Below are 72,089 nucleotides of genomic sequence, written 5' to 3' on the forward strand. Positions count from 1 at the left end.
ATTAGCAATAAAGCGCAATATGCCTTTTTTTTTTATGCACGTTTTTCAGGCTCTTCCATTGAAGTCAATTGGGATCAAAAATGTTTGTAGCGCAAGAGAAACTCATGTACTTTTTTATTCTTCAGGTCCCATTCACACCTGAACATTATGTAGCTCAAAGCTCCAAAATGCTCAACATCCAAAAGCCCATGTATGTACAACGGTAACTGTAAAAACACAAAAGAGGGCGCAAATGCCTAGTGCATTACCACCACTAATATTGATTGGATCCAAAAGACAAAAACATACTCAAACATTAAAAAAAACAGACATTTCACATCACAACTCCAGCAGTTAAGCGATGTTGTCTAACGTGTTTCAAGGGTCATGCCCCCTTCTTCAGATCTTCTACAACGGTTAGGCATGTGCATTTCGTTTCGTTCCGAATCGAAATTCGGACAAATTTTTCATTATTCGGACATTTCAATATTCGGATTAGCTTTTTCCGGTACGCGTGTCCGTCGCATTCTCTTACGTCGTCGCTAGTCGGCTTTTCCCGGCGTATAGTTAAAGCTGCTATTTCGTGGCGTATAGATAGACCTGCCATGTTAAAGTATGGCCGTCATTCCCGCGTCTAATTTTGTATTTTTTTTTTTTGCGTAAGTCGTCCGTGAATAGGAAAGGACGTAACTCACGTCTACATTCAAAAAATGACGTCGAAGCGACGTCATTTCGCGCAAAGCACGGCGGGAAATTTCAAAACGGAGCATGCGCTTTTCAATGGGCGTGGGGACGCGCTTCATTTAAATGAATCACGCCCTCTACCCGCCCAATTTGAAATACGCGCAGAGAAATACACTACGCCACCGTTTCTTACGGTGCGAAATCTTCCTGGATTCGAAATTCCGCCAGGTAAGATACGGCGGCGTAGCGTATATCTGATACGCTGTGCCAGGGCAAATGTCTCTGAATCTGGCCCAATGTTTAGAGGTAGTAAAGTGGTTGTAAAGGCAGATTTTTTTTTTCCCTAAAGTGGATGTAAAAATGATTCATGAAGTTTGAGCTGGGCACGTATATCTGTAGTGTTTTCTTATCTCTCTTCAAAGCCCTACGTCCAGTGGCTTTCTCATGTTCCATTCTTCTGTTATCAGCATGATAACTTCTGACAAGTTCTCTGTCAACTGTGATAAAACTAGGCTGAATTTTGTGTCAGGGTGGGTGCTATAAATAGATTAGCAGAGAATTGGTCTATTCACAGCACAGCTCTGCAAGTATCACCTGAGGCTGCTCACTTCACTGGGTGAGGGTTTACAGACACTTTATTTCATTCTTTGCATTAACTTAAAAAACTTTCTGTGTTCAGCTCCTTCCCAGTCCCCCCTTAATACTGTGATGTCACCACCTAATAGAGAGAGTAGTGGCTCTCACCTTTCGCCTCACAGCACAGAGAGGCAGCAGTCTGAGCCATTGGCTCCCAGTGTGGTCAGTCACAGCCGATAAGAACAAAGCGTGGGTAGGATGCTGAACCGTGCTGTGTGTGTCAATGTACACACAGGGCTCAGCTTTGGATCCAGCCTGTATGAGTACCCCCATAGTAAGCGGTTTGCTATTTGGGCATTTAGAAGGTGGGAGGAGCCGAGAGCACCAGCAGAGGATCCCAGAAGAGGAGGTTTGGGGCTGCTCTGTGGAAACCCATTGCACAGAGCAGGTAAGTGTAACATGTTTGTTATTTAAAAAATGACAATTACAATCACTTTACTCTTAATTCCTAAAATGTTTTTTTTAAATGTGTGAAAAAAAACACAATAATGGATCTGGCAGTGACATTTTTAAAAAAATGTTTGCTTTTTAAATGAGTCTGTCTGGTTCCAGTCCTAGGTTTTCATTTCCAATAGTGGCCTCTGCTGTTTTATTCCTGAAGGTCATGGCTCTGGGGTTTTGGCACATCAGTGGACCTCCACTGTCTCTCTATAAATAATACAATTTGAGAAGACAGATGAGTAAAATCAGTAAAAAAAAAGTCACAAAAATTTGTAGCCTATATATTGATCCATATTTTTCTAAATGTTTAAAATGATGGAATTGTTTTCCAAACGATTTTTTCATAATTTTTTTTTATATCTAGAGGTTTTGGTGGTCAACAGACTGGTCCCCAGCTGTTGACCACCACCACAAACAAACGTTTTGTACTGGGTCTGGGTCCAGATGTTGGGTCTCCACTGTCCCTAATTGGAAGAAAGGAAAACTGATCAGCATAAACTACAACAAAATTCATAAAAATGTTGGCTTTGTCATACATTTGTATTTAAAAAAAAATACCTCCTAAGAGCCCATTCACACAGGGGCAACACAACTTCCAGCACGACTTTGGGAGGCAACTTGGACACGACTTGAGTATGAATCATCAGGCAACTTACAAGGCAACTTCAAGTCGCCTCCAGGACAGGAGGCTTTCCAGTGGCCAATCAAACAACAATCAGCTCTGTGGGAGGGAGGGGGAGGGGTTTGCCTGAGAAATGTATGTTATCTTCCTGTATTGTTACTTCAGTTAAGACAGTGATCCGACTTCTGAGGCGACTTCCATTGAAATCAATGGGTACAAGTTGCCTACAAGTCGCCTAGAAGTCGGATTGAAGTAGTACAGGAACCTTTTCTGAAGTTGGAGCGACTTCGGTAGTGTACATTAAGACGGCTCCCATTCACTTCCATTCATTTTCTCGACCGTGCGACTTGAAGTTTTGCTTTTTCATAGTTTTGGAAATGTAACTACTTGCCGACCAGCCGCCACAGTTATACGGCGGCAGGCCGGCTCTACGTCGGCTCTAGAAGCGGCCACTAGGGGCCATTGCACGCCGCCGGAGGCGCGCGCGCAGCCCGCTCGTCCCCGATTCCCATGCGCGTACCCGGCGGGCGCGATCGCCCCCGGGCACCCGCGATTGCTCATTACAGAGCAAGGACCGGGAGCTGTGTGTGTAAACACACAGCTCCCGGTCCTGTCAGGGGAGAAATGCCTGACCGTCTGTTCATACAATGTATGAACAGCGATCAGTCATTTCCCCTAGTGAGGCCACCCCCCCTTCAGTTAGAACACATCCAGGGAACATACTTAACCCCTTCCCCGCCCCCTAGTGTTAACCTCTTCCCTGCCAGTGGTATTTTTATAGTAATCAATGCATTTTTATAGCACTGATCGCTATAAAAATGCCAATGGTCCCAAAAACGTGTCAAAAGTGTCCGCCATAATGTCGCAGTACCGGAAAAAAATCGCTGATCGCCGCCATTACTAGTAAAAAAAAAATATTAATAAAAATGCCATAAAACTACCCCCTATTTTGTAAACGCTATAACTTTTGCGCAAACCAATCAATAAACGTTTATTGGGATTTTTTTTATGAAAAATATGTAGAAGAATACATATCGGCCTAAACTGAGGAAAAAATATATTTTTGGGGGATATTTATTATAGCAAAAAGTAAAAAAAATATTAATTTTTTTCAAAATTGTCGCTCTATTTTTTTTTGTAGCGCAAAAACTAAAAACCGCAGAGGTGATCAAATACCACCATTCAATTTTATGTGTCGTTTTTCAAAACGTCGTTTTTTACTTCACAGAAATTGACCGTGTGTAGCAAAAAACAAAGTTTAAAACTACGTTTTTTCACCCGTTTTTTCACCCGCGCATGCCCATAAGCTAGTTATGAAGCGAGCTTCAATGGAAAAACGTGGTGAACGTAACCTCGCTTTGCTAGAGCATTGTGAAAAAACGATGGTGTGTAGGCAACTTCGTCTTTGAAAATTGAAGTTTCAAAAACTTAGTTTTTTACTTCACAGAAAATGTCGTTTTTTTTCATCACATAAAGTGATGGTGTGTACCCGGCATTAGGTGTTGACACTTTGTAACTGCCTCCATTCAATTCACTTCTATTGAGATGCACCACAATTGCACCTTAACCCCTTGCCGACCAGCCGCATGAGAGGCAGAACAGGGACACGTGTGTGTGTAAAATACACACATCCCTGTTCTGTTCTGAGAGGAGATGCAGATTGTGAGTTGCTGGGAACCATAATCTGTCATCTCCTATAGTGAGTCCCACCCCCCCACAGTTAGGAACACGCACTAGGGAACACATTTAATCCCTTGATCGCCCCCTAGTGTTAACCCCTTCCCTGCCCGTGACATTTACACAGTATGCATTTTTATAGCACTAATCGCTGTATAAATGTCAATGATCCCCAAAATGTGTCAAAAGTGTCCGATATGTCCACGATAATGTCGCAGTCCCGATAAGGTCCAGATCTCCGCCATTACTAGTAAATAAAAAAAAATGCCATAAATCTTTTCCGTAATTTGCAGACGCTATAACATTTGTGCAAACCAATCAATATACGCTTTTTGCGATTTTATTACCAAAAATATGTAGAAGAATACATATTGGCCTAAACTGAGGAAACAATTAGCTTTTTTTTTTAAATTGTGCTATTTATTACAGCAAAAAGTACAAAAAATAAAAACCGCAGAGATGATCAAATGCCACCAAAAGAAAGTTCTATTTGTGGGGAAAAAAGATGTCAATCTTGTTTGGGAGCCACGTCGCACGACCGCGCAATTGTCAGTTAAAGCGACGTAGTACAGAATCGCAAAAAAGGCTCTGATCATTGAGCAGCCAATGCGCCCGGGGCTGAAGTGGTTAAACGCACTTTAAAGTGGGGTTGCAAAGTGTCTAAAGCGATTATTTCCCATTTTAGCCTTGTAAAAAGGAAAAAATAACATGCAGAGTATTTGATATGAGAAGTGTTGCCTGACGCAACATGAACGCCGTACAACACATCATAAATGCTCACTAGCCCAGGTTCACACGATGCGGGTTGGAAATCAGCTGAACTCGCGCGATTTCCAACCCGCATGTCAGTCCCGACTTCAGGGGCGATTTCAGAGACATTTGTGCGGGTTCCTGTACAGATGTCTATTGACATTGCCCCCCCCGAAGTCGCCAAAAGTAGTGCAGAGTCGGCATCGCACCCATTCGGACAGTGCTATTGCTGCCAATAGGCGTCGATTTAACACATCAAAACGCATGTCACAAAGGCCCGATGTGAACGTGGGTTTAACACTATAGCTGCGTTAATGCGCTTTTATAGCCAGATTCAGGTAGCACTTGCGTCCTAAGTTACGGCGGCGTAGCGTGCCGGCGTAAGCACACCTAATTCAAATTGTGAAGAGGTGGGCGTGTTTTATGTAAATAAAGCATGACCCCACGTAAATGACATTTTGAACGAACGGCGCATGCGCCGTCCGTGGACGTATCCCAGTGTGCATGCTCCAAGTTACGCCGCAAAGACTCATTGGTTTTGACGTGAACGTAAATTACGCCCAGCCCCATTCACGGACGACTTACGCAAACGACGTAAAAATTTGACGCAGTTCCGACGTCCATACTTAAAGCGGGTGTTCACCCTAAAAAAAAAAATTCTAGCATGCCATTCAGCATAGTAGCGCGAGCTACAGTTTGCCTTTATATTTTTTTTGGCGCCGTACTCACTGTTTAATCGCGTAGTAAAGTTTCAGGGGAATGGGCGTTCCTATGCAGAGGGAACGTGATTGACGGCCGGCTATGGCGCGTCACGCTTCCCGAGAAGAGCCGAAATAGGACTTTGCTCTTCACGGCGCCTGCGCAGTCAGCTCCGATGTCTGTGCGCAGGTGCCGTATAGCGCCGTGAACAGCTGAGTCCTACTCCGGCTCTTTTCGGGAAGCGTGACGCGCCATAGCCGCCCGTCAATCACGTTCCCTCTGCATAGGAACGCCCATTCCCCGCGGGGAGTCTGAAACTTTACTACGCGATTAAACAGTGAGTACGGCGCCAAAAAAATATATAAAGGCATACTGTAGCTCGCGCTACTATGCTGAATGGCATGCTAGAAACTTGTTTTTCAGGGTGAACCACCGCTTTAACATTGGCTGGGCCAGCTTTTTGGTGGTTTATCTTTACGCCTGAAAACGCCTTACGTAAACGGCGTATCTTTACTGCGACGGCAAGCGTACGTTCGTGAATAGGCGTATCTCGCTGATTTACGCATTCTAGGCGTAAATCAACGTACACGCCCCTAGCGGCCAGCGTAAATAGACAGCTAAGATACGCCGGCGCCGGCGGTCGTATCTTAGCTACATTTAAGCGTATCTCAATTTGAGAATACACTTAAATATACGACGGCGCAGATTCGGAGTTACGACGGCGTATCTACTGATATGCCGTCGTATCTCTACCTGAATCTGGGTATAAAAATGTAACACAAACGTGAAAAGGCCCTAATAAATAAAACGTAAAATAACTTGAAGGGCATCCGGGGTGCGTTTTTAACACATTTTATAGGCTCGTCGGTTGGTGTTAGTGTTGAATTTTTTTGCAAGCATGAAGTTATCCTGACAATGTAGAGAATGTGATTTCCTGGAATCAGCCTGACCCATAACTCTGCCACCCATACATTCCTGGTGTGCCCAGCATTGCTATGGGTCACCCTCCAGTCAGCTCTCTATACACAACAAGGAAGTGGAGGAGATCCTGCAGACTACATGTCCCATGATGCACCGGGAGCCCAGCTAGCAGGCCAGGCACAGACACAATCCGGGAATAGATCGCTAGCCCTGGGGGCCGTGCACAGCTGATCGCGGCGGCCGTGTGTCCGGATTTGGTCGCACCATGGACGATCACAGGTATATACCGGGGAGGGGGTCACATGGGCGGCTGGAGGGTGACAGCACCACCTCCGGGGTGTGCAGCATATACCGCCTGTACAGATGAGGGGTGCATGGCTTTACTGATCACCCACAGCAACCAATCAGACTCTGGTGAGGTCTGCTTGGGGGGGGGGGTCATCATGGTAGCCGTACACAGCAATGAACCCGATCGATCAATGTCCAATTCAACCATTACGATCCAATCAGACATCGCAAGCGAGACGAGAATGGGACGATCAACGACACATAGTGACTTTTTCATCGACTCATGTTGATCGGTTGTGGCAGGAAAAAACTGATTGTATCGGGTCTATCGATGGCATTTTTACAAATGGTGGACCGAAATAGGACAGTTTAAAAAAAAAAATATATATATATATATATATATATATATATATATATATATATATATTTGTATAATATTAGATTTTTTTAATATATAGTTCTTGTAGTGTTTTTGCGTTAAAAATAGCGTGAGAAAATTCCAAGAAAAATGCATCCCTTTAAATTCTATATCTGTCTTCACACAGGGCCGTTACACTTCCATTGACGCATTTTTGGTGCATATTCGGTCAGTTACAAAAATGCACCTCCCCATTGAAATCGCGGTAAAATCGTGCAAATTTTACGTTAGCCGCGATCGGCATCTTTTTTTCTATCAGCAAAACATTGATAACCCTATATCGGCGCATTCCTTAATTTTTACAGTCAGTCTACATGTAGGGGCGCAAAAACGCCATCAGTCGCCTTTCAGCAAATTTTTTAATTTAAATTTTTTCCACCACAGCTGTCGCTCAGCGATGTCATTTTATGTCCCGGGTGAATAATGTCCTCTTCGATTGTTTTGTTGATCGGTTTTATTGCCCTGTGCGTGGCCGCTAATCATAATGATGATAAAGTGCCCAGGCTGTGGAGGAGGAAGGTGGCGTCCCTACCAGCATTTTAGTGCGTCCAGATTGGACGGTTACAGCGTCCAACCCCTCCACCTGTCACAGCCTATGATGGGGCTGAATGCTGTACGGAGTGGTGCTGGTGACTTGTCGTTAAGGTTCCCCTATCGAGATGGTTCCTGTAAGGACTGCGCAGGCGCAATCCTTGCCGACAGAAATTGCCGAACCTCAGGCCTGCATCCAGGCTCATTCCTTAACATTACCGTGGATTGGAGGATGTTAAAAAAAGAGCCAGGAGGCCGAGCGAGCACAGCGAGCCCGACTGGCCACTTTCCTCAAATTCCACGTTGCCCTGGATGCCGGCCGAGGTTCGGAGATTTCCGTCGGCAAGGATTGCGCCTGCGCAGTCCTTACAGGAACCATCTCGATAGCCGGAACCATATCGTCAGATCACCGGCATTCAGGGAATGTAGAGGACACCCACCACTCAGAGTGAAACTTCTTTGGGGAAGCTGCGGCTGGCCTGCAGACATGTGATTCCTGTTGCTGTTTTCGTCTCCGTTAGGTAGAGTCGCCTCCCTGTCCTGTTTATCACCTAAAATTCAAGTAAAATAAATTCCCACATTTTGGGTTGACACCAGATTGGGAATAGAGGGAAAATCTTCCAATGGGAACACCAGTTCTACTGACCCACCATGACTCCCTCACTTTGGAGGGATTTCCTCTCACTTCCTTGCCTATGGGACAAGAAGTGAAAGGAAATCTCCCCAATGGGGACACAGATGGTAAAAAAAAAAAACTGACAGGGTCGTGAATAAGGGGGGTACTACTGGTCCTCTTGTACAGGGCCTGGGCCAGCAGGGTGGCTCTCTCTGCAGCAGCTGAAAGCTGGTATCCTCTCCTCTCCCTCCCGCTGGTTTTCAGCTGCTGCAGGGAGAGTCATACAAGGGATCGGTACCAGTAATTGCCGCACTGATCACCCTCCCTCCGCATCATATTTTTCCCCCTGTGACCAGGCCCCCTGCAGTGCTGCTGGCTTCCCTTCTATGTTCTGTTTACCAGCTCCTTCTTTGGTTAGATGAACACATTGAGTGATTGGTACTGATCCCACTCACTGTGTTTATTCATAACTAAAGCCTAGTAAACTGTTTTTTTTTTTAAGGGGGGGGGGGGGGGAACGGCCTGTCAGGTTGGCTGTATAGGGGCTCCGTGGTTTCTAACTCGTGACGCGCTGTATGCGACCGTCGGAAGGCTGTCAATCAAATGGGAACGCCCAGTCCCGAAGACCATACCCGGAAGCGGCGGGAGAACATCTATCTCAAAAAAGGTAAGTACTGCATTGATTTTAATCAAAACACCCGATTCTGCTTCACATAATTAGGCCCAATCTACTGTTAAAAAATGTTTTTCGGGTGAACCCCCGCTTTAAGGCAAAATGCTGGGAACTCTAAAGTAAGTGGGAGGTTTGGTGAGAAAATGTTCCCCTTTACACCAGAGTCCACAGCATTCCCCCTTAAAAAAATGTTTTGTTTTTAAGCCGCTAAAGTGTTCGGGTTTGGCTTGAAGAAAAGGTGGCAACCCTACCTCAGGGCCCACTAACAGGTCAGGTTTGCAAGATATCTGAAATACATCACAGGTGATATCATTTGCTTCTTAGTGATTGCAGTATTCTAGTCTGCATCTCCCCAAGGTAATACATAAAACCTGGCCTGTTAGTGGGCCCTGAGGACAGGGTTGATGACCACTGGTTTAGGGCACTGTGCATTCAGGGGAGAATGTCTGGAACAGAGGCTTTCTTCTAAAACACTAGGAGGGTCTCAGAGCACCTTGAGGACTCCATGTGTAAGAGGCCTAAGGATATACTCATACTGGGCATGGTTGACCCAAAGCAGGCCCATGTTTGATTGTCCCCTGCTGGTCTGTGCACAACACCATCCTTGAAAGGAAGCGTTCCAGGTACTCTTGCGCCACTCCCTCTATGGTGCTGGCGACCACCGCGTTCCTGGCTTCTGTGTTCAGTAATCTATGGAGCGCTCTGTAAAAATAACAGATAAAATTGTCACTTAGCCGCACCTTAATAATTGCTGGGAAGAAAAATATAAATAGTACTTCCTCAACCAAGCAATAAATACCGTCACCTCTAATACACTGCTTAAAGCGGGAGTTCACCCGAAAAAAATGTTTTAACATTAGATTGATGCTCATTTTGTGAAGGGGAATCGGGTAGTTTTTTTGAAATCAAAGCAGTACTAACCGTTTTAGAGAGCGATCTTCTCCGCCGCTTCCGGGTATGGTCTTCGGGACTGGGCGTTCCTATTTGATTGACAGTCTTCCGACAGTCGCATACATCGCGTCACGAGTAGCCGAAAGAAGCCGAACGTCGGTGCGGCTCTATACGGCGCCTGCGCACCGACGTTCGGCTACTTTCGGAAAATCGTGACGCGATGTATGCGACCGTCGGAAGCCTGTCAATCAAGTAGGAACGCCCAGTCCCGCAGCCCATACCCGGAAGCGGCGGAGAAGATGCATCTCTAAAACGGTAAGTACTGCTTCGATTGTAAAAAAAAAACACCCGATTCCTGACAACATCAGGGCATGCTCCTAATGAGACGACGGATGGTGTCCTGAGGTATTTCCTCCCAGATCTGGACCAGAGCATCACTGAGCTCCTGAACAGGCTAAGGTGCAACCTGGCGGGACCGGATGGACCGAAACATAATGTCCCCGAGGTGTTCTGGGGGCCATTCAATGGTATACATTTTTTCATCCTCCAGGAACTGGCTGCATGCCCTGCCACATGAGGCCGGGCATTATCGTGCACCAGGAGGAACCCAGGACCCACTGCACCAGCGTAGGGTCTGACAATGGGTCCAAGGATTTCATCCCGATACCTAATGGCAGTCAGGGTGCCATTGTGTAGCCTGTAGAGGTCTGTGTGTCCCTCCATGGATATGCCTCCCCAGACCATCACTGACCCACTACCAAACCAGTCATGCTGAACAATGTTACAGGCAGAAAAAAGTTCTACACGGCTTCTCCAGACCCTTTCACGTCTGTCACATATGCTCAGGGTGAACCTGCTCTCATCTGTGAAAAGCACAGGGCACCAGTGGCGGACCTGCCAATTCTGGTGTTCAATGGAAAATGCCAATCAAGCTCCACAGTGTCTGGCAGTGAGCACAGAGCACACTAGAGGACGTTGGGCCCTCAGGCCACCCCCATTAAGTCTGTTTCCAAATGTTTGGTCAGAGACATTCATACCAGTGGCCTGCTGGAGGTCATTTTGTAGGGCTCTGGCAGTGCTCATCCTGTTCCTCCTTGCACAAGGGAGCAGATACCGGTCCTGCTGATGGGTTAAGGCAGGGCTTGACAAATTTGCTTGGAATCTAGGAGCCAGCTAAAAAAGTTAGGAGCCAGAAAACGCGCCCCGTCCCGACGAGCTTGCGCGCAGAAGCGAACACATACGTGAGCAGCGACCGCATATGTAAACGGTGTTCAAACCACACATGTGAGGTATCGCCGCGATTGGTAGAGCAATAATTCTAGCCCTAGTCCTCCTCTGTAACTCAAAACATGCAACCTGTAGAGTTTTTTAAACGTCGCCTATGGAGATTTTAAAGGGTAAAAGTTTGACGCCATTCCACGAGCGGACGTAATTTTGAAGTGTGACATGTTGGGTATTAGGGGTGCAACGGATCAAAAAACTCACGGTTCGGATCGTTCCTCGGATCAGGAGTCACGGATCGGATCATTTTTCGGATCGGCAAAAAAAAAAAAATCTCCCCCACTGCAATATCCACATGTCCCCCACCAACTATGGTACCCCCTCGGTGCAGACACCCCCCCCTCCTCTCAGTATAGTGACCCCCCTCCTCTCAGGACAGTGACCCCCCAGCTCTCAGGACAGTGACCCCCCACCTCTCAGTACAGTGAACCCCCCTGCTGTCAGTACATTGACCCCCCTGCTCTCGGGACAGTGACCCCCCTGCTCTCGGGACAGTGACCCCCCTGCTCTCGGGACAGTGACCCCCCTGCTCTCGGGACAGTGACCCCCCTGCTCTCGGGACACTGACCCCCCTGCTCTCGGGACAGTGACCCCCCTCCTCTCGGGACAGTGGCCCCCCTCCTCTCGGGACAGTGGCCCCCCTCCTCTCGGGACAGTGGCCCCCCTCCTCTCGGGACAGTGACCCCCCTCCTCTCGGGACAGTGACCCCCCTCCTCTCGGGACAGTGACCCCCCTCCTCTCGGGACAGTGACCCCCCTCCTCTCGGGACAGTGACCCCCCTCCTCTCGGGACAGTGACCCCCCTCCTCTCGGGACAGTGACCCCCCTCCTCTCGGGACAGTGACCCCCCTCCTCTCGGGACAGTGACCCCCCCCTAGCTAGTACCGACAGACACTCCCCGAGCGGTGTGTCCCACGAGTGCGGGCTCCTCCTCTGTGGGTGTAAACAGAGGAGGGCCGCCGCCGGGTGTACCAAGATGGCCGTGGCTCCGGAGCTAGGCCGAAGCCGCAGCCTTTCCTAATGTTACGGCGGCGGCTCCGGAGCTAGGCCGAAGCCGCGGCCTTTCCTAGCGTTATGGTCACGACTCCGGAGCTAGGCCGAAGCCGCGGCCTTTCCTAGCGTTATGGTCACGGCTCCGGAGGTAGGCCGAAGCCGCGGCCATAACATTAGGAAAGGCTGCGGCTTCGGCCTAGCTCCGGAGCCGCCGCCGTCGTAACATTAGGAAAGGCCGCGGCTTCGGCCTAGCTCCGGAGCCGTGGCAATCCGCGGATCACAGTGTGTTCCGATCCGAAGGGGGTGACCCGTTCGGATCACGGATCAACTGTGATCCGTTGCACCCCTATTGGGTATCAATTTACTCAGGGTAACATTATCTTTCATAATATTAAAAAAAATGGGGATAACTTTACTGTTGTCTTATTTTAATTAAAAAAATAGTAATTTTTTCCCAAAAAAAGTGCGCTTGCAAGACCGCTGCGCAAATACGGCGTGACAGAAAGTATTGCAACGATCGCCATTTTATTCTCTAGGGTGTTAGGATAAAAAAATATATATAATGTTTGGGGGTTCTAATTAGAGGGAAGAAGATGGCAGTGAAAATAGTGAAAAATTACATTAGAATTGCTGTTTAACTTGTAATGCTTAACTTGTAATACCAACGGCCACCACCAGATGGCGCCTTACACATCTGGTGGTAATAACTTGTAATACCAACGGCTCGCCCCCCTTCCAAGCCAAGTCACCAGGACCCTATTTCTAGTCGCCATGGCGACCTGGCGCCCGGGATTTGTCGAGCCATGGGTTAAGGCAGGGCTTGACATATTTGCTTGGAGTCTAGGAGCCAGTTAGAAGCCAGGAACGCGCCCCTTCCCGCTGAGCTTGCACGCAGAAGCAAATGCATACGTGAGTAGCGCCTGCATATGAAAGCGGTGTTCAAACCACACATGTGAGGTATCGCCGCGATTGGTAGAGCGAGAGCAATAATTCTAGCCCCAGACCTCCTCTGTAACTCAAAACGTGCAACCTGTAGATTTTTTTTAAACGTCACCTATAGAGATTTTAAAGGGTAAAAGTTTGTCGCCATTCCACGAACGGACGCAAATTAAAAGCCTGGCATGTTGGGTATCTATTTACTCGGCATAACATTTTCTTTTACAATATAAAAAAAAATGGGCTAACTACTGGTGTCTTGTTTTTTAATTTTAATTTTTTTTATTTTTTCCCAAAAAAGTGTGCTTGTAAGACCGCTACGCAAATACGGTGTGACAGAAAGTATTGCAACGGCCGCTATTTTATTCTCTAGGGTGTTAGAATAAAAAATATATATAATGTTTGGGGGTTTCTAATTAGAAGGAACTAAATGGCAGTGAAAACAGACAGAGGAAGCTCCATTAGTATTGATGGTTGTCTTGTCATACCAACGGCCATGAAAATCTCCCAGTGTGCATTGCTCCTAATACGCCGCAAGGACGTATTGGTTTTGACGTGAACGTAAATGACGTCCAGCCCCATTCACGGACGAGTTACGCAAACGACGTAAAATTTTCAAATTTCGTCACGGGAACAACGGCCATACTTAACATTGGTACGCCGCACTTATGCCACCATATAGCAGGGGTAACTATACGCCGGGAAAAGAATAACGTAAACGGCGTAACTTTACTGCGTCGGCCAGGCGTACATTCGGGAATTCGCGTATCTAGCTAATTTGCATACTCGACGCGGAATTTGACGGAAGCGCCACCTAGCGGCCAGCGTAAATATGCAGTTACGATACGACGTTGTAACACAGTTACTCCAGTCTGATCTATGGGAAATCTATGCGTAACGGATTCTAAGAATCAGGCGCATAGATACGACCGCGCAACTCAGAGATACGACGGCGTATCTGGAGAATCTGGCCCAATATATATTTCCTATTTTTTATCTTCCCACTTGGGTCCACCGCTCCTCCACATCTTCTGTAATTGTATGCACAGTGAGACTGACTGCGTCATTTATTGGCCTGCGCAATATGCTTGAATATACTGTATAGATATAGAACAGTGATGGCGAACCTTGGCACCCCAGATGTTTTGGAACTACATTTCCCATGATGCACATGTACTCTGCAGTGTAGGTGAGTATCATGGGAAATGTAGTTCCAAAACATCTGGGGTGCCAAGGTTTGGCATCACCGATATAAAACATTTACCGTAGACTTTCACTTTAACTGAACCCCAATGGGCAGCATTTCTCTCGGTCCCCTTGTAAGCAGCTCTTTGCCGTGTTTAGAGGATTGTTGTATCTGTATGGTCGCAGCTTTGTACCAGCCTGTAGGGTCCCTTAGTTCAGATTGTTTTGTATCATTAATGTAACTCGAGTAAATTGTTTTTTCCCTTCCACAGGCCGGTCATGTCGCAAAGCAGCGATTCTTGTGATGTGCCTTTGCCAAATCTTCAACCACGACACCAGGAGCTGATCCCTACGCCGTTTGGTCCCGTAAGTACCTATCAGAGGTCTGGTATCACATGCCATGGAACTACAAGAGAAGCTGCTGTCAGTGAAAGCCAATCAAATGTTTCATTTTCTAACCTACACAAAGGTATTGATTGCTGGAAGATGATTGGTTGCCCTGACACAGCCACTTCCCCTTTCGTTATTTATGATATCAGTGCATTATAAACAGCAACATGAAATCTAATTTTTATGACTTTCAAGCGGAGGTCCACACAAAATCATAACTTAAAGGGGTTGTAAAGGTAACAAATGTTTTCCCTAAATAGCTTCCTTTACCTTAGTGCAGTCCTCCTTCACTTACCTCATCCTTCCATTTTGCTTTTAAATGTCCTTATTTCTTCTGAGAAATCCTCACTTCCTGTTCTTCTGTCTAACTACACGCAGTAATGCAAGGCTTTCTCCCTGGTGTGGAGTGTCAGGACGCCCACTAACACAGCTCCTTTCTCTATCTGCAACGTAGAGGGCATCCTGACCCTCCTGCTCGCCCCCTCCCCCCCTCAAGGGAGGGGGCGAGCATGACACTCCACACCAGGTAGAAAGCCTTGCATTACTGTGTGGAGTTACAGACAGAAGAACAGGAAGTGGTAGAGGCACAGAGACTACCTTGATTAAAGTTAAAGCGGGGGTTCACCCTATCGACGGGAAAAAAAAATTTTTTTTTTATTTTACCTTAAAATCAGGCATTGTAGCGCGAGCTACAGTATGCCTGTCCCGAATTTTTTACCGCCGTACTCACCTTGTAGTCGTCCATCGAAGATTCCGGGGAATGGGCGTGCCTATGGAGACGGAGGATGATTGACGGCCGGCTCTGGCGCGTCACGCTTCTCCGGAAATAGCCGAAATAGGCTTGGTCTTCACGACGCGTGCGCATAGCCTGTGCGCAGGCGCCGTGAAGAGCCGAGACCTACTCCGGCTGTCTTCGGGGAGAGTGACGTGCCAGGGCCGGCCGTCAATCATCCTCCCTCTCCATAGGCACGCCCATTCCCCGCGGGAGCCGGAATTTACGATGGACGACTACAAGGTGAGTACGGGGTTAAAAAAATCGGGACAGGCATACTGTAGCTCGCGCTACAATGCCTGTCTCGATGGTAAAATGTGTCGGGGGGGGGTGAACTACCGCTTTAAGGATGACTGCCTATGGGCCATGGACAGCGATGAGGCTTCAGCGTTAATACTGTTGGATTTGTCGGCTGCATTTGACACTGTAGATCATGCCAGACTTCTGGAAAGGCTGGTGTCTGTGGCCGGGCTTGAGGGCATGGCACTGACATGGATGGCCTCATTCCTGCAGAATAGAACTCAGAGGGTAAGACTAGGGACGTATTATTCATCTAATAGCCCCTTGTCCTGCGGGGTTCCTCAGGGTTCGGCGCTATCGCCGATATTATTTAATATCTACATAAGGCCGCTACTATATATTATTCGGCGCCATAATCTTAGCTTTCACATTTATGCAGACGATACGCAGATTTATTTTAAGCTGCCTAAAAATGAGGAAGTCCAGGTAGATTTGGCATCCTGCCTGGAGGAAATACAGTCCTGGATGGGAGCCAATTATTTAAAACTTAATGGCTCAAAAACAGAATGTATTATTATTAGTAATCAGAGCAAAACCAGTTTGACTGATTTTCCTTCTTGGCTGGTTTCGTTTATGCCATCCCCGACCCTGGCTACCCAGGTTCGGGACTTGGGAATCATTGTGGATTCCAAATTGTCATTGAAGGCGCAGGTAAATCAGGTGGTAAGCGTATGTTACTACCATCTGAAACTCCTGCGTTCTACATTGCATTTCATTGACGAGGTGGACAAAGTCCACGTGATTAATGCTTTTATTGGTAGTCGTCTGGACTATTGTAACGCGTTATACATGGGGTGTTCAAAAACCCTTCTGCATAAGCTCCAACTGATCCAAAATGCTGCAGCTAGGTTATTAACGGGTGTGGGTCGTCGGGACCATATTACACCTTCTCTGAAAGCCCTGCATTGGCTACCGGTTGCTGAACGGGTTTTGTTCAAAGTGGGTTGTATCGTCCACAAAGCTATCCATAAGATAGGCCCAGGGTATTTGCAAGAAAAATGTACCTGCTACGTTCCCAACAGATCACTGAGATCTGCTGATCAGGCCAATCTGACTGTCCCTAAATTTAGAAGAACTAAATGTGGAGGGAGGATGCTGGATGCGCAGGGTTCAATATTCTGGAACTCTCTACCTCTATACATAAGATGTGAGAAGGATTTATTAAAATTCAGGAAGTTTTTAAAAACTTTTTTATTTTTTCAAGTGTATGGCCCTAATTAGGGTAAGATATTCGTATGTTTAGTTCTTTTAAATGTTATTATGTGGTTTTATATTGTTATCTTACAGTGAGGAGAGATGTGTATTGTACTTGTATATGTTGGTTCTATGAGCGCATCGAGGCCTTCTGGTAATGACTGTGCTCCCAATAAGCATTTAACCACTTCGTTACTGGCCCATAGTCCAATGACGTCCTGTTTTTAAAGATGGATATCTCAGTAACGGCAGCAGCTGCTGCCACAACTGAGGTATCCATCTTTAGTGCCGACGGTCCTGTACACGATAACGGCGGTCTCCGCGGCGAATTCGCCGCGAGATCGCCGTTATCGGTGGCGGGAGAGGGCCCCCCCCCCCCTCCCGCCGCTGTCCCGCGCCCTCCGCCGCTTACCGGAGCCGTCGGTAGCGGCGGAGGGGATCGCGACCATCCGGCAGCTGAGCGGGGACGAGACTGAAGGAAAAATCTCCTTCGCCCGTCCCCCATAGCTCTGCTGGGCGGAAGTGACGTCAAAACGTCAGTCCCGCCCAGCCTCTTAAAGAGACATTTTTTTTTTGTCATTTGAAAAAATGACATTTCCAAATTTTTTTTTTTTTTTTTGCATTTAAGCCCAAATATTAGATCTGAGGTCTTTTTGACCCCAGATCTCATATTTAAGAGGACCTGTCATGCTTTTTTCTATTACAAGGGATGTTTACATTCCTTGTAATAGGAATAAAAGTGATAATTTTTTTATTTTTTTTTATTTCAGTGTTAAAAATTGTAAAATAATTAAAAATAAATGCGAAAAGCAAAAAAAAAATTTTTTAAAGCGCCCCGTCCCGACGAGCTCGCGCGTAGAAGCGAACGTATACGCGAGTAGCGCCGACATATGAAAACGGTATTCAAACCACACAAGTGAGGTATCGCCGCGATCGTTAGAGCGAGAGCAATAATTCTAGCCCTAGGCCTACTCTGTAACTCAAAAAATGCAGCCTGTAGAATTTTTTAAACGTCGCCTATCAAGATTTTTAAGGGTAAAAGTTTGACGCCATGCCACGAGCGGGCGCAATTTTTAAGCGTGACATGTTGGGTATCATTTTACTCGGCGTAACATTATCTTTCACAATATATAAAAAAATTGGGCCAAATTTATTGTTGTGTTATTTTTTAATTTAAAAAAGTGAATTTTTTCCAAAAAAAGTGCGCTTGTAAGACCGCTGCGCAAATACGGTGTGACAAAAAGTATTGCAATGACTGCCATTTTATTCTCTAGGGTGTTAGAAAAAAATATATATATAATGTTTGGGGGTTTTAAGTAATATTCTAGCAAAAAAAAATGTTTTAGTCTCGTAAACACTGAATCTGAAAAACAGGCTCGGTAACGAAGTGGTTAAATAAATAAATAAATAAATAAATAAATTAAAAAGCAAAATGGAAGGATGAGGTAAGTGAAGGAGGACTGCACTAAGGTAAAGGAAGCTATTTAGGGAAAACATTTTTTACCTTTATAACCCCTTTTTAATCCTATCCTCTTTGGTTCATTACATAAATGACCCCAAAAAAAAATGTTTGTGCTGTAATTACCTTAAAATTGAAGTTCATTGTGATACTTCCTGTCTCTCACTCCCGCGGGAGTAGGCGTGTATATGGCTTTTTTCCCCGGCGCCGTACTGTCTCCTGGAAGCTTAATGTCAGGCTTCCCAAGAGTCAGGGAGGAACGCCGCCTTGTGAATTCTCGAGAGATCTAGAAACCGGAAGTGACACTTTTTTATTTTTTTATTGGTTTGGTTACCATCACAACGGGCGGGAACTTCCGCCGCCGCCTGTTGTGATGGCAACCTTCATTGTGTACGGTGCTCCGCACGGTACACAATGAGAATGCGTGGGAATGAGCGGTGAATGCTGGGAGATAAGCATTTACCACATCACGAAAAACAATGCTTGTGGGCTTCACATGCCCACAAGCAATATGGAACCAGCCATCATTCGTTTTTATAGGTTACTTTTGTATGCAAAAACAGACACCAGGCAAGTGATTTATTAAATGTCAGCAGCTACAGTATTTAAGGGCTGCCTGGAGCTATAAAACTGGTATAAAGTGGAGTGATTAGGCGTAATTTGACTAAAAACTGTTAAACTGCAATCGGACTTCAAAATCCGAACTGCAGATCTGAATGATTTTTCCAGGTTTATGACTATGACTAGCTTTTTTAGAAGAAGAGTTCAGCAATAACGGCCTACTCGTTTCTCACTGTTGCATCAATAAGAAGATGGACACTTTCCAGAGCTTTCATTGCTTCATTCTGAGATGTTGTAAACTCTGTATAGAGTGGTCACTGATCGGAGAAAAGGGAAGGAAGGGGCCGCAGCTCACACCCTGCATGCGCTGTCATCTAATCCTAAGAGGAAGATTGCAATGTGGATAAAGATCTGCTTGTCATACATGGGAAGTGGTCTCCTATGATGGTGGGTGGGGGGCACATCTGCCAACACTTAGGCCCCTTTCACATTGAGGCGTTTTTCATGCGGTACAGCGCTAAAAATAGTGCTGCTATACCGCATGAAAAATCATGCCCTGTAGTGTTCAATGTGAAAGCCCGAAGGCTTTCACATTGAAGCGGTGCGCTAGCAGGAGCGCTCCAAAAGTCCTGCTAGCCGCATCTTTACCGCGGTATAGGAGCGGTGTGTTCACCGCTCCTATACCGCGCCTTCCCATTGAAATCAATGGGAGAGCGCGGTAATACCGTGACATTAACCCTTTTTCGGCCGCTAGCGGGGGTTAAAACCTCACCGCTAGCGCCCGAATATCGCGGTAAATACGACGGTATAGCCGCGCTACAAATAGCGCAGCTATACCGTCACCGCGGCTGCACGCCTCAATGTGAAAGCAGCCTTAGTAGCACTAGGATCCACCGCTGATTCTAGTTCCGTTAAAATAAACTACAGTGACAAGCATCTAAAGCAGGGGTCTCCAAACTGCGGCCCGAGGGCCAGATGTGGCCCTTTGCTAGCTTCTATCCGGCCCTTGGGCACTATTCCTTCCACTGATATGGGGCACTACCCCCCCTATTGACCACCAATCCTGAGGCCATATTTATTCTCACTGATGCCAACATTTTTTGCCCCTGCTGGTCACAATCCGGCCCTCCTAAAGTCTAAAGGACAATAAACTGGCCCTTTGTTTAAAAAGTTTGGAGACCCCTGATCTAAAGCCAAAACCAAAATGTGTCTCTGATTTTAAATAGTGTGTAGCGCACAGGTGTCAAACACAAGGCCCCCGGGCCTTTCCGGCCCTCCAGGCCATTTCATGTGGCCCTTGCACCTCTCCTGCAGCCGCAGAAGAGCACCAGCCCTCCTCTAGTCCTCCTCCAGACCCTTACTTTCTGCTTTTAACCACTTCCATACCATGCACTTACGCACCTTCCCGCCCAAGCCAATTTTCAGCTTTCAGCACTGTCGCAATTTGAATGACAATTGCGCGGTCATGCTACACTGTACCCAAATGAAATTTTTATCATTTTTTTCCCACAAATAGAGCTTTCTTTTGGTGGTATTTGATCACCTCTGCGGCCGGTACTTTTAGCAGAGAAGTAGCACCCATTTAGACTTTTTCTAAGCTTTCCTGAAATTGGGGAAGTAGCTGGGAATTAGCGAAGTGACTCATTCTTATATATAGCATTTACTAAGTGTTTTTCTCATCATGTGGCAGTCATGACATACCTGACCTCATGGCTTACTGAACTGAAGGGACTTACTCACTGACGCTGAAGGCTCCAAGTGAGAGAATACAAATGGCAGAGATTATCGGGTTCATTTCTCACATTTTCATATTAGATTGCATTGGTAAATGTGTAAATCCAGTGTGAAAGTCTTGTGAATCTTTTGTGTGAAGCTAAGAGTGTTTCCTAAACATCTTTTACCACTAGAGGGCGACATTTGTTTATATTTTCGTTGGACAGCCACTGATATGGCGATCAGGAGAAACAAGTATTTTAATGTGAATTTTTCATCAGATTTTGGCCCGGTTCACACTGATGCGGTGCGGGAACCACAGCGATTCCTGTACCACATCAGAATCACAGGCAGTTCACACTGTGCTCTGCGGACTGCTGAAGGTGACAATATAAAGTTAATGACGCTCCCAAATCGGTTAGCAGAATGCAGTGCAAACTGTGGAATCGAATCGCATGGGTCTGATCACCCATGCGATCTGATTCCAGTGCGGACAAAAATAAGGCTCCTGTGCGTCTTTAGTGCAAATTGAGCCATACATATAGGTAGATTCACAAAGAGTTAGGCCGGCTTATCAGTAGATAAGCCGACCTAACTCAGAATCTACGCCGCCGTATGTTTAAGCGTATGCTCAAACAGAGATACGCTTAAACATATCTAAGATAGGACGGCTTGCGCCGTCCTATCTTAGATTGCAATTTTTCGGATGGCCGCTAGGTGGCGCTTCCATTGCGGCCGGCGTAGAATATGTAAATGAGTTTCTACGTCGATTCCCGAACGTACGCCCAGCCGCCGCAGTCGCTTTACGCCGTTTCCGTAAGGCCTTAGGCGGCCTAAAGTTATTCCACCTATGAGGTGGAATAACAATGTTAAAGTATGGCCGCCTTTCCCGCCGCGAGGTTCGAATTTTTTACGTTGTTTGCTTAAGTCGTCCGCGAATCGGGATTTACATCATTTACGTCCACGTCAAAATCAATAGGCCCGTACGGCGTACTTAGCCGCAATGCGCACTGGGAAATGTAGGCGCCCGGCGCATGCGCAGTAGCAAAAAACGTCAAAAACGTGAGGTCAAGCCTCATTACCATACAACACGCCCCCCTCCAACCCATTTGAATTAGGCGCCCGCCGCGTTTACACTACGCCGCCCTAAGTAAGGAGGTAAGTGGCTTGAGAATCATGTACTTGCCTCTCTTACTTAAAGGAGTTCTCTGAGCTAAAACTTTTAACCCCCGCTGTGCCCGGGCTGTAAAACTATACAAAATAAACTTTCACTTACCTACATACGATCCCCCGTTGTTCCGATATCGCCGTCCCGTTCTCCGGTCCCGGTCTCTTCCACTTCCTGGGGGTCGGTGACTCACAGTGCGCTCAGCCTATCAGCGGCCGCGACGGGACATTGCTGCGGCTGCTGATAGGCTGAGCGCACTGTGAGTCACCGACCCCCAGGAAGTGGAAGAGACCGGGACCGGAGAACGGGACGGCGATATCGGAACAACGGGGGATCGTAGGCAGGTAAGTGAAGGTTTATTTTGTATAGTTTTACAGCCCGGGCACAGCGGGGGTTAAAAGTTTTAGCTCGGAGAACTCCTTTAAGGCGGCGTAGTGTAAACACGCTAGGCTACGCCGACCTAGTTTTGCGCGCTCCTACCTGAATCTACCCAATAATATATAGCTCCATTCACACTGCACTAAATTAGCATGTAATTTGTACAGGAATATTTGCTACACTTAGAGACGCCTCTCTTCTCTTTTATACTCTGTAGCTCCTGTTGGATTTTGCTTCTAATCCCCTTGTGGAAGCTTCCATTTGTGGATGGAAATTTTATGGTTACACAACCAATCACATTCCTATAATCTTTTATATGGACTATAGAATAAATGGTTGTAGAACAAATCATTTGAGTTTCCATTATTTCCTATGGGAAAATTTGCTTTGATCTACAAGTGCTTTGGATTGCAAGCATGTTTCTGGAACGAATTATGCTCGCAATCCAAGGTTTTACTGTATTAGATATGGACATGGATATGCGCATGATCAAAAACGACAAAAAGGCTTTGTCTTACGAGAATTTTTGTACTATCCTTGGTTCTGACTTGTTGTGAAACGTCGAGGAAAACTGGCCAATCGTTTGCCCGATTTTCTCATAGTGTGTATGGGGCATAATGGTGTACAAGAGTTCTCATTTTGCCTGTGTTCAGTTTCCGTGACGCATGACTGGCTTACAGATCATTTATCAATCGAGGTTTGCACAGATCCAATACTTTTAGACCCCTTTCACACGTTGCTTTTTTGAGGCGCTTTGGCGTTAAAAAAATCGCCTGAAAGAAGCCTCATCCGCAATCTCAATGTGAAAGTCGGAGTGCTTTTCAATGCCCTTTCACACTGCCAGCGCCCAAAAAATACTGATAAAGCTCCGCTAAGTGCCCTTTCACACAGTGTAGCGTTTTTCAGGCTCTTTGGCATTAAAAAAGCACCTCAATGGGAAGGGGCGCTTTAGGAGCGGTGTGTGTATTCAACACTCCTAAAGCGCTGCAAAGAAGCTGCTTGTAGGACTTTTTTGATGCCCTGCCAGCGCAGCGCCTCAGTGTGAAAGCACTAGGGCTTTCACATTGGGATTGCAGATGAGGCTTCTTTCAGGCATTTACAGGCGCTTTGTTTTAACGCTAAGACCCCTTTCACACTGGAGCGTTTTTCAGGCGCTTTAGTGTGAAAGCACTTGGGCTTTCACATTGGGATTGCAGATGCAGCTTCTTTCAGGAGCTTTTTTTTAACGCTAAAGCACCTGAAAAATGCCCCAGTGTGAAAGGGGTCTTAGTAGAGCTGCACAATTCTGGTCAAAATGAGAATCGCGATTCTTTTGCTTAGACTAAAGATCACGATTCTCTCACGATTCTCAAAAACTGAATGCCAGAACCCCCCCCCCAAATAAATAAATAAACCTGTGATTTATCCGAAAATATGAATATATAAAAAAAAAAAAACAGTGATATGTCTATAATGTTAAAGACCATATAACTCATATGAAAAAAGCAGAATCAAATCAGATTCTGCTTTTTTCATAGGAGTTATATGGTCTTTAACATTATAGACATATCACTGGTCTCTTTTTTTTTATACATCAGAAGCAGTACCACCAGCAACCATTGGGTGGCGCATGGATACACAGTTGTACAAAACTGTGAGAGAAGCCCAGGCATCCATCCAGCGGCGCAGGCTGCCGATGTTGGTTTTTCTGATATCGGCGTCATTTGTGTTCCACGCTGGTTACGTGGAACCGGCGGTGACACAAAAGAATCGCGGGTCATCCCGTGGGGAGAATCGGGATCGCGATTCTCTCCGCGATTAATCGTGCAGCTCTAGGTCTTAGCACCCACCTATAATGTACTTTTGAACCCACATGTTGCCTGTATCCTGACCAGACCTGAAGAATGTGTTGCTGCAGTCTAACTTGAAATTCACTTTTGCCCAGTGACCATAAAGAGAGTTGTCATCATACAAGAGATAGCCATGTTAGTGAGAAATAATGACGTATATAACGAAAACAGAAAACCGCCTCCCTCCTTTCCCTTCTGATCACATTTGTAATTACAGACCTTTAGATGTAAAGGCATGTGCCCTCTCACTACCAGGACCAACATAGTGCCAGCCATTGTTTGCATTTCGCAGCACTCCAAGCTCCTATAGTCCATGCTCCTCTTACATGTGATGAGCTTAGAGCATTATATACAATCTCAAGCTAGGAACAGGTCTGCAATTATTCCATATAACTGCTTCCGGCACACACAGGGACAGGAAATATGGATTTCAAAAGTATAAATTCTTGCAAAATGTAGAAACAGCCTTGCAGTACTACTTTTCTTCTATTAGGTATCCTCGGTCCTCAGGTTGAATGAAGGCCACATCATTTAACCTGACGTCTGAGCCCAGGCTGTAATGGACACATCACACTAAAACACAAAATAGAACAGAGGGCGCACAGGCCTAGTGCATTATCCTCAGTATAAAGCTTTAAGCGATAAAAACAGCAGCTTCATGTCCACCATAAGACGTAGCACGTAGCAGATCAATAGTCCCAACAGTTCAGCAGGCCAACAGGTTTCGAGGCCTTGCCTCTTCTTCAGAGCCATGAGTTCGCTTCGGAGCGTTGGCTCTGAAGAAGGGGCAAGGCCTCGAAATGCGTTATCCTACTGAACTTTTGATCTGCTACATACTATGACTTATCGTGGACTTTAAGCGGCTGTTTTTATGATAAGCTGTGATATAAGCGTGCTTTTGTGAGTATATACCCACTTCTTTTTATGATGAGCTGTAATATAAGCATGCTGGAACACCCATGGAGAGATGAAAAGGATTTTCTGCTGTGGATTGACTTCCATGTCCGGAGCCTGATGAACCAATCCTTGTGTGCTGAGCTCGTATGATCTCCGTAATAGTGGTCCATCTGAGTCGGTAAGCGGCCATTTATCTACCTTATTTGCTGGAAGCTTAAAAATGAAGATTCATTTCCCTGCTCCTGTGTTTTTTGATTGAATTCCTGCAGTTTTTTTGCTACATCTCTTTTGCTAATTTCTGAACTTCCAAGTTGTTACTTGTTACTTTTTGGACTGCCACTTATTTTCTGTCTCGACTTGAATGACCATTCAGGTTTTTCGCTGAGAGTGTGCGGCATTTGTTAATCACACTGCTGCTTGCCTTCATCACATATGTTTTATTGACAACTTTTTTCCACAAGTTTATACACTCATATATATATTCACTATATTAGTCGCTGATTATGCGATTTGATAGTCACTAATTTTTTAAGCGATTTTTCAGGTTGCGCATTATTTTTACCCCATCACATATATTTTTAGTTTACTATTCCAACTAATTTATAATTGCAGCACCTTGTCATATTTTTATGTCACATTTAATATTATGTCCTAGTAGGAACAATAATATTCACTTCCTTGTGGTGGAATTTTTTGCACATTGCGGCACTATTGTACACCTCCCTCATTGGGGATAGCGCGGATCAACTCCATTTACAAGTAAAACGTGATTGCCAGGTGTTTTTTCACCTTAATGCATAAGAGAAACACAAACCTTTACAACCCCTTTAAGAAGAATATTGGCTAACAGAAGACCCTTGACAATAGACCAGTGAGGTCTTCTTGTGAAAATAAATGCTAACATGGAAACCTGGCCAGGTATTAGTCACACAGTCACTCCTCATTGGCTGAAACACAGCACAGGGAGCCAGGAGTGCCCCCAGGGCAGGCAGCGTGCTATGGGGGGCACTTGGCAAGGGGGAGAGACCATAAGCTCCAGTGGGGGACCCGAGAATAGGAGGATCGGAGCTGCTCTTGTGTAAAACAACTGCACAAAGCAGGTAAGTATGATGTGTTTTTTTATCTTAAAAAGTAGATGTAAACCCAAAAAATTGCAGACAAGCACAACTTCTTATATCTATAGTAAAAAATTGTTAAAATCAATACAAGTCTTTATCAAAAGCACAACTTCTTGTCCATGTATATTCTGATGGCTGTTTACACTGAACTGTGGATCACCCCATATTTTGAAAACATTTAATCAAAACACAGGAAAGACAGCCAATCCTGGGAGAGCTGGAGAGGAGAGGGGAGGGGGATGTGAATTGTGCACTTTACAGAAGCTGTGCTTGTCTGCAAGCTAGTGCACAAGATATGTAAATAGCCCGTCACTCAAGCAAGGACTTTGGTCTTTATCTGGAAGTCTGTTTTATTTCACTGAACAATAAAAAGAGCGATGGATTAACTCTGTGTGGCAAGACTGGGCACAGATGATAGGAAATTGTATTCTCTACATTGTGACATCAAAAAAATAAATAAAAAAATTGGGGTTTACATCTACTTTAAGATAACTGTTTTAAAACACTTTTTAACAAATGTGTATAACTGTTTGAATAATTCTTAATTTTCTTTATTTCATTTCCCCCTCCCCCACAGATCAAACCCTGGGCAGAACTACCATGGCCAATAAAAACATATTTTTGCTTTGCCATCGTCTCCCTTCTTTGTGTGCTTGGTTTAACGATCGCCAACCTTGTGCAACAGAGTAATGAAGATTCCACAGTGTCCCTCATACAGCTGATCGGAGTTGGTAAGCAAATGACATATAACTAGCTGCCCGTTTTAAGATCAGAATCCTTCAATTCTAATCTCAATGAAGTGAAAGCATCCAGTTAACAAAAATGTTGTTTTATCTATATGCCGCCAAGTGGCTCAAAAACGCTAATAAACTCAAAATAGCCGCGTTTTTTAGCTCTTATAAGAGTTAGAGTGTTTTTACAGCTGAAAAACTCCTCTTAAAATACTAGTTCTGTTTTTTTTTTCCAGCCAGAAAATGTCCCTGACAAAATATTCTGATAACAGCTTATGTGTGCAGGGACACATAGGATAACATGCTAGGGGGGTTACTGGCTGCAGGGAAAAAAACATCTGAAGCCAAAAACTGCACCTGCAAAACGTCCAAGGTGCATGAGGCCGAATAAACATATACAGTAAAACCTTGGATTATGAGTAACTTGGTCTTGCGAGTGTTTTGCAAGACAAGCATTCATTTTGACTTGATGAACGAGCAACGTCTTGATATACAAGTAGCGTCATGTCACAACTGAGTATAAAAGAGAAGAGTTTCACACTACAAGAAAATCGGGCACTCGATCGGAACCGATGAACGAAAATTTGTATGAAAATTCTCTTGTGACAAAAGCTTTTTTGTTGTTGTTTTTCGTTTCTGATCATGCGCAGTCTTTCTTTTCTGATTTTTCTTGTACGAAAACGGTACACATTAAAGGAAAATCATTCGTTCTGTTCCCGTACGAGAAAAATTTGAGAGTTTGTCTGTTCGGGAATCTTCATACGGAAAGTCGGAATTGTACACACCATATGAAAATCGGAAGAAAATTCTTTGGACGAAATTGTTTGCACGATTTTCTTATAGTGTGTACAAGCCTTAAAGGGGTTGTAAACCCTCAAGGTTCTTTAGTTCAGCCCCCTTTTACTCACCTGGACCCGATCATTCCAGCGTCGAGAACAAGCCCAGAAGCTGCTGTCTCGGGTCCCCATTGAATAGATTGATAGCAGCAAGAGCCATCATCTCCCACTGCTGTCAATCAAATCCAGTGACATGGGGGTCGGGGCTAAGTCCTGCTGTCTCTATCAATAGACGCAGCAGCAGGACTCGGGAGTGCGCCGCGAGTGCTCCCATGGAATGAGGCTCTCCTTAAGGGCACTCGAGAAGAGGAGGATCGGGGCCACTTTGCAAAACCCTTGCACAGAGGAGGTAAGTATGACAGACATTTATTAAATTTTTTTAACCACTTGCCGCCCGCCGCATAGCAAAATGATGGCAAAGTGGCTGCGTTATCCTTACCGAACGTCATGTGACGTGATCAGTATAACAGAGCCAGCGCGCGACGTTTAGAGGTGCGGTGTATCAGTCTGACACACTGCAACTCCGATCATGGTATGAAGCCTCTGACAGAGGCTTCTTACCACGTGATCAGTTGTTACCAATCACAGCTGATCATCGCATGAACCAGGAAGTGCCAGTAAACGGCTTTTCTCGGTTCACACTGACAGGGAGAGCCGACCGGTGGTTCTCCCTGTTCGGGGGGGGGGGGTCTGTGCTAATAATCACCACATTGATTGATATCAAGGTGTCCATAAGCTGCCAATCAGTGCCCATCACCTGTCAGCCTGTCCCCCTCTGTAAATTGACACTGTTATACAAGCTGTACACTCACTACTTTACTAATCTCATGGCTAGGGAAATGATAGAATAGGAATTTGCAGAAGCGGTAGTACGAATGCCTACAGAATGTGTGGGAAATGTATAGAAACGCATGTAAAATGAATCTGCTATCTAGAATCCCTGTGTGAGTACTTTTAGCTGCCGAGTTATGACAGGATACATTAGGAAAGACATTTCCTTAGTTTGCTTTTGTACCAAAGTAACTTATACATGTGTGGTTATTGCACCATCTCTGCTTTCACACAAATATGTTTCCTGTTTTCGAAGTAAACAAGACTGTCACATTTCTAGATTACTGAGGAAATTTTGCATGTAAAATCTGTCTGACTGTACCCAAACTGATCATCTTGGGTACATTCAGCCAATGGTTCGAATCTCCTGTTCATGCTAAACCGGCTGAGATTTGAACGGCCTATGGCCGGTGTAAGTAAAACCATAGTATAATCATCGAGAATAAGTAAAAATTACCGTATTTATCGGCGTATAACGCGCACCCCAATTTTAAGAGGGAATTTTCTGGAAAAACATTTTTTTTAGTCCAAATAGTAAATGCAGTTAAAATTAAAAATAAGATGTACAGCAAGCAACTCAGAGAGCAGCTCCTATGTTCAAGGAGATACACAGTACCTTAGGGCTTCTAGCTGTCAGCACTCGATGGTGGAAGGGAGGGAGATGGCACTCTCAGACGCAGGCAGCGCTGACCGGGACTGTAGCGCGGCTTGGGGCTTCTATACCCAAATGTTCAGCAGTGTGTGGTGAAGGGGAGGGTGAGGAAACCCTTAAACGCGGGCAGCGCTGGCCGAGACTGTAGCGCGTACCTATGGCATACCTCGGAGGGGGACGAGCGCCCGCCGGAAATCACGAGCCGTCATCTCCACTCGGCTCTCACTCGGCTGTCACCTGACACACGCACAGTCCCGCCTCCGCCATCGGCATTGGTCCATCTCCTGTGACAGACAGAACACTGGTCCAATGCTGGTGGCGGAGGTGGGACTGTGCGTGTGTGAGGTGAGAGCCGAGAGGAGATGACGGCTCTGTGATTTCCGGCGGCGCTCTTCCCCCTCCTCCCCCTCCGAGGTATGCTATCGGCGTAAAGCACACACGTGATTTTCCCCCTATTTTCAGGGGAAAAAAGTGCGCGGTATACGCCGATTAAATACGGTAGTTTCTGGAAGGATATGAAGAATGTTATGAGCTATGTTGGTGCAAGTATTTTAAATATTTTAATCTGTTTATCAGTGTTCTGCATCTATTATGTGGTTCGGGGCATCCTACAGGAAAACCGCCAAGAACTCATCGCCTTTATAGTCTCCATTCTGCTGGAAATGATTCGCTCCATCATCAACTTCAGTGTTCTCTCCAAAGATGCCAAGCCTGATATACAGGTGAGATTTGCCCATGAAGTGGAACTTCACCTAGAATCTTTTTATGGATGTGAATTCAGCAGCACAAATTCAGAATATATTCTTATAGAAATGCCATTATAGGACCACTGAAGCAGATCACTTTAATGCTTCGTTCACACTTATGCGAATTGGATGCAGGTTTTCCTGCATCCAATCCAAGAAGACTGTGACCGGCTTTCAATGGAGCCGGTTCACGCACCTTCAAGGTGGCTACAGTCCGCACTGGGAAATGGTCCTGTGCGTCTTTGGCTCGGTTTCAGGTCCGAATTCAGGCAAAAATTCAGGCCCGATTCCTCCCTGAAACGGCGAACAGAGACGCATTGGGCCCCATGCTGCGAGCCTAGCCTGCAGCTAGTGTGAACCCGGCCTAAAACTTGCTCATATTTTTCTGTGTTAAAGACTCAAAATGGAACTCCAGGTAGCAATCAATTTTGTGCATCCCTCTATCCCTCCATTTTAATTCTCCTTCTTCGTACCTTACTTGTCTCCACACAATGATTATTAAACCATTACAAGTCAACATCAGAATAAAAAGCCAACTATAATTTTTTTTAAAGGAGATATCTGCAATGGTTCAATGGCAGCTTCCATGTTTCTCTTATGATAGGCATATTTTAACCACTTAAGCCCCGGACCAAAATGCCGCCTAAAGACCCAAGGGGTTTTTACAGTTCGGGACTGCGTCGCTTTAACAGACAATTGCGCGGTCGTGCGACGTGGCTCCCAAACAAAATTGGCGTCTTTTTTTCCCCACAAATAGAGCTTTCTTTTGGTGGTATTTGATCACCTCTGCGGTTTTTATTTTTTGCGCTATAAACAAAAATAGAGCGACAATTTTGAAAAAAATTCAATATTTTTTACTTTTTGCTATAATAAATATCCCCCAAAAACATATATAACATTTTATTTTCCTCAGTTTAGGCCGATACGTATTCTTCTACCTATTTTTGGTAAAAAAAATCGCAATAATCGGTTGGTTTGCGCAAAATTTATAGTGTTTACAAAATAGGGGATAGTTTTTTTTTTTTTTTTTTTTTTACTACTAATGCCGGCGATCAGCGATTTTTTTCGTGACTGCGACATTATGGCGGACACTTCGGACAATTTTGACACATTTTTGGGACAATTGTCATTTTCACAGCAAAAAATGCATTTAAATTGCATTCTTTATTGTGAAAATGACAGTTGCAGTTTGGGAGTTAAACACAGGGGGCGATGTAACATTTAGGGATCACTGTGTATGTGTTTACTAGTGTAGGGGGGTGTGGCTGTAGGAATGACGTCATCGATCGTGTCTTCCCTATAAAGGGGATGACGCGATCGATGCGCCGACACAGTGAAGCACGGGGAAGCCGTGTTTACATACTGCTCTCCCCGTTCTTCAGCTCCGGGGAGCGATCGCGACGGAGCGGCTATAAACGAATAGCCGCGCCGCGCTGCATGTACCGGGGGGGTCCCGATCGGACCCCCGACCCACGTCAAGCAGAGGACGTATATATACGTTGATGTGCCTGCCTGTGCCATTCTGCTGACGTATATGTACATGAGGCGGTCCTTAAGTGGTTAAGTTGTGTTGGCATAGTGGCTGGGCATACTTCACTTTGTTTTTATATGAGAACTGGAAGCAAGGAAGCTGCCTGTGCTACCTGTTGGAGCCATGATTGAATAGGAAGCTGGAAAATGAGTATGACTTTGTTTTACTCTTTCATCTAAAAAATGCCTGCACCCCATGACCTTCGAGGGAGTCCACCAAGCCATCAGAAAAATCCTCTTCGGTTGGTCTCTGTGGACACTTCGTCTTGGGTTCCCCAAAGTGGTTTCCAGAGGCTACAAATTAGAGTTTCCCTCCCAGCCCCTCCTCACTTTCTGGTAGTAAGAGGGGTTATCATGGACTGGCTTACAGTTTTTTGTTTGCCAGTGTCCAGGCCTCCTTTAGACGGCATTATAACATGAAGGTGAATGACTTTCTGTATCCCTCGATGGACTGGAAAAAAAGGATATACGGTGAGTGGAAAAATCGTATATTTCTTTTCCTATGATTGGACAACTAAAGTGAATCAAAGTCTCAGACAGATTAGTGGATCTTAGGTGGTTTCTGCCAGATATAAGCAAACTTAAAACTGTTTATAGCCATCTATGGAAATTCATTTTTGGGGGAATCTCCCAGAGTGGACTCACGCATTTATATTTACAGCCGCTGCATGCTTGCGCTTTAATGCTTATGTAAAAGTTGAGGAATGACCTCTGCCATTAAGACAAAACATTTAGTTGTTAACCTTTTTGTGTGGTTACTCTGTAATAGTTTTTTGTTTTGATGTCTTTTCCACCATCCAGCCACGATTTATCGTGATCCTCCTTGTTGGTCTGTTCCATGTGGTCTGTTCTCTGAGCCTGGTGCTAGGGCAGAATATGATGGCATTCCGGGTAGGGGGTGCACTGGAGAGTCTGCAGGTGCAATACAACATGCTGAATCTCTGCTTCTCACTGCTGACCTTTGACCTACAAGCGCAGGTACGTAATTTGTAATCCCAACCAGAGTGACATAAATCCATACTCGTGTTCACAAAGCAATACCTGTTGACTTTGTGGCAGACCATTGCTTACCTCATTCCGCATGGTGAAGTTTTTGATTGTCAGGGGCGTGGCCAGATTCTGAAAAATTATTCCATTGCATTTCACTCCATAATAAATTATTTAATAATAATAAAATGTATATATCTATATATTTGTTGGGAGAGACAGCGACACCTTTGTAGCTACAGGCACTGTGGAGCAATTAATCATTTCACAACAGAAGCAGTGAAGTTTTCTAAGGAACTAGCCCTTCTCCCCTGTCCCAGCCGTGAATTAGCAACTTTCTGGTCATCTAATCTTAATTCTGAACACAGAGGTAGTTGAGCTGCTGAGAGAACTTAAAGTGGTTGTAAAGGTTCGCTTTTTTTTTTTTAAATAACAAACATGTCATAATTACCTCTGTGCAGCTCATTTTGCACAGAGTGGCCCTGAACGGTGCTTTCTGGGGTCCCCCGGCGGCTCTCTCGCCTCAGATAACCCCCTCTGGTAAGCGCTCTCATAAGGGGGGTTACATTACGGGCGGGCTCCCGAGTCCTGCATTCGGCATCCATAGCCGCCGAGTGCAGGACTCTGCCCCGCCCCCTGGCGCCCGCATCATTGGATTTGATTGGCAGCAGCGCAATAAATAAAAACCACAGAGGTGATCAAATACCACCAAAAGAAAGCTCTATTTGTGGGGAAAAAAACGATAAACATTTCATTTGGGTACAGTGATGTATGACCGTGCAATTGTCATTCAAAGTGTGACAGTGCTGAAAGCTGAAAAATGGCTTGGGCAGGAAGGGGGTGAAAGTGTCCTGTATTGAAGTGGTTAAAGTGAAGCTTCCCCTTTTCGGTGAAGCTCCGCTTTAAATGTATTGAATACACACAGTCGAATAAATGTTGTCGGAAATTTCGATTGCCAAGAACGCGGTCACGTACAACACGTACAATGCCACTATTAAAGGGAAGTTCAATACCAGTCGTGTTGGTAGAAGTTTGGTGAGAGACGATTCGCACTTTTCAGCCTCATACTTTTCAGTCCGTTACAGCGTGACAAATGTGCTATCTCCATTATGAACGCTAGTTTTACCAGACCGAGCGATTCAGTCTCGTACTTGATTCAGAGCGTGCATGGAATTTTGTGCATCAGAATTGTCTACACACGCTCGGAATTTACGAGAACGGATTTTATTGTCGGAAAATTTGAGAACCAGCTCTCAAATTTTTGTTGTCGGAAATTTCGACAGCAAATGTCTGATGGAGCCTACACACGGTTGGAATTTCCGACAACAAGCTCCCATCGAACATTTGTTGTCGGAAATTCCGAGCGTGTGTACGCGGCATTAGTCCTGCCATGTGGATGTTCAGAACTTTGCTGATTCCAGCAACAGGCAGCACTTTGAAATGCAAGCAATCCTAGGTTCTGTTTTATTTTCCTTGGGCCTGCTATTATTGTTTGCTACTCCTCAGTTGGACTGCTTTTGGATGTTCCAAAGGTTAACACGTCCTCTGTCCCTCAATGGATAAGAAAGAAAATAGATATTTTGTCCTGACCATAAAATTATTTTCTTGGGGTCCACTGGAGAAGTCACCTGGATAGAAAATCACAAAGGGCAACAAAATGCGGTCATATGCCTTTAAAATATGTAGTTGTGATTGTCTGTGTCCCCATTGTGGGGAGCAGGAATGTATTTTCCATAATATCCTGTTCCTCTGACTTGGGACAGGACATTTGAACTCTCTTTAGTGTGACAAGGGAAAGCAATAAAACCCCCAACATAGGTTCTAACTGTCCTCCACTTGCTGGAGTTGAACTTGAAATTGCTTAAAGCGGAGGTCCAGCTTAAAAAAAAAAAAATTTAAATTAAAGTCAGCAGCTACAAACACTGTAGCTGCTGACTTTTAATAAGGACACTTACCTGTTCAGGGTGCCCGTGATGTCGGCAGCCGAAGCCGAGCAATCGCTTGGGTCTCGGCTGCCCGGCCGCCATCCTCGGTGAGGGAATCAGGAAGTGAAGCGTTGCGGCTTCACTTCCCATTTCCCTACTGCGCATGCACGAGTCGTGCGGCGTTATGTGAATGGGCGGATGTCTCCTGGGACACACACAAGGTCCTAGAAGACAACACTCCCCATTTCCCAGGAGGCAGTGCAAGGAGGAGAAGAAAGAAGACCACCGCGGACAAGGAAGTGGCAGATTAGGACGATCTGCCTAGTTACAGCCACTTCTGGTAGGTATAAAAAAAAATCTAATTTTTTGTAGTTTTTTGTGTGTGTGTATGTGTATATATATATATATATATATATATATATATATATATATATATATATATATATATATATATATATATATATATATAAAAAAAAAATTAAGGGTGGACTTCCGCTTTAACTGCAGTGCTGACATCTGCTTGCTATAAGTAAATGTGTCTAAAGCAGAACTAAAGTTCACTATTGTCACCTCCTCTTCGGCAATGTGACGTTGGCAAGTTCCCTTGCTATTGCCAACTTCGATGTCTAATATTCTTCTGGATTCCACATTTTTGACAATCTTCTGCAATAAAAGCCTTCTTCCTAGCAATGTTTTATTTTAATTTTATTTAAATTAGAGTTTTAGGTATGGCTTTTTTTACATAGTGACATTGGTCCAGCTACTCCAGTGATCTTCACTAACTTCCAGGTCCTGTGCCAAGTGGTTGCCTCGCTGCCCCACCTCTCCACCTCATCCAATCCGAGAACACTTTGCATTCATTGAGAAAATGTAAAGTTATCTCTTGATGGCAAACGTGCCAAGCAGCTACTAAATTCCTGTGTTCACAGTGGGGGGCCGAGACCCAGAAGCTAGTGGAGAACTAAAGCTAAGTAGAGGGGTGTCTACTACAGTGGTTTTGAGCTGCCACAAGCATGGTATATACCGAACATAGTTACATTGGCCCAACTTGGACCAATGTAACTATGTAAAAATGCCATACCTGGATACCTTTACAGCAGAACTCTGGGGCTGCATGGGTTAACTCTTTGTTTTGTCCAGGGGAACACAGAAAGGCTATACTTACCCGATCCTTCGATCCCCTGGAAAACAGCGCTACCCCACGTCCAGCGGTGGACTGTTCCTGCCGTCCGTTGTAACTTACAAATTTGCTAACCAAACTGACAGGATAGACAATAAAAGAAGTGTAAAGAGAAATATTTTTACAGATTTTTGTTTTTTTGTAAAGTCTCTATTGCCCAACATGGCTGACAGGAATGATAAGTCAGCATTCCTTCCCATATCAGTCTGTCATTGCACTCTTAGGGCCAGATTCACGAACAATTACGGCTGCGTAATGTATCCCCTTTACATTACTCCGCCGCAAGTTTTCGTCGTAAGTGCTTGATTCACAAAGCACTTGCGGCAGCGTAGCGTAAAGCCGTCCGGCGCAAGTCCGCCTAATTCAAATGGGGCGTGTACCATTTAAATTAGGCGCATTCCCGTGCCAAACGTTCTGCGCATGCTCCGTTAGGAAATTTCCCGCCGTGCTTTGCGCAAAATTACGGCGCCCCGATGTGTTTTTTGAACGGCGACGTGCGTTACGTCCTGACGTTATTGTGTACATTTACTTATGCTTCAGGCCATTGTTTTGTGACTTTCCCTTCTTTGGTATGTATTATAATGTATTATACTGGATGGCTGTGTTCCCAGCAACATTTAAAGTCAATGCTCGCATGTTATACCTTTTTTTTTATTATTGAAATATACTTTGGTATTACAGTCAAAACAGCGTGGGAATAGCAAGAACCTCTGTCAGGTTCTTATTGCTGTCCATGACCCCATTGGGAAGAATTGTCCTCTTTTCCTGTGTTGGTGACTTTTGTCATGGGGGTTGGACAGTGGTCGCTGACACAGCCGTAAAATCCCGACAGGTCTCTATTTTTTTTTTTTTTAAATGCATCAAAAAATTTTGGCTGGTGTTTCATATTTTTTTTTACCTAAAATGTCTTTCTTTTAACTTTTTCCCGGTAAGAAGAGCTCCTGCACTGTGTCTTTTGCACTGTCAAGGGAGACACTGCAATGGCAGCTTATGTAGCGGGAGTAATGGGCAGCAGCACAGCAAGGCCTGGAAGACCTAGGGATCTGAAACTTCCAGAAGGGTCGGATTTTCTTCAAAATTGCAGCACTTATAATTTGACTTGTGCAGATCATTGTGGTAAACAAAGTGTTATTCATGGGAGTATGTCATTTATTAAATTAAAAATGCCTTTAAGCCTGTAAGTGCCTTGAAAAAGTATTTATACCCCATTTTCCAAATTTTATCATGTTACAACCAAAATCGTAAATGTATTTGATCTAAACCATTCAATTGTAGCTCTGGCTGTATGTTTAGGGTCATTGTCCTGCTGGAAGGTGAACTTCCACCCCATTCTCAAGTCATTTGCAGTTTTTAACAGATTTTCTTCTAAGATTTCCCTGTATTTGGCTCCGTCCATCTTCCGTAAAAAACTCTGATCAGCTTCCCTGCCCCTGCTGAAGAAAAGCATCCTCACAAAATCATGCTGCCACCACCATGTTTCACGGTGGGGATAGTGTGTTCAGGGTAAAGTGTAGTGTTAGTTTTCCGCTACACATAGCGTTTTTCTTTTAGGCCAAAAAGTTAAATTTTGGTCTAATCTGACCAGAGCACCTTCTTCCACATGTTTGCGGTGTCCCCCACATGGCTTCTCGCAAACTGCAAATGGGACTTCTTATGGCTTTCTTTCAACAATATCTTTTTTCTTGTCTCTCTTCCATAATGCCCAGATTTGTGTAGTGTACGACTAATAGTTGTCCTGTGCACAGATTCTCCCACCTGATCTGTGGATCTCTGCAGCTCCTCCAGAGTTACCATGGGCCTCTTGGCTGCTTCTCTGATGATTGCTCTCCTTGCCCGGCCTGTCAGTTTAGGTGGACGGCCATGTCTTGGTGGTCTTGCAGTTGTGCCATACTATTTCCATTTTTGGATGATGGATTGAACAATACTCTGTGAGATGTTCAAAGCTTGGGATCATTTTTTAAAACCTAACCCTGCTTAAAACTTCTCCACAACCTCATCCCTGACCTGTGTTCCTCGGCATCATGATGCTGTTTGTTCACTAAGGTTATCTAACAAACCTCTGGGGGCTTCACAGAACAGCTGTATTTATACTGAGATCAAATTACACACAGGTGGACTATTTACGAATTAGGTGACTTCTGAAGGCAATTGGTTTTGCTAGATTTTAGTTGGGGGTATCGGAGTAAAGGGGGCTGAAATGCACGGCACACTTTTCAGATAATTATTTGTAAAAAAAAAAATTGAACACCATTTATCATTTTCCTTCCACTTCCCAATTATTTGCCACTTTGTGTTGGTCTATCACATAAAATCCCTATAAAATACATTAACGTTTTTTGACAAAATGTGGACACTTTCAAGGGGTATGAATACTTTATCAAGGCACTGTAGAAACATTGGTGTGGATACATGGCTAGACTAAAAAGTACATAATTAATGCAAGTCTGATTTACTATACCATGGGTCTTCAAACTACGGCCCTCCAGTTGTTCAGGAACTACAATTCCCATCATGCCTAGTCATGCCATGTCTGTGAATGTCAGTGTGGTACAATGCCTCATGGGATGTGTAGTTCTACAACAGCTGGAGGGCCGTAGTTTGAGGATCCCTGTACTATACTATCCAAGCAGCAGTGTAACCGTTGGCCTTTTTAACCACTTGCCTACTGGGCACTTTCACCCCGTTCCTGACCAGGCTGTCGCAATTTGAATGACGATTGTGCAGTGATGCAGCACTGTACCCATAAGACAATTTTATAAAAAAAAATGAGACAGATAGAGCTTTCTTTTGGTGGTATTTTTAATCTCCACTTTTTTTTATTGCTAAACAAACAAAAAAAGACTGAAAATTGTGGGAAAACAAATCTTTTTCTTTGTTTCTCTTATAACATTTTGCAAGTAGTTTTTCTTCTTCACTGATGTGCACTGATGAGGCGGCACTGATGAGGTTGTGCTGATGGGAACTGATAGACGGCACTAAAATGCTGCACTGACAGGCAATGGTATGTTGCACTGATTGGTACAGTTGGGGCTGCACTGATGATTAGTGACCTGGTTATCAGTGTAAATGTGTGCTGTCACAAGATAGCCATTTATTGGCTTTCCTTTCCTCACACAGTGAGAGCACTGAGGAAAGAAAATGCAAATTACTGGCATTTGTTTACACGGGATCAGCTGTGATTGCACACTGCTGATCACATGTTAAGGGCCGCTGTGATTGGTCCTTTACCTTGATATGTGATGAGCTATATCCAAAGGACACAATCTCAGAGTGCGAGATGCGCGCCCCTAGGGCGCGCAGTGGGGGGAGGGTTATGGAAGGACGTCAATAGACACCCTCTCTCCTTGCCATCCCCCATGAGAACTCTCTAAAGGGCATTCTCCTCACGTTTAAAAGAGAATTTCTCTTAATTCCTGTTGTATCTGCAGGACAGGAGGTGAAGGGAAATCTCCCTAATGGGACAGAGATAAAATTTACTGACAGGGTTTCTTACCATTCCCTACTACAGGGGTTGACAAATTTGCTTGGAATCTAGGAGCCAGCTAAAAAAGTTAGGAGCCAGAAAACACACCCCGTCCCGATGAGCTTGCGCGCAGAAGTGAACACATACGTGAGCAGCGCCCGCATATGTAAATGGTGTTCAAACCACACACGTGAGGTATCGCCGCGATTGGTAGAGCCCTCCTCTGTAACTCAAAACATGCAACCTGTAGATTTTTTTAAACGTCGCCTATGAAGATTTTAAAGGGTAAAAGTTTGTCGGCATTCCACGAGCGGACGCAATTTTGAAGCGTGACATGTTGGGTATGAATTTACTCGGCGTAACATTATCTTTCATAATATTAAAAAAAAAATGGGGATAATTTTACTGTTGTCTTATTTTTTAATTAAAAAAAGTGTAATTTTTTCCCAAAAAAGTGCGCTTGTAAGACCGCTGCGCAAATACGGCGTGATAGAATGTATTGCAACAATCGCCATTTTATTCTCTAGGGTGTTAGGATAAAAAATATATATAATGTTTGGGGGTTCTAATTAGAGGGAAGAATATGGCATTGAAAAATAGTGAAAAATGACATTAGAATTGCTGTTTAACTTGTAATGCTTAACTTGGCGCCAGCTCACATCTGGTGGTAATAACTTGTAATACCAACGGATCACCACCAGATGACGCCAGCTCACAAAAAAAAAAGATTTTTTTATATTTTTTTTGCCCACCTTCCAAGCCAAGTCGCCAGGACACTATTTCTAGTCGCCATGGCGACCTGGCGACCGGGATTTGTCAAGCCCTGCCCTACTATATCCGAAACGTGATGGCTTTAGATAAGCAATACATTATGTAATTTTTGTTCCCTCAATCATGGGTTATAGGAAAAAAATTGCTTGATTTCCCCTATCAACACAGTCGGTGTTGATTGGGAAAATCCATCCCGCATTGCTTTTGTGTTCTGCGAGCAGGGAGCGAGGGGAGCCTTCCCCACCAGCAGAATACAATGATCACTGCCAGCGCATACAGCCGCCAGCAGTTATTGGGGCGAAAGTACCCGGCAGGCAGTTGTACTGAAGTCGATCGATGGATCAAGTTCAGCACAACCATCCCTGCCCATAGACAGATGGAAATTCAGTCCGTCTATGGCTGGCTTAAGTCTTGAATCTGGCTATGATTGATAATGGGATTCTAATACTTGCAGTAATCTGTTTTCCATTGCAGTTGTGCAGCTCAACATTTAATTGTGTCTTTTAAAGTATCTCGTCATTTAATGTGGATGGATGCTTGGGTCGCCTGCTATTATTCATAGGGCAATATTATTTTACATTTTATTAATAATAAAGAAAATCTAAGTTTATCCGACCTTGAATGCATGTCAGCATTTAGGACCAGTAGTGTACAATCGCATACCCCTGGGATGCAATAAAATGCCAAAGGATCTATCAATGCCATTGGAAGTTGGAGGAAGACTATTAAGGACGATGGTGTATCTGAGGCTTGGTTTGAAATGGAAAGAAATTACTATAAATTGACGCAGCCACTTCCTCTGATGTTTAATGGCAGGATAATGTGATGTCCTATCTATTCAGCCTTGTCTTTTTTCAAGGTAAGAAGTTGAACGGTAGCATACTGGCTGTGTGCTGCTTATCATACCTTCCAGCAAATGCAGTCTGAACATTGCGAATATTGGTGTGTTCCTTTAAATATTGTGAGAGATGATTTTCAGTGTACAATCTCCCCCTGACTTCAGCTTGTATTTTCCTTTGGAGCGATGGGATTCAAGGAGGGTATCTTTAAAGTGATACTAAAGTCTTGTTCACATATTATACTTGCCTGCTCTGTATAATGGTTTTGCAGCCTGGATCGTCCTCTTCTCTGGTCCCTCTTCTGTGCTCCTGGCTCCTCCCTCCTGTCGAATGCCCCCACAGTAAGCAGCTTACTATGGGGGCACCTGAGCCGAGCTGCAGCTCTGTGTGCCCATTCAGACACGGCACCGCTCCCTCTCTCTCCTGATTGGCTAACTGACTTCGACAGAAGCCAATGGCACCACTGCTGTGTCTCAGCCAATCAGGAGGGAGAGTCCTGGACGGCCGAAGCCACACATCGCTGGATAGAGATGGGGTTCAGGTAAGTATTAGGGGTGCTGCTGCACACAGAATTGTTTTTTAGAGCAGGGCCCTCTAATCCCTCCTGTGTTGAATTATGTTGCGCAAACTGTTGGCGCTATATAAATCCTGTATAATAATAATAATAATAATCTTAATGCATAGAATGCATTGAGATAACAAACCTTCTGCCTTTACAACCACTTTAAAGCTGAACTCCAGTAGAAATATTTTTGGGTACACAGCACCAGTCACATAATTTACCTCTAATTTAAAGCAATACTAAACGCTTTCCTTCTTCTTTTTTTTTTTCTGGGCCCGCAGAACATTTGAGGGGTAGAGGATTTGTGCTATGGGGGGGAAATCTTTTTGGAAGGGGGGGATTCATGCTGGGACATCCGGCAAGAGAGAGTATTTGAGCTGGAGAGGATGGCGGGGTAAAGATTTGGGCTGGGATGGGAGGTTTCAGAAGGGGGGCAGATTTGCACTGGGGGAATTTATACTTATGGAGTGAGAGCGTTTTTGTTGGGGGGAGGGCTGGGATTTTCGCTGACACATAACGCTCGTACATCTTGAGGGAAAGGGGGGAGCAATTTGGCATTTTCGCCCTGGGCTCTAGGTGACCTTGTCCCGGCACTGGCAGAGATGCCATGGCACAGTGCGTGTACCCTAATGTACTCTGAGCTGCGCTTGTGTGGCTCATCGTACATTACTATTGACAGGCAGGAGGAAGCATTTATGACCAATAGGCTCTCTTCTGCCATCTTCAGCTTTTTTATTTGATTTATTTTTCAAATGTAATACCGCTTTAAGCATATTTCATGTTATGCTTGCTGCTGGTTACTGCAAAATTCCACCCTTCTGTGACATCGGATACCCCCCATAGCCATGATTTTCCTTGCTGCAGGGACAAGTGATGGTGAAAGACTTGTGTATTCACCCTCCACTTGCTGTCCACTAATCTGTCTACAAAACTCCTAGGGCTAGATTCAGCAATGAATTACGCCGGCGTATATCTAGTTTCGCCGCGTATATTCAAAGCTGCGCCGGCGTATCTTTTTTCTGTATTCAGAAAGCAAGATACGCGGACATTAGCCTAAGATCCGACTGGCGTAAGTCTCTTACACGTCGTATCTTAGGGTGCATATTTACGCTGGCCGCTAGGTGGCGCTTCCGTTGTTTTCGGCGTAGAATATGCAAATGACCTAGATACGCCGATTCACAAATTTACGTACGCCCGGCGCTATTTTTTTACGTCGTTTACGCTAGGCTTTTTCGGCGTAAGGTTACTCCTGCTATTAGGAGGCGCACGCAATGTTAAGTATGGCCGTCGTTCCCACGTCGAAATTTGAATTTTTTACGTCGTTTGCGAATAGGGCTGGACGTAATTTACGTTCACGTCGAAACCAATACGTCCTTGCGGCGTACTTTGGAGCAATGCACACTGGGATATGTACACGGACGGCGCATGCACCATTCGTAAAAAACGTCAATCACGTCGGGTCACCAAGAATTAACATAAAACACGCCCCCTCATCCACATTTGAATTACGCGCGCTTACGCCGGCCCCATTTACGCTACGCCGCCATAACTTAGATGGCAAGTGCTTTGTGAATACAGCACTTGCCTCTCTAACTTACAGCGGCGTAGCGTAAATTCGATGCGCTACGCCGCCGTAACTTTGCTCGCCCCTACCTGAATCTAGCCTCTAGTATTCTTCTTCCAAAATGCAATGCCTTCTGTAAATAGACAGGGGAGATCCTGTCATTCATCTACCCATCCTCCTTTCACAGAATGCCTTGCATTCTGAAAAAAGGAATACCGGGGCATTTGCCAATGAAGCCAAGAAGGTGTGGGCAAACAGAGTTGGTCCTTTACAGTCTCAGCTGCTTCTGTCAACTTCAACAGTGCTAGAAGATCACCATTGTGGGGAGTACCCGGCATCACCGCAGGGAAGATTTTTACAGTAACCAGTAGAACACAAGCTATTCCTTATTAGAGGTCGTTTACGTGACTGGTGCTACGTGGCACAAATAGTTTTTTTTTCTACTGGATTTCAGCTTAAAAGTGTCGGTCCACCAGTATTGCGATGTGAAAGGGTGACAACACAAGAGTAAAACTGGAAGACAATGGTCACAATGGACAGGATGTGCCTGTTGACCTTCATGGCAGGATCACCGGGTATAAAAGCGAATATAAAGCGTTTATGAGATTTTAGTCAGTAGGGTTAGATCAACTTCAAGGAATGAACGTCTTTCTCTTCATTATTTCTCCTTGTCCATCTCCCATTCAAATGTAGATTATCTTTTGTATTAATGTGACATTTGTATTGTTTTCCTTTCAGCTCTGCCTCACGGTCTTGGTCTTGGTCTCTGGCCTATATGAAATCTCTACAGTTCATAGCATTATTCTTGGCATTGGCTTGTGCTGGGCTGTTCTGAAAGTCACCATTGGAATTCTAGCTGTGAGTATTGATGTGTGGCAGGAACCTTGTATGTTGGGGTTCTAAAGAGTTCTTCCACCCCAGAAATGAAAATCAATGTCTAAGTAGATTGGATTGAATTTCCTACTGGGTAAGAATCCATGTATCTTTTGGAACCTCTGATGTGAAATGTTGACCCTTGCATATGCTTTAGTCTCACAAATGTTAAATAAATGAAAATAGCCAAAGGAAAGAGAGCCCGCCCTCAGCATCTTCAAAAATGAAAATATCAGTTTTTGGTAGAGGACCTCATTATATGATCTACAGCAGGGGTGTCCAAACTTTTTTCAAAGAGGGCCCGATTTGATGAAGGGAACATGCGTGAGGGCCAACTATTTTGCCTGACATTCTTTGAACCATTCAAATTCGGTGTGTTCGTCTGAGCACCAATACACGGCCCAACAAGAATTCTCTTGCCTTTGTGGCTGTGTGTGGTGAAGAGATGAGCTTGGGTGTGTTATTTGGATATACTGTATATATCTCTTTTGTGGCCCCAATGAATCCCAGAGCGCTGCTTAGGACTAAGGATGAGCTTGGGCGTGTTATTTGGATATACCGTACACCAATGCAGCCTTACCATTGCAACCAATGCAGCCTTACCATTGCAACCAATGCAGCCTTACCATTGCAACCAATGCAGCCTTACCATTGCAACCAATGCAGCCTTACCATTGCAACCAATGCAGCCTCACATGTGCCATAAATGCAGCCTTACCATTGCCATCAGTGCAGCCTGATCAATGCCCATCTGCGGCCTCGGAGGGCAGAGGGAGGGGGGCGGGACGAGTGCCGACAGATTACAAACAGGAGAATCTCTTGTTTACTCTTATGTTTACTCTTATGATAGACAGAACAGTCGTCCAATGGCATCCCAGGAGATGGGACTTCCAATACAGACGCTGCTGAGTAAACAGATTTTCTTCATGTAATCCGACGACGCTCGTTCTGCCCCCTCCCTGTCCCCTCCAAGGCAGCGCCGACAAATACAGTATATATCTTTTGTGGCCCTGGGGGCCATAAACAATATATATATCCAAATCCCCAGGGGGGCCATATTAAATCAACAGGGGGGCCGCATTTGGCCCGAGGGCCGGACTTTGGACATGCCTGATCTACAGTATCTGATAAAAGTGAGTGCACCCCTCACATTCTTGTAAATATTTTATTATATATTTTTATGTGAAAAAAATGAAGAAATTACACTTTACTATGTAGTGAGTGTACAGCTTGTATAACCGTGTACATTTGCTGTCCCCTCAAAATAACTCAACACACAGCCTTCAACCACTTCCACCCGGCCTATAGCAGATTGACGGCCGGGAAGTGTTTCTGTTATCCTGACTGGGCATCATATGATGTCCAGCACGATCGCTGCATCATGGTGGCCAGTTTAACAGGACAGGTTCCACTCAGAACAGGCCACGCCATGGTTGACCAAAGAAGTTGAGTGCACGTGCTCAGCTTCATATCCAGAGGTTGTCTTTTGAAAATAGACTTATGAATGCTGCCAGCATTGCTGCAGAGGTTAAAGGGGTGGGGGATCAGCCTGTCAGTGCTCAGACCATACGCATCAAATCAAATCAAATTGGTCTGCATGGCTGTTGTCCCTGAAGGAGGCATCTTCTAAAGATGATGCACAAGAAAGCCTGCAAACAGTTTGCTGAAGACAAGCAGACTAAGGACATGGATTACTGGAACCATGTCCTGTGGTCTGATGAGACCAAGATAAACATATTTTGTTCAGATGGTGTCAAGCATGTGTGGTGGAAACCAGGTGAGGAGTACAAAGATAAGTGTGTCTTGCCTACAGTCAAGCATGGTGGTGGGAGTGTCATGGTCTGGGACTGCATGAGTGCTGCCGGCACTGGGGAGCTACAGTTTATTGAGGGAACCACCATGTCCTATGACATACTGAAGGGGAGCATGATCCCCACCCATCGGACACTGGGCCGAAGGGCAGTATTCCAACATAACGACCCCAAACACACCTTCAAGATGACCACTGCCTTTCTAAAGAAGCTGAGGGTAAAGGTGATGGACTGGCCAAGCATGTCTCCAGACCTAAACCCTATTAAGCATCTGTGGGGCACCCTCAAAAGGAAGGCGGAGGAGCGCAAGGTCTCTAACATCCACCAGCTCCGTGATGTCGTCATGGAGGAGTGGAAGAGGGCTCCAGTGGGAACCTATGAAGCTCTGGTGAACTTCATGCCCAAGAGGGTTAAGGCTGCAAAATAATGGTGGCCACACAAAATATTAATAATTTTCACTTAGGGGTGTACTCACTTTTGTTGCCAGCGGTTTAGACATTAATGGCTGTGTGTTAAGTTATTTTGAGTGGACAGCAAATTTATACTGTTATACAAACTGTATACTCACTACTTTACATTGTAGCAAATGTAATTTCTCTTTCGTTCATGGACAGACACAGCAGCAATCTTGACAAAGTGGGTATTAGCCTTCATTCAGGAAGGACTAGGCAGAAACTTGTAGAAAGTCTTAATCACCTTAAACACAGTACAGTACTGCCCAGGGGGCGGTCCCTCTGGGTATAACCCCTCTCCCTGCATCTCGCAACTCAGTTTTTTTCTGCCTAGCAAAGGAGAAGGACATGGCTCCCTTCGGGCCCATAGGCCTTAAGGTTTATTTCTATTTTTTGTTCCTGTGATCTGCGATCAACTGCCGACTGGGTGACAGGCTGGATCCCAGATCCTTGTAGTCTCCCCAGTTTTCGGCCAGCGAGTGTGTGCATGACATCCACGACATGCCCGTTGCTCTACGGGTAGCCGGTGAGCTACAAGCTCCGGGACACGCATATGACCGGTCTAAATTTACTTTTCTCCCTCCTTGATGCTGTGTTTAGATGGGGTCAATGGGTCATATACAATTCCAAGCAGAGAGAGTCTCAAGGCAAGCAGCTTCTGCTGTGCTTGTTCTTGTTAAACCAATATTTATCTGTGTCACAAGTATACCATGTATTAAATGTTTCGCTATAAAACATCAGTTTAACGACTCAAAGATATAAAGAGAATTGACCCAAAGCAGGATTTTTTCTTAATATCCGTATGTTCTGTCATTCTCATGTTGGGTGCCAACAAATAAGAAAATTTAACATAGTCGAGACATGGGAACTGCAGTGTAAGGATCTCTCCACGGGTTCCCTAGTAGTATAAAAAGTCAGTGAGAGATTCCTATTTGCAGCTCAGACTGGAAGTGGATGGACCGTCTGTGGATGCTTTGCTTAGTATAACCAAACATTTTAGAAAAGGCCACATTGATGATTACAGTTTTGTTCATACAGATCCTAAAAGAACTAAAGCCACTGGTGTGGATCTTTTTGCTGCAGAACCTTCCTGAAGTGGCCTATCTCATTTATCTCCTGTACAAGGTACCGTATGTCATTTACCTGTATGTTTCGTATAAATATTTAGACACCTAGGGCCAGATCCACGTAGATAGGCGTAATTTTAAGCGGGCGTATCGTAGTTACGCTACGCTGCCGCAACTTTGAGAGGCAAGTGCTGTATTCACAAAGCACTTGCGTCTAAAGTTACGGCGGCGTAGCGTAAATGTGCCGGCGTAAGCACGCCTAAATCAAATGAGGAACAGGGGGGCGCGTTTTATGTAAACTAAGCATGACCCCACGTAAATGACGCTTTTTTCGAACAGCGCATGCGCGCGCATGCTTAGTATCACGTCGAATTTTCAAATTAAATTACGCCCGCTCAATGCCTAGACGACGTGAACATAATTTACGCAAAGCCCTATTCGCAAACGACGTAAAACGTAAAAAATTTGACGCTGGCCCGACGTCCATACTTAACATTGCGTACGCCTCATAGAGCAGGGGTAACGTTATGCCGAAAAAAGCCTTACATAAACTACGTAAAAAAATGCGCCGCGCGGACGTACGTTTGAGAATCGGCGTATCTAGCTAATTTGCATACTCTATGCGGAAATCAACGGAAGCGCCACCTAGCGGCCAGCGTAAATATGCACCTAAGATCCGACGGCGTACTAAGGCGTACGTCAGTCGGATCTAGCCCACATTCTGGCGTATCTTGTTTTGTGAATACAAAACAAAGATACGCCGGCGCATCGTAGAACTTACGCGGCGTATCAATAGATACGCCGCCGTAAGTTCTTCGTGGATCTGGGCCCTAGTTACCAGAATGCTTTCCAGTTGTAGGGTGACAAAAGTGCCTAGTTTAGTAGGAAGGGTGCAATGTGTACACGTTTCTTCATCGTTGCGTCTCACATTTAGCCAATAAAGCAGCCATGAGGTACACTATTTGGCCAAAAGTTTGTGGACACCTGACCAACACATCTGTATAGATCTGTTGGACATCCTATTTATAAACCACGTTTATATTATGAAGCTGTGTTTTTCTGTGCATTAATATGGCGCTGCTCCCTTGTGGATATAATAGCCTCTACTCCTCGCATGCATTTCACATAGTTTTGAATTGTGTGTGCTGAGCCAAAGAGCATTTATAGGGTCAGGCACTGATGTAGAATGAGTAGACCTGGCTCTAATCAGCATTCTAACTTCTTCAGTTGCCAACCAGTGGTCTATGAAGCACGAGAAAATGTTGGGGGTCCCAGGGCTTCTGCCGCAAAACATAATTTTGGCGGATGTATGCCACCCAGCATTGTTCTCAAAGCGCTCTGAGTCAATACTGGTAGCTTGCATTGATACCTGACTCCTCTGTAGTTCTGACTCTTGTGAACTTGGAGGGAGGCACCGGGAGTAGTGCAGAGAGCGGGAGGTGAAGAAGGAGGGGACTTCCAATGGCAGCACTAATCAGACTCTGGGAGGGAGCACAGAGCTCGAGCACATGGCTGGATAAGGAGGTGAGATCCAATGATGAGTCTGCAAGGCAGAAGTGTGATGTGGGGAGTGGCAGAGAGTCAGGCATTGTGTGTGTATAAGGCAGCAGTGTAATCCTGGGGAATGGGGGGCAAAGGGCAAGTGCATTGTGTGTATAAGGCAGCAGTGTGATCCAGAGGGAGGGGGTAGAGAGCCAGGGCATTGTATGTATAAAGCAGAAGTGTAATCCAGGGTGTGGGGGGCAGAGAGCTGGTGCATTGTGTGTATAAGGCAGCAGTGTAATCCTGGGGGAGTGGGCAGAGAGCTGGTGCATTGTGTGTGTATATAAGGCAGCAGTGTGATCCAGGGGGAGGGAGGCAGAGAGCCGTGTGATCAAAGGGGAGTGGGGCAGAGAGCAGGTGCATTGTGTGTGTATAAGGGAGCAGTGTGATCTGAGGGGAGGAGGGCAGAAAGCTGGTGCATTGTATGTATAAGGCAGCAGTGTAATCCAGGGGGAGGGGGCAGAGAGCTGGTGCATTGTGTGTGTATAAGGGAGCACTGTGATCAGAGGGGAGGAGGGCAGAGAACTGGTGCATTGTGTGTGTATAAGGCAGCAGTGTGATCCAGGGGGAGGGAGGCAGAGAGCCGTGTGATTAAAGGGGAGTGGGGCAGAGAGCTGGTGCATTGTGTGTATAAGGCAGCAGTGTGATCCAGGGGGAGGGAGGCAGAGAGCTGGGGCATTGTGTGTGTGTATAAGGCATCCGTGTGATCACATGGCTCTGCCCCCCTCCCCCTGGATCAAAGAGGAGTGGGGCAGGGAGCTGGTGCATTGTGTGTGTATAAGGCAGCAGTGTAATCCAGGGGGAGGGGGCAGAGAGCTGGTGCATTGTGTGTGTATAAGGGAGCAGTGTGATCAGAGGGGAGGAGGGCAGAGAGCTGGTGCATTGTGTGTATAAGGCAGCAGTGTGATCCAGGGGGAGGGAGGCAGAGAGCCGTGTGATTAAAGGGGAGTGGGGCAGAGAGCTGGTGCATTGTGTGTATAAGGCAGCAGTGTGATCCAGGGGGAGGGAGGCAGAGAGCTGGGGCATTGTGTGTGTATAAGGCAGCAGTGTGACCCAGGGGGAGGGGGGCAGTGCCATGTGATCAAAGAGGAGTGGGGCAGGGAGCTGGTGCATTGTGTGTATAAGGCAGCAGTGTGATGCAGGAGGAAGGGGGCAGAGAACCGGAGCATTGTGTGTATAAGGCATGTAAAATTCACGTTTGTGAATCTGCAGGATTCAAAATTTTAAGTTTAGCGGTCCATTAGGTCCGAAACGTTGGTGACCACTGGTCTAACTGATTCCAAAGGTGGTCAGTGTTGAGGTCAGGGGTCTGTGCATAGTTCTTCCACACTATGCCATGTCTTTGTGGAGCCGGCTTTGTGTGCAGGAGCATAATCATGGTGGAACAGAAAAGGACCGTTGCCAAAAAAGTTGGAAGCGCAAATGTTTTGTATGTTGTGTATTAACAGTACCTTTCACTAGAAACACCTGAACTCCATAATTAAAAGGGCTACCCATATATTTTGGCCATTTGAAATGTTAGGTCTCCTAGAGTTGAGCTCTACAAATCAAGTCTTCCACAGCATAGGTCATTAGACTTGAGCTCAATTGTATCCATGGGGTCTTCATATTGTATTTCACTTTTTTTTCCACCAGGTGGCGACAGAGTGGGGGAAGGGAGACTCCTACACCTTAGAAGCTGCGGCTGTGATGGGCTCTATCATCTCGGTGGTCATTAAGTCTGTGCTGTTTTGGAGTCTGTTCCATGTGTACCGCAGCTTCGGCCAGGGACTGAGGGAGAGAAGTAAGCATGACCTGTCTTTAATTACTATGGCGGGAAGTAGAATTGGCTGTTGTGTGTGTGATAAGATGCTGACACAGGTGGGAATAGCCCAGTTGCTGCAGATGTGAAGGAGCACGCCGACTCCTAATGTCTAAAACTGCAGCTACTTTTACTTTCCAGGGAAAGAGAAATTACCGCTCCAGGTGGGTCTGCTGGACAATCAGTAGCTGCTCAGAAAGCCAGGAGTTCCGGCAATGCACGAGGCAAAATGTAGAGACAGCCGCACCTCCAAAAAAAAACTTAGGTTGTCTTTATTTAAAAAAATTGAATGGAAAATGCACTACAAATAACAGCCTACGCGTTTCGCACTGCGATAAGTGCTTAGTCATGACTTCTAAATTGTTTTTATATTGGTACTGTATGGGTGGGACTGCTTACTGATCACATGATCAGACCCAGTGCTGCAGTAAGTGAAGAACTGCTGAAATAATGCAGAGAACCAATCACATGTGTAAGCACTTCTTTATTGTACAGAATGCCTCGGCTGCCAATGATTAAAAGAAGCATTTTAACTTTTTGAAAGCAATAGAAAATCATAGCTGGCTGCAGCTTGAAATGGAAAGGTCGTTTCTAATAATATTGAAATCCAATCTAAGGGCCAGATTCTTAAACGAGATACGCCGGCGGATCTCCAGATACGCCGTCGTATTTCTAAGTTGCGCGGTCGTATCTATGCGCCTGATTCTTAGAATCAGTTGCGTATAGATTTCGCTTAGATCCGTCAGGCGTAACTGTGTTACACCGTCGTATCGTAAATGCATATTTACGCTGGCCGCTAGGTGGCGCTTCCGTCAAATTCCACGTTGAGTATGCAAATTAGGTAGATACGCGAATTCCCGAACGTACGCCCGGCCGTTGCAGTAAAGTTACGCCGTTTACGTTAGGCTTTTCCCGGCGTATAGTTGCCCCTGCTATATGGTGGCGTAAGTGCGGCGTAACAATGTTAAGTATGGCCGTCGTTCCCGTGTCGAAATTTGAGAAAGTTACGTCGTTTGCGTAAGTTATCCGTGAATGGGGCTGGACGTCATTTACGTTCACGTCGAAACCAATGACGTCCTTGCGGCGTACTTTGGAGCAATGCACACTGGGAAATTCCACGGACGGCGCATGCGCCGTTCGGGAAAAACGTCAATCACGTCGGGTCACAGTAAATTTACATAAAACACGCCCCCCTGATCCAAATTTGAATTAGGCGGGCTTACGCCGGCCAATTTACGCTACGCCGCCGCAACTTACGGAGCAAGTGCTTTGAGAATACAGCACTTGCCCGTGTAAGTTGCGGAGGCGTAACGTAAATCAGATACGTTACGCCCGCACAATTTTACGCGGATGTACGAGAATCTGGCCCAAAGTGTTTTAGATAAAGAATGAAGAATGTAGATACAATAAATATGGAGAGAAAAGCTAACATTTAAATTTCTCACTCTTTTTAGTTGTTTAACCAATTCCCGCCCGCCTGCCGGCCGTCTTATGACGTCCTGGACTTTCAGCGGGGATATCTGAGTGATGGGCGCAGCTACAAGCATTATTCAGATATCATCTTTTTCAGCCGGCGATTCCCCTACACCATAAGAATGATCATAGCGGCTGTTCCGCCTGTTGATCCTTCTTACGGGAGGCGAGAGGGGACATCCCCCCCCCCGCAGAACAGATCCACTGGCCCCAGATGTTGACCATAGAGATTTCCGGCGGACAAGATGGTCGTCTGAGTCTCTATGATCGTTCAGAGGCCAGGCGCGATGTTATGACATCACGCCCAGCCTCTGCCTTCAAAAAAAGGCCTCCGATGGGAAGCCAAGATCATTTTTTTTTTTCAGGCTTCCCAGCCTACAGGTGAGATGTGGGGTCTAATTGACCTCATAACTCACTGTAAAGAGGACCTGTTGTGCCATATTCCTATTACAAGGGATGTTTACATTATAATAAAAGTGATATTTTTTTTTAAAGTGTCAAACAAAAAAAAAGAAAATTATAATTAACAATAAAAAAAAAAACATACATGTGTGGTATCGCTGCGAACGTTAGAGCAAAAGCAATACTTTTGGCCATAGACCTCCTCTATAACTCAAAACATGGAACCAGTAAAAAAAAAAAATTAAAGCGTCGCCAATGGGGATTTTTAAGTACCAAAGTTTGGCGCCATTCCAGGAGCGTGTGCAATTTTGAAGCGTGACATTTTAGGTATCTATTTACTTGATGTAACTTCCTCTTTCACAATATGCAAAAACATTTGGCTAACTTTACTGTTTTTTTGTTTTGTTTTTTTAACCACAAAACAGTCCCCCTCAATAAAGTGTTTGAAAAATCGCTGCGCAAATACAGTGCAAGATAAAAAAAGTTGCAACAACCTCCATTGTATTCTCTAGGGTCTTTGCTAAACATATATAATGTTTGGGGGTGGTTTATGGTTTTCTATGTACCGTATTTGCCAGCGTATAAGACGACCCCCTAATTTTCCAGCCAAAATGTTGGTTTTGGGATATACTCGCCGTATAAGACTACCCCCTTCCTACTAGTCATGCCTCGCCTCACGGTGCCACCATTACAGGCCAGACTGTGCCCCATTACATGCCAGACTGTGCCCCATTACATGCCAGACTGTGCCCCATTACCAGCCAGAGTGTCCCTTATTACATGCCAGACTGTGCCCCATTACATGCCAGACTCGCTGTGCCCTTACCTTATCCTAAGACATGCAGAATCGCGGCCGTACGTTTTTTGTTCCGTGATAGGCGGAACACTCAGCTTCCCAGGAGGCACTGTGTTCAGTGTTCGCCTATCACGGAGGCCCTCTCATCCGAGGACGAGAGGGCCTCCGTGATAGGCGGACACTAAACACAGGACGAGAGGGTTTGAAAAAACGTACGGCCGCGATTCTGCATGTCTTAGGATAAGGTAACCGGCGTATAAGACGACCACCGACTTTTAAGAAGATTTTAAGGGGTTAGAAAGTCGTCTTATACGCCGGAAAATGCGGTAATCTTCTAGCAAAAAAAAATAGATTTTATTGTAGGAGAGAAATGTCAGAATTGGCCTGGGTGGCAAGTGGTTAAAGTGGAGCTATGGCAAAATTTAATAAAAATAAATTATGATGCAGTCTGCCACTAGCATTAAAGGCGACTTCACACTACAAAGGACAGCGGCCAGGGTGCGGTGCACAATTCAGTTTATCACAAAAGCTCTTTTGTTTTTATACTTAGAGCGGTCACCAGTAACATGGGAGTTCATTGAGAGCTACAAGCAAATTAGCAATGGCTGACAGTAGTTGTAGTTCTTCCATTCACAGAACTCTGTGAAAGAATGACGTGGGCGGAGCCCCTATGCTGCTGCGTTTTTTTTAAATCGTCACAATGGGGACTCAGGGCGGTGCTGCTAAATATGGGTGTAAAATGTTACTTAAAGAGGAGTTCCACCTAAAAATTGAACTTCCTCTTAACCCACTCCTCGCCCCCCTTACATGCCACATTTGGCATGTAATTTTTTTGGGGGGGGAGTGGGGGCTTCAGGAGAAGGGGACTTCCTGTCCCACTTCCTCCTTCCGCCGAGGGGCTGGAAAGGCGATTAGCTTAATCGCCTTTTCACAGCCCCTCCCTGTAGGCGAGCGCCTGTCCAATCGGACGGCGCTCGCGCATGCGCAGTGGGTGCCCGGCCGTGAAGCCGAAAGCTGTCACTGCCGGGTGCCCACACTAAGAATGAAGACGCCGGCTGGCGAGGGGGGGCGAGGAGCGGAGCCCCGGCCGGCGCGTCGCTGGAGCCGTGGAGCAGGTAAGTGTCTGTTTATTAAAAGCCAGCAGCTACAATTTTTGTAGCTGCCGACTTTTAATAAACTTAAAAAAAAGGTGAACTTAACCTTTTAAATTTGCTCTGATTCAGGGAAGGTGTACATTTTGCCAAAAGAAAAAGCACAATTTCCAAATTAGGATGTTTATTTGTATCTAATTGTGTTCATTCTTTTGTCTTGCAGTGTTTTCTTCCTATGGAAGGATTGATTCATGAGAAGCGACGGGCTGTTTTCTCATAGCCCTACAAGGGACTCCTGTACTTGTGAGAGGTGGACAGTAACTGCACTCTAGAGATGTCTCTGGAAACGGAAGGGAATGTTTCTATATTTCATCGCCAAGTTGTACAGTATTTTACCTTTACGCTCCTTCGGCCTAGGCCTGCCAAAGCACTGCAGTAACATATAAGCTCCACTAGGTGGTGTCGCAGATTTCACATTCACCCTGATTAATGTAGCAAGTGTGCAAAAAAAAAAAAAAAAACTTGATTGTTAGAGGATCTGAGTGTTTGTAGACTTTAATTTGAGACCAAAGACAGGTTATCATGGCTTCTGTCAGATTAGTCTTTGACAACCCATCGCCCTGGAGGTGTTTTAGTTGGCAGAATAGGCTGCGCTGTCCAGATTGCACCCTTTTGCATCTCTTGCACAACAATCTGCAGACATTAGTAATCTCTGTGTCATAATATTCCAAAGGTTTTGTTGTTGCAGAAGACAATTCCACCACCCAAAAGTGGTATTTTAGTTATAGGAGGGGTTTAGCCCCTGGTGTCCTGCCCTAATCCCTGACAATCCCATCCCACCTTTGTGTGTTACAGCTCCTCCTGTTACCATTTCTATGATTATAAAAAAAAACAGGAGGATGGAAACTTCTTGTATTGGGCACAGCAGGGGTGAAATGGAGTACCCAAGAAATACAGGGAGATGTCAGGAGGTTTAACTCTCCAGGATCCCTCAAATGCATTGCAATTCACGTGCCTCAATTTGTATTGTTTTTCTTATGTTTGCTGCCTTGCTTTCTAGTAGAACAATTTAGTTATAGAGTTGAGCCTGATCAGCAGCCTACTGTGTGCAGCCTGGTACACACTGAGTTATTTTTTTTTTTTCCGTTCAACCCAGCAGGCCGAATGAAAATAAACTGAGGAGCTTGCTGTACTAACTAATAGTTAGTACAGCAAGTACAGTACAGTGATCTCCTCGTTGAGTTATTGTGTTCTAAGAGGGGTGACCCCCTCTGCCAAAACACACTGTTCATCGCATTGGCTGCCAGTGCTGATCAGATGCTGGTTTTCCCGGCAAGCCTGCTTGACTGAAGCCAGCCAGGCTGATGTATACCCTTTGCCAAATGTCGGGCGTGTTTTGTTGAACCAGCCAATGAATAGCCTGTGTGTACCAGGCTTTACTCTCCTTTAAAATGTACAGTATATATAGCCAAACATTTTAGTTACAATTTGGATGAAGAGTTAAACCCCTGATTTTTTCCGTATATACGTGAGTATAAGCCGAGTTTTTCAGCACATTTTTTTTGTGTGCTGAAAATGCCCCGCTCGGCTTATACCCGTCCCCTTTTTGCGCCTGATCTCCCGGAATTTGGGGACCCGGTACCGGCCGGCCGTAGGTCTCCTGGACCCCAAACTTGGCACACGTATAGCCCCACTCTCCTCTACAAGTGTGCAAAGTTTGTTGGCCGGGGAGCACCGATTTTTCAAAGCCGGGCACCCCTTCCATTGACTCCTATGTTAAATGGTAATTTCTCCTGTGATTTTGGGCACCCCGGTACCAGACGGTCGTAGGTGCCCTGGACCCAGAACTTGGCACACATGTAGCCCCACTCTTCCTTTACAAGTGTGCAATGTTGTCTGGGGGACCTACTGCCTGGGAGCACCGATTTTTCAAAGCCAGGCACCCCTTCCATAGAATCCCATGTTAAACGTCAGTATAGGCACGGACACAGTGAGGCATGCAGATGGACACCATAGGCTTATACTCGAGTCAATACGTTTTCCCAGTTTTTTGGGGTAAAATTAGGTGCCTCGGCTTATACTCAAGTATATACGGTATTGAGGTTTTTTTCTGGATTCATTTTGGGAGAATCCCTTTCAACTCCTGTACTGAAGATGCAACAGGAAGTGAGAGGAAATAATTACCAACAGGTGTCCCCATTGGAAGATTTACCCCCCCCCCCTCCTGTTCCATTGACAACTCTAAAATGTTGGACATCCCATCATATTAATGATGCCACATTGGCAGTGAGAGAGAGGAAAGGGAAACTTGACAGGGGTTCTAACTCTCCCCTACTATATCCCAAGACTAAAATAAAATTGGGGTACATATTCTTTATTCAGCCACTTGACAAGGCTTTCAAATCCTTGCATTCCTTGCTGCAAATATGCAACAACTGAAAAAAATCCTAGCTAGTTTTCACAAATGACAAGGGAAACCAAATTTAAAATCCTGTTTCTGGGGAAAAAAAAGCAAAAGCCTCAATTTGGTCATTTTAAGGAAACATTAAAAAAGGGCGCTGGAAAGAAAATCGCTCCATCTATGGCTGGCTTTAATCACTTACTGAACATGCAGCTTCTTCATTGTTTAATCTTTGGGTTCCTGTCTAGGCTGTTGTTATGATCGCTACTCCTATTTCAGGGTGACTCCTTTCTCTTGCACTGTTCTATGGAGTCACTTTTGCATTCAGGGACCACAGTTGTGTCCCTTCACCATGTGCACCAATAGAAACATTGGGGTAGATTCAGCTAGGTGCGCGCACTGACACGGCGGCGCAGCGTACCGTTTTTACGCTACGCCTCCGTAAATTACTGGAGCTATGCTTCATTCACGAAGCATTTTCTCCGTAATTTGCGGCGGCGTTTCGTAAAAGGGGCCGGCGTAAGCGCGCGTAATTTAAATGATCCCGTAGGGGGCGTGGATCATTTAAATTAGGCGCGTTCCCGCGCCGAACGTACTGCGCATGCTCTGTCGGGAAAATTTCCCGACGTGCATTGCGGTAAATGACGTCGCAAGGACGTCATTGGCTTCGACGTGAACGTAAATGGCGTCCAGCGCCATTCACGAACGAGTTACGCAAACGACGCAAATTTTGAAAATCGCGACGCGGGAACGACATCCATACTTACCATTGGCTGCGCCGCCTAATAGCAGGAGCAGCCTTACGGCGAAAACGACGTAAAAAACGAGCGCCGGCCGTGCGTACGTTTGTGAATCGGCGTTAGTATGCAATTTGCATACTCTACGCTGACAACTACGGGTGCGCCACCTAGCGGCCAGCGTCAGAATGCACCCTAAGATACGACGGCATAAGAGCCTTATGCCAGTGGTATCTTAGGCTACAGTCGGCGTATCGAGCTTTCTGAATACAGAAAGTTGCTTATGACATCATGCACAGCTCTCTCTCTGACTCTCGTGAGCATTTGCTAGGAAGGGAATGGGGATGAGTCATAAGAGGGCCAATGAGAGCTGCAGAGCTAGAGGAATGCCTCTGTGTAAATCCAGGAAGTAAACAGGCAGCAGCTTTAGCTGCCCACAGTTAAAACGGCTGCAGCCAGACTCGGCGGAGGGAGATTTCTGCAGCATATTTGGCAAGTACAGAATCACAGTATATGTAAAATAAAATGCAAAGTGGTTGGAGGGAAGCTTCAGAATGACAAATATGTTTTTATTACAAATTATGTGAGCAGACTGCAGTTCCTCTTTAATAGAATGACTGGAGACTGCACTGTCCACTGTTGGCTCTTTTCTCTGAAGACTGCAGCATAGAGAGCTGTAAACTGCAAGAAGAATTGTAATAAATAGTTTACTTAGAAATGTTTATTTTATTCTGCACAAACACTGAGGGTTTAATACTTTTTTAAGCATTAGGTGTGTTATGGTTCTCGGTAACGTGCATTGCATTAAGCCTCCTATACACGATCAGATTTTCGGCCGTCGATCCATGTTTTGTTGCATGCTGGTCTCATGTCGAACGTGAAGAGGTTATGAAAATTCTCGTATGACAGAAATCAACGTCGGAAGTGTTATAATATGTTTAATTGTTTTGTATGTATTCTGTCGTTTCTGAGCATGTGTAGTCTTGCTCTTACAATTTTTTTTTGGATCAAAACCGTACCAATTATATATAAATTGGATGTTGTGTTCACGTAGCTGCACATTCAGCTTTTGTTGTACGAAAAATCGTAAACGGCTTTTGAAAGCACCATACCAAACGATCCGAAAATTGGCACATTGTTCATCGGACAGAATTTCTGATTTTTGTATTGTGTGTACAGGCCTTTGGGGGAGCCCATTCATTATTACCGGTAATTAGTTGCCTACACACCACAATGGAGTAAAAAATATATATATATTCACAAGAGTGCATAGACCTGAAACTCCAATGCCAAGGATTTTGCTTATGTGGCCATAGAATGACAGATGTTACTGCAGCCTATCAAAAATCAATGACATGCTGAGAGAGACAGTGACTATGCGGATCTTATTGCACATGCCAATGTTTATACCCATACAGGGATGGATGCACAGTCAACAACTCTCATTCGGGTACATAAATACAGCCCTTGGCACATGTATTAAGGAAATTGGGTGTACATTGCCACAAGTGTGAATGGAACCTGATAGCTAGATATTTCTGCACTTAGCTTGGTACCCACCTGAATTGAGTTGGAACCTCATTACATACAGTGCCTTGAGAAAGTATTCAACCCTCCAATATAATAAGAATCTCACCACCCACTGTATACTTGTAACAGTTAACATTTAGGCCCCTTTCAGACATACGGGCGAACGGTCCGTTTACGGACTTGTAATGGTTCCCTATGGGATTGCAGACGTTAGCAGATGATGCAGACGTTAGCAGATGATGCAGATGATGCAGACGCTAACGTCCGCAACCATCCGCAAAGATCCGTTTTTGCGGACGAAAGGAAACCCTATTTTTCTTCTGTCCGGCGGAACAGATCGGATGAATACGGACACACGGTCCGTATTCATCCGATTCCCCATAGGGGTGAGCGGAGGAGAGACAGGGCGCCGACAGCTCAGCGGGGATCCCCGTTGAGCCGACGGACACACACGAATCGGATCAATTACGGATCCGCTCCGTGTGAAAGAGGCCTTAAACTGGTCTAAAGGGAGAAACATCTGTATGCCCTGATCCAACAATCAATACTGGCGATTTTTGCTTCTGGTTGTGAGAGAGAGAGTCCACTTCCTGTTACAGTGACCACACAGGAAATGAACATCCTCCCCGGCAAGGACACACACAAGATAATTTTAATTAGACACAGTAAGTAATTATTGGATCAGTAAACAGAATAGCTTAGAGCCCATATAGATCTGTCCATTCTTGTGCACTGTGTGAACACATATGATTGCGCTATAAAACCCCATACATTTATTCAGACACAGCGCATTGTGGTACACCGCCATACATGTGTCCAAGCTGTGTTGCCTTATTACATTGAGGTAGCATGCAAATTTAATAAAACAGAAAAGCACTAGTGCAAGTAACATATGTTACGGTATTGTGCTCAGCAACACAAAACTGTGCCAGTGTTCCATCGGATTAGGTGACCAGTCAGAATTGGCAACGGAATCGACGTGTCGTCGTCATAGCCACCGCCATCTCACTACACCCCGCACTCCTCCAAAGTAACGATACACCGAGAAGGGGCAAGTGGACATCTTGTTACACCCACCGGAGTTTTGCATTTCATTTATTTTTAACAGTAAACAAAGCTTATATGCTGAAATACAGTATTTGGAAATCCATCGGACTGTTTACATGTTGAATTATAAAAGCAGCAGTGTTCTGTCACATTAGCAAACCTGTGAGATCAGCAGGTTTGCCGTTGCTTTTAAAAATTCAACATCTAAACAGTCCGTCGGATTTCTAAATACTGTATTTCACCTCTCTAAGCTCCGTTTACTGTTAAAAAATAAAAAAAAAACAAGTGTAAAATGCGAAACTCCGGCGGGTGTAACAAGATGTCCGCTTTCCCCCTTCTCGGTGTATCGTTACTGTGGAGTGTAGCAAGATGGAGGCAATGGAACGGTACTTCCGTTACCAATTCTGAAGGGTCGCCATATCTGACAGAACAACAGTCTGTAGAATTATTTTTATGGGCCTTTCCTACTTTTTTTTTTGGTGCCCCGTGTGAGGAACGAACCCTACTTTCCTCACCTTGCAGTAACCTCTCATAATTGATTAATGGAATCTTCATTTTGCTATGGTCTTGGATGTTCAGTGGACTGAGGGCCAACTGTTCAGATGGAATGGTTCTTGATATGTATGGTCACACAACAATACTGGAATTCACCTGGAGATGGAGCCATAGCTGAAATCTGTAAGAATAGGTCAAAAAATACAGTTGTATTTTCTTTTTCTTGGAATTATTTGAATCCGTTGTAATTTTGTAATTGTTGATTTTATTCCACGCCCTACTTATTGTTCTTTTATAATACGGTGTTTTTACATGTATGTTGTTTAACCTACAAAAGTACAAATTGGTTTTAATGCCATTGCACTAAGCTTACACTATAACATTATCTCAATGCCTGAGCTGTGACAGATGGATATGTTGTACTGGGATGTGTGTGTAGAACTTTTTATACAATTATTTTTAATAAAATGCCAATGCTGTTACGTTTATTGGATGTCTTTGTGCTACTCTAACAGCAGAATGGTAACATTTGTAGGCGACCAATCAGAAAAAAAAGATCTAGGGTACCAAAAGACATGAGATGACAGACACCATTCCGGATCTTTGGGCGGTCCGGTCCCCCCACCTGTATGGGGAGAACAATTGATCGGGAAAATAAACATATCCCAAGCATTATTGTTCTCTTCTCCTCCTCCTCTCCCCCCCAATGATAAGCCAGTCCCTGCTTTCCCCCACAATTTCAATTGACACTAGTTGTAAGCTAGACTGAGCCAAGTTTGCAAGTTAATAGTGTTAGAGGGTTTGCCTTAACCACATCCATACCGGGCCTATTCTGACACTTCTCTCCTTCAAGTAAGAAGTGTCCGCCTATAAGAATGCTCAAACAGTGGAACTGCTGCTATGATCATTCTTCTTTTTTTTTTTTTTGCTAGAAAACGACTTAGAACCCCTCAACATTTTATATATTTTTAAATGAGAGTTTAGGGTGGAGGACATTGAGTCATATCCAGATATAATCAATCAGGCTGTGTAAAAGGGAGTGTCAGTGTCAGGCCTTACCTGCCCACATGCTGAAATAAAATTAGGTGTAGTGGCAAAATAGAGTACAATTATTTTGAGAATCAATGGCTTTCAGTTGCATTCAAGAGTTACCCCACAGGAAGGAACCTCCCAAAGTACATGCCAGAAAGTCAAACTCTCAGAACAGTAGCAGATGTAGTACCCGCTACTGGAATCTTCTTCCTATCCGCTCTAGATGAAAGAATTTAGATCAGGAAAAATTAGGCAAGTTCATCCCATACAGTGCTTAATTACTGAAATTTTTTACTAAAAAGAGCCTGATCTATGTTCAAAGAAAAAACAAAATCCAATATATCCCTCATGCACCTTAAGGTATAGCCAGTATAGACTCCAAAATTGAAACAATAAAGATGTGCCAGGTTGTATTCCGCTATCCCTTGAACTGTCCAACAAGGGCTTTCAAATAAACTATATCCAAAAGAAAGGGAAGCGTAACAACCTTTAATTAAGTAAACAAACACACACAATAAGATTGCACTCGCATGGTTCATAGGAAAAAAATGCATCCACAACCACTAGAGACATAGCAGCCCATCTCTGGTATAGCTTCACCTGAGCATTCAGCAGGAACACTGATATGCAGTGTAAGATCTAGCTGTCACTGTTGGACTCAGTGGGAAGCTGTCACCAACCGCAGTCCATGCTTACAGATGATACGATGAGTGATGGAAACACACATGGAGAACACTGGCCTCACTACCACCTGATCCGGCTGCTGTCAAGTGACAAGCGCCAAGATAAGAAAGGGAAAGCAGCCAGGATAGTCTCTGTATGGTAACAGGAATCAGAGGCGTTGAGCATCCAATTTGCCCGATCACATAACGTGTTTCAGGGGTCTAGCCTCTTTTTCAAATTTAATAAGGGAGGCTACGCCCCTCTCTTGGTTTCCATCCCTCACTGGATCATGTGTATGTGTGGACAGCGGTCCAACAGCGACAGCTAGATCTTACACTCCTGCTGAACGCTCAAGCTATACCAAAGGTGAGCGGTTGTGGAAGACATTTAACCATGTGAGGGCAATCCTATTGTGTGGGTTTGTTTACTCAGTTAAAGGTTATTGTGCTAGGCTGTGCTTCCCTTTCTTTTGTCTATGTTCATAGAACATTACAAATACTTGTATCTAAACACTGGAAGGTACAGGCACTGGAAAAACGTCATTTAAAAGTGAACTCCAGGAAAGCAGCAATAAAAAAAAAAAAAAATTTAAAAGTCATCATCTCTGCAAAATTAACTGTAATAATGTTCAGCCAGTCATGTGATCCACACAAACCCTCAACCTCCGCTGCAGTGACTGTGCAGTAACAGCTTGAACAAGTTCACACCTTCTGCCTGCCGATTGGACCATGAAGGAAGGTTGGGTATTATTCTGCTTTTTCCTCCTGTCAGCATAATCCCTGTAAGCACTTGTTTGTCTCAAAATGCTGTCCCTCCCTCTACCACTCTGAAACTCAATGTGATGTCTAGACAAATTAAAGGTACTACAGTGAGGGGAAAAAAGTATTTGATCCCTTGCTGAATTTGTACATTTGCCCACTGACAAAAAAAAATGATCAGTAATTTTAATAGTAGGTTAATTTTAACAGTGACAGACAGAACAACAACAACAAAAAATATCCAGAAAAAGGCATTTCAAAAAAAGTTATAAATTGATTTACATTTTAATGAGTGAAATAAATATTCAATCCCCTATCAGCAAGTTTTCTGGATCCCAGGTGTCTTCTATACAGGCAATGAGTGGAGATTAGAAGCTCTCTTAAAAGGGAGTGCTCCTAATCTTAGCTTGTTACCTGTATAAAAGACACCAGTCCACTGAAGCAATCAGATTCCAAACTCTCTACCATGGCCAAGACCAAAGAGCTGTCCAAGGATGTCAGGGACACGACTGTAGACCTACACAACAAGACCATCGCCAAGCAGCATGATGAGAGGGTAAAAACTGTGCAATTACTTGCAAATGGAAAAAACACAAAACAACTAAGGCCTCATGCACACTGGACGTTAAAATAATGTTTTAAAAAACGCCAGTAGCTTTGCAGTGAGTTTTTCAACGTTTTTTCAATCGCGTTTTTCCACGTTTGCATTTTTTTGTTGAAGACATTTTTTTTTCAATGATCAAAAACGTTAAAAAACGCTGGGGAGTGAAGTTTTTGAGCGTTTTTACAGCTGAAAAACGTCTCTCAGAACCCACTAGTTTTTTTGTTATTTTTTTACTGCTCAAAAAAACACTACTGCCCAAAACTGCTGATAACAGCCTATGTGTGCATGGACACATAGGATAACATGGAGAGTTTATTGACTGTAGAAAAAAACGTTTACTGCCAAAAACAGCTGCTGTAAAAACGTCCAGTGTGCATGAGGCCTCAATCTCCAAATCTGGAGTTCCACGCAAGATCTCACCTCATGACGCTTCAATGATCATGAGAAGGGCGAGAAATCAGCCCAGAACTACACAGGAGAATCTTGTCAATGATCTCAAGGTAGCTGGGACCATAATCACCAAGAAAACAGTTGGTAACACACTACGCCATGAAAGACTGAAATCCTGCGGCGCCCGCAAGGTCCCCCTGCTCAGGAAAGAACATGTACAGGCCCATCTGAAGTTTGCCAATGAACATTCAAAGGAGAACTAGAACTTTGTTTCGATCTGAAAATGTACTTTTATCTGTACAGCAGAAATAGAACTATGCCTCAACAGGAGGGCACTGATCACAGTACATTTCAACTTAAAACTAAATTACAAATGCTAAAAGGTATTTTGTTATATAGCAGAGTTCCTGGTTTCTGAAAAAGTTTCTGTTCCAGTGACAATTGGTTGATTCTACAAGAAAGATATTTATAGAGGTGGTCAGGTTCTAAGAGCCAGCAATAACGGGTAAATTGTATGTTATGAATCTGGTGAGGATTGCTGATGGAAAAAGGCACAACCACAATGAAAACTTAGATGAAAGGAAATTCAGAATGGTCAAGAAGATACAGATAATGGCTCCTAAATTAATCTCAGACAGGAGGATGTTCTAGGTCTTCTATGACCTTAGAAAACATCTAATACGTTTCCATTTATGGCCAGAAATAAGTTGTAACCACTATAGAGCTCATGGCACTCTAAAGGCCCATACACACGATCTGACTTTTGACCACAAATGTCCGACGGACCTGTTTTAATCGGACAATACAACTGTGTGTATGCTCCATCGGACAATTGTTTTCGCCTTTTCATCTGATGGAGGAGAATCCTATCGTGTGTACACAAGTCCATCAGACTAAAGTCCAAAACACACATGCTCAGAACCAATGCTAAAGATCAGACAACAATAGCAGAAATTGCCAAAAGGGTGGCGGTAAAGAGCTGAAAAACCACGTGATTTGGTGAAAGTTGGCTGGAAAAAGTCCTGCCGCATGTATGCGGCACAAGTTCACGGCCAACGCCCATTCGGACAGAAATCCACGGGAAGAGTCAGAAGGAAGTCGGATCATGTGTACGAGGCTTAACCCACCCCAAGCATACCAAACCATATTCAGTGATATATGTGAAGGTTCTTCTTATCCAGATCATGGTATAACTAGTAGTAGCTACATTCAACTGGACTTGTTCTGTAACGATGACGATGTTTCAAAGTATTTATAGCCACATAGTACTAGCGTAGCCACATTATGGGCCTCCTTCACCATTCTAAGACAGTGATGGCGAACCATGGCACCCCAGATGTTTTGGAACTACATTTCCCATGATGCTCAGCTACACTGCAGAGTGCATGAGCATCATGAAAAATGTAGTTCCAAAACATCTGGGGTGCCAAGGTTCGCCATCACTGGTCTAAGACATTAGGTAGCATATTTTGGCCAGGGGACAACTGCCTTGCATGAGGTGAGATAGAGGCCACACAAGTCAAACTGAAATAATCATCAGTAACAGAGTTGGGGGTCAACACCATCTGCCACCCACATATACTCTTTAACCCTGCGATTTGACATTTCACACCTTCAGTCATATAACTTGAGCAATTAACACCCGTCTGAGATTTCATTGTCATTTGATCATGGAAAAAGTACAGGATGGCATCACACATTTTCACAGATGCGTTCATGTTTTTGCACAATCAACATCTGCCTTGACACAGTATATATCCCTATGCTGACTGGACTAAGGTGAATGAGGTAACCATAAGACTATACATGCTGTGGCGCATTGCTGAAACTCAGAACCGAGAAAGCTATTTGGACGAGAGTGTCAACGTCTTTAGTTTTACAGAACAAGCCCAGCTGAATGTCACTACTGCTAGCCATGTTCTATAATGTAAAACAAGGATCTTACTATAATGGCAACATGGACAGTTACAGTTCCTGTCAAAGGTATCCCACACACCCCCCCCCCCACGGCTTTTTACCCATTTTGTTACATTACATCCTTTAGTTCAATGTTTTTTTAACCTGGATTATATGTGATGGATCAGAACACAATAGTCTAAGTTGGTGAAGTAAAATTAGAAAAATATATACATAAAACTATTTTTCAGGAAAAAACAAAACAAAAAAAAACTCTTGATGGGCATGTGCGTATCTATTCATCCCCTTCGATATGATGCCCATAAAAAGCTCTGGTGCAACCAATTACCTTCAGAAGTCACATAATTAGTGAAATGATGTCCACCCGTGGGCAATCTAAGTGTCACATGATCTGTCATTACATATTACATACCTTCATGAAAGGCCCCAGAGGCTGCAACACCTAAGCAAGAGGCACCACTAACCAAACACTGCCATGAAGACCAAGGAACTCTCCAAACAAGTAAGGGACAATGTTGTCGAGAAGGACAAGTCAGGGTTAGGTTATGAAAAAATATCCAAATCTTTGATGATCCCTAGGAGCACCATCAAATCTATCATAACCAAATGGAAAGAATATGGCACAACAGCAAACCTGCCAAGATACGGCCGTGCACCAAAACTCACAGACCGGGCAAGGAGGGCATTAATCAGAGAGGCAGCACAGAGACCTAAGGTAGCCCTGGAGGAGCTGCAGAGTTCCACAGCAGAGACTGGAGTATCTGTACATAGGACGACAATAAGCTGTACGCTCCATAGAGTTGGGCTTTATGGCAGAGTGGCCAGAAGAAAGCCATTACTTTCAGCAAAACACAAAATGGCACGTTTTGAGTTTGCGAAAAGGCACGTGGGAGACTCCCAATATGTATGGAGGAAGGTGCTCTGGTCTGATGAGACTAAAATTGAACTTTTTGGCCATCAAAGAAAACACTATGTCTGGCACAAACCCAACACATCACATCACCCAAAGAACACCATACCCACAGTGAAACATGGTGGTGGCAGCATGCTGTGGGGATGTTTTTCAGCAGTTGGGACTGGAAAACTGGTCAGAGTTGAGGGAAAGATGAATGGTGCTAAATACAGGGATATTCTTGGGCAAAACCTTTACCACTCTGTGTGTGATTTGAGGCTAGGACGGAGATTCACCTTCCAGCAGGACAATGACCCCAAACACACTGCTAAAGCAACACTTGAGTGGTTTAAGGGGAAACATGTAAATGTGTTGGAATGGCCTAGTCAAAGCCCCGACCAATAGAACATTGCTGTTCACATCCAACTTGAAGGAGCTGGAGCAGTTTTGCAAGGAGGAATGGGCAAAAATCCCAGTGGTATGATGTGGGAAGCTCATAGAGACTTATCCAAAGTGACTTGGAGCTGTGATAACTGCAAAAGGTGGCTCTACAAAGTATTGACATTAGGGGGTGAATAGTTATGCACATTGACTTTTTCTATTATTTTGTGGTTTGCTTCACAATAAAAAAATAAAAATCTTCAGTTATGGGCATGTTCTGTAAATTAAATTATGCAAATCCTCAAACAATCCATGTTAATTCCAGGTTGTGAGGCAAAAAAAAGGGGGGAGGGGGGGGGGTGAATACTTTTGCAAGGCACTGTAAATGACAAATGTATATTATTGAAAATATTAAAGGTTACACACAAATCATAAAAACACAGTATTGCCCCTACTAAAATGACTTGTACAGCTAAATCTTAAATAAAATGTACAACTTTGGACACCACGGGCCAGATTTAGATAGGAGATACGACGGCGTATCTCTAAGGCCGGCCGGTCGTATCTATGCGACTGATTCATAGAAGGCTGCAATTCCAGGCCGGCCGCTAGGTGGCGCTTCCGTGTCTTTTATGCATCGAATATGCAAATGAGCATTTACGCCGATTCAGAAACGAACGACCGCCCGGCGTTTTTTTTTTACGTTGTTTGCGTTCGGCTTTTTGCGGCGGAACGTTACCCCTGCTATAGCAGGGGTAAGTGCGGCGTATCCGTCGTTCCCGCGACGAGTTTTGAATTTTTTACGTCGTTTGCGTAAGTCGTTCGCGAATACGGCCGGACGTAATTTACGTTAACGTCGAAACCAATGACGTCCTTACGACGTCCTTTGGAGCAGTGCACGCTGGAAAGATTTGTGGACGGCGCATGCGCTGTTTGATCGGGGACGCGCCTGATTTGAATAGTACACGCCCCCTAGCCACGGAATTTGAATTCCGCCGGGGGATTTACGAAAGTTTTGAGGTAAGTGCTTTCTGAATTAAGCACTCGCCTCAAAAACTTGCGGCGGCGGATCATAAATCAGATAGGTTAGCGGATCTTTAGATCCGCGTAACCTATCTGAATCCGTCCCCACATTGCAAAAAGAACACGTGTTGGAAGTGGTGCAAAGTTGGGTTTTCTTTACAACTTAACCAATATTTCCCCAGCAGTTAGTACAAATATATAAAGAGGAACACCAGAACTTTTCCTCTTTGTTCTTGTGCATAACTTAAGTGCCCTTACCTTCTGCAGAAGATTCCTTGGTCTGGAGAGCGACAGCAGCACCTTTTCCCCACGCAGTTGCACCACATTAAGATCGCATGACGTATACCAACTCCCAATTACAGCGCAGAGTTCAGTTTCCCACATTGTGGATGCTCATCTTCTATTGACATCCAGTGGAATTTGATCTTTGTCAATCTTCCAGCCCACTTCTATAATAGCAGACCTGTCCTTGCCTGCTTAGTTGGGAAAGTGGCAAAGTAGGTTCCACATGAAAATATTCTAAAGCCTCGAACACACGCTCAGTTTACTCGTATACCGAGCGTGTGTACGAGGTATTCAGGTTTCTCGTCAAGAAAACTGCCTAAAATCTCAACGAGAAAAATAGAGAACATGTTCTCCATTTTCTCGTTGTGATTCTCGACAGTGTTTTTCTGCCGAGAAACCCGAGAGTGTGTATACTTACCCGTCGCTTTGGAAACCTGCGCATGCTCGAAATTACTTCCTAGGCATAGGTAGGGTGCAGCAAGATGGTGGCGACGGCATCGAATGTGACGAGCGCATGCTCGTCGTACGCGATGACATCACGTGTCCATGCCTTCCAAAAGAACCGCAGCAAGATATTCTTGGCAATAATTTAGTCAGGAAAAACTACAGTTTTTTTTCCTGACGAGATTCTGGCCGTGTGTACAGGGCTTGAGATATTTGTGTTGTATGTGGACATTCCCAGTCTTTATTGGATTATATGGATTGGAAATAATGTATAATGGTTGCCAAAAATAAATATATTTAAATAATTAACTCATGTTTTCAACTGATTACCCCCTTTCCGCTACATATTTTGCATTCCCATACTTTTACCGTAGTAGTAAAAACTTTTTTTTTTCTTTCTACGGTTTGGGCATGGAAGGTTTAGAAGAATTTACCAGGTCCTGGTCTCACTAAGCTTCAGAATAACTGCTCTTATGTAAAAACACAGCAACTGTTAAGCACCATAAAAAAAATAAAAAAAAGGATTGTATTTTTGTGCCCACATTTCACAGGCGACGGGCAGTATAAACCAATGATAAACTGACCGATAGACACTATTGCTGAATGTATGCAACTGCACATCCAAGTTGTTCCGTGCATACAGGAATGAAAGGGCGGACCTGAATGTAGACACCTGTGACTCCCGCACATTCATGGTGGTGTACAGCCCTCTACCGCCATGTAATGAGGCCTTAGACACCAACTTAGGCAGACATTATCATCTGTAACTTTGGGAATAACGTCACAGTACAAACAGCTAGGGATGTAATAGATGGCTTGTTTTTAAGCTTTTTTTTTTAACCACTACTTAAGAATATGTAAGTATTTTAGTAATCATGGTATGGGCATAGGTGCCCTTTAGGAAAGAGTCTGTTTACTGCGGGCAACACACACTCAGTCACCTGCACACAAACCTGAATTATGTAAATTAACGCTGACTCCATTTGGGTTTTTAACAATTTTTATAGCGAATTCACTGCACCAAAGTGAAGTTCTAGTATAGAAAAATGTCTGAACAAAATAAGGTCAATACATGTTATTCAAGAAAGCATAATAAGAAATTGCACATTATGGCAGGTTTTTCTGTACAATGAAAAGAGTTTACTTACATCATCTGTAGTAAAAAGAAGTTAGACAGATCATTAGAATTTACATTGTAACAAAGAATCTTTCTGCACAGTACCAGCTATTTTTGTTATTTGACTTTAAAGATAGGTACACAAAACCCATAATTCAGTTAGGGGAAGGACTTTTTTTTTTTACAGTATAAAGGGGAAGGACTTTACCACTGGATCCTGATATTAAAGGGGTGGTTCCTCTAAAAATAAAGTTTTGACATTGCATTTGCTATAATAATTACAGTTAGAATCGGCTGGTTTTACGTAAAAAATACCTCCGTACGTAGCGTTTGTATTATTCGTTCCCACCGCCACTTCCGGGTACGATGCTGGCGGTGGGCGTTCCTTATTGATGGACAGGCATCCGACCGACGCATCCATCGCGTCACGAGATGCCGAAAGAAGCCGAACGTCGCTGCGCATGCGCCGTATAGAGCCGCACCGACGTTCGGCTTCTTTCGGCATCTCGTGACGCGATGGATGCGGTCGGTCGGATGCCTGTCCATCAATAAGGAACGCCCACCGCCAGCATCGTACCCGGAAGTGGCGGTGGGAACGAATAATACAAACGCTACGTACGGAGGTATTTTTTACATAAAACCAGCCGATTCTAACTGTAATGATTATAGCAAATGCAATGTCAAAACTTTATTTTTAGGGGAACCACCGCTTTAAGTCATGTAATATAATTTTCTATGTCAACATTTCCCAGTTTCATCTTTGCCATGTCCTTCATGAAACCCAAAGGGGATCTAACTCCATCCACTGCATTTAAAGCAATGTAAAATAAACAGAACCCAGCAGGTGGGTGGCATCGGGAACCCAGCAGGTGTGGGAATCTTGCCCCTGGTTTTCTCTATATAGACAGGGGTTTGTGTCAACTTTCCCTAATCCAGCTGATATAAATTTTGGGTTGACATACCCCTTAATGTAAACAGTAAAACAATGCAATGGTGCCCTTTAGGAAAGCTGGGCAATGTCAATGCAGTTCTGATAAAAATGCAATATAGCTGATTTAAAACAGGACAATACATCTTTACAAACATAAATTATTAACTGTTCCTCTCTCTATGCCACCACTTGCAAACAGGGATCCATTAAAAAACATGTAGTTTTGTGTATGTTGGCCTAAAAAATTCTGCCATCTGTATGCATACCAAGTTCACGGCCAACGTCCTTCGCAGAAAATTCTAAGGATTTGCCCGATGGAAATCCGATCGTGTGTACGAGGCTTTACTCTGTACATACGGCTGCTGGTAAACACAATGCCAGCGGATCACAGTGACTATTTACAATTATAAGCCAGAAACAAGCTCCTGATCATGTAATCACTGTGACCAATCACAATGATCAGGGAGTCGATCTCTGCTACCCGACCTGAAAATGGAATATACCTCAGGAAAGGTAACTTTTGTATACACACCTGACAAAAAAAAGAAAAAGCTCCGCTTTAGGAATACAGCCTATAAAATGCCTCGTACACACGATCTGATTATCGCACGACTTATTGTTCGTATTTTGTTACTCAAAACTAAATATCAAATACAACAGTGCAAAATGTGCTCTACGAAAAGTACGATTTTTGTGGTACGATTTTGGAAAAACCTTCTGGTGCGAGTAGCTACGTATCTGAAATGATATCAAATACGTGTGACCCCTGTGTTCTGGTTTATTTTCGTGTTTCCAATCATGTGTGGCGCTCGTCTATCGATTTTTAGCGGACGCACACTGTACTGATTAAATGATTGCCTACGATGACCTGTCGTCTGAGCAAAGTTTTCGTGTCTGTCCCTTCGGATTTTGTTGGACGGACTGTCGTGATCAGCTGTCGAAAGCTGTGTACTAATGATCAGATTACCGAACGATCTATCCGAAAGCGATTTTTATCATCCGATAATCGGATCGTGTGTACGAGGCATTAGCGTTGCAAAGGAGCATCTGCTGTGGAAGGACAGTGAGAGCCATGAAAGGAGTACAATGACAAGGGAAACTCACAGTCCTGGATCCACAGTAACATCTGGTTTAAGTGCTTTTTTTTTCCTTCTCAAAGATAGAGAATTATATAAATTTCAGTCCACTTTGACATCCTATAAAAAGTCATCCCTTGTGATGCTATGCATTTTTGGCACAGTAATGCAAAATTCTGTGAAAAAGCAGGAATTGTATCACAGACCCCTCTGCTGCAAGGCAGCATGAGGAAAAGCTTGTCTATGGTGCTGCAAATGTAGGTCTATATAAATCTTATGCCGCGTACACACGATAATTTTTCGGCATGAAAGAAAACAACATTTTTCAGCATGTCCAAAAAAACGTTCTTCCAACTTCATCATTAAAAACGATGTTGCCCACACACCATCGTTTTTAAAAAATGATGAACAAAGCGCGGTGCCGTACAACACGTACAACGGC

At 44.6% G+C, this 72,089-nt stretch overlaps 1 protein-coding gene across 1 annotated transcript; it reads left to right on the forward strand.

The window, feature by feature from the left end:
- Window positions 1-6,502: 6,502 nt before the first annotated feature.
- Window positions 6,503-54,459, forward strand: LOC120915405. Its single transcript, XM_040325878.1, has 9 exons — window positions 6,503-6,688; window positions 14,493-14,586; window positions 26,577-26,730; window positions 29,626-29,771; window positions 32,127-32,303; window positions 43,355-43,474; window positions 46,791-46,877; window positions 49,997-50,144; window positions 54,148-54,459. Exons 1-9 carry the CDS (start codon window positions 6,675-6,677, stop codon window positions 54,177-54,179), a joined length of 972 nt encoding a protein of 323 aa, XP_040181812.1. The 5' UTR covers window positions 6,503-6,674; the 3' UTR covers window positions 54,180-54,459.
- Window positions 54,460-72,089: the final 17,630 nt, after the last annotated feature.

The sequence above is a fragment of the Rana temporaria genome, chromosome 10, assembly GCF_905171775.1.
Source record: "Rana temporaria chromosome 10, aRanTem1.1, whole genome shotgun sequence".
NCBI lineage: Eukaryota > Metazoa > Chordata > Amphibia > Anura > Ranidae > Rana > Rana temporaria.

Coding starts and splice junctions, on each gene's coding strand:
- LOC120915405 (XM_040325878.1), top strand. Junction 26,731..29,625: donor CATACAGCTGATCGGAGTTG/GTAAGCAAATGA, acceptor TCTGTTTATCAG/TGTTCTGCATCTATTATGTG. Junction 29,772..32,126: donor ATGCCAAGCCTGATATACAG/GTGAGATTTGCC, acceptor TCCACCATCCAG/CCACGATTTATCGTGATCCT.